Genomic DNA, 72,089 nt, shown 5'->3' with positions numbered 1-72,089 from the left:
ATGGAGAGAAATAGCGGAAAAAGATTTTGTCGAAAGCTTCCTAAATCAAAAATATATTTTAAGGTTTTTATAAAATTTATATTACTATAAAAATTAAGAAATGTTTTCTATTTAAAGTGAGAAGTATTAAATATTTAACTAAATGATTGTTTAAAATTATATATTTTCCATTCCACCGACATTTTGATAAAATATCAACCATGTCGTTTTTTTTCTTTAATGTATTCTACTTCTTTGCGAAAGATAGCTTCTAGGATCATTTTATTAGATAGATTTCTAGTCTGAAAATAATTATTCTCATTTCATTTTTTTATATAATATATACAAACATAATACGAATATATTTTGATGCGCAAATTTGTTACGAAATAGCTTTTTGTATAATTTGCCAATTTAAAAGAAGGAGAAATTATTCATTTAGTAAAGAAAGAAAAAGAAGTGAGATAGTGCGAAAAAAGTCCAAAATATCAAGACTATCGACAATAAATTAGAAATTTTATTATTAATAACAAAAAGCAGTTTATTTCGTCGTCGTCGCAGAGATGCAACCTACAGAAATTTGAATGTAATGGAGATGAAAGTGCATAATGTAATGTGAAAGCTGTGTAATTTAAAAACCATTTATGAATAATGTCAACAATTCATTAAAATGATTTATTCTTATAAATGAAACCATTGTTTTCTTTAACCATCAACGTGGGTTATGCAATTTTTCTGCAACACCGTTTTGCTGCCGAGATGAGTTTGTTGTGGAAGGTCTTCTCTTTTCAAATTCAGCCAGAAGTGAATCTGAAATGCAAATTCTTCGGAAGAAACACTTCAATTTATTTTCTTATTCTATTCCCATCTCTAATTTCAATTCAATCCGCTACTGAATTTATTCAAGATACGAAGCGTGTTCTGAGGAATTTTTCAATTAAATGCAAAAATTAGCACTTAAAATGCATATTAGCAATTTGTTTGCAATTTCAATCACATATTTTAAAGAAAATATAATTAACGTCCATTGGATATCGCTTTTAGAATGAAATTAAATAAATAAATTAATTTTATCACTTCGTTAAGAAACAAAAACGATAACGATTAATTATTTCTTTTAAATTATGTTTTATGATTTTTTTTATTTGGATTTTTCAAAATATTGATTTGAAGTGAGTTCAGTTTATTTCTACGCCAGATGTCTCTACGAGTCAGTGTCCCTCTTGTGGAGAAAAATATTTCTTTTATTTCATTCAATCCTTATGATTTTTTCAATTTAATAAAATATATATGTAAGTGTAGCCTATTTCAGAACTTATTTGGTACCATTTTAATTTAAATTTTATATCCTTATTTTGTTCCTCCTTTTGACTTTTAAGCTTTACCGGTTTTAAGTAATTGTCAAGAGTCAACGCTTTGTTTTCTAAGCAAAAAATGAAAATTTTTTCCATGAATTTTCATAGAAAGATTCTTTTCTGAATCTAATTGGATGAGACTAAATTCTCATTTAACCTTGAAAATAAAAAATAAAAAAGGAAATTTTGAAAAAGGGATATGATTTTTTTTCGAAATAACAGAACCTCATGACTCTTTTGATGATTTTTTTCATCTGATAATTTTGGCGGTAAATTCTAATTATTTTAATCAGATTAGGGGAGAGCGGGGCTAATAAAGTCACTTAAGGGTTTGGTAAAAGCCTAAAATATCATATTTCCTAGCTAGATAGAACAAAATGATCTTAGAAAGGGTTGTAGGGTAGTAAATTTCCTAAAGAAATGTGCTATACATTTCGCTTTTTCTATTTGGGAAATATGATATTTTGAGCTTTTTCTAAACCCTTAAGTGACTTTTTTAACCCCGCTCTCCCCTACTATTTTTATGCCTTAAGCTAGTTCCCAGATCTAGAAATAATTTGCAGATCTTCATTTATTCGAACATGATGAGATTTTTCCTAATATCAGAGCTTTAACCTTTTGGAATCGCTCAAAATAACTTTTAGACGGTATTTTTTTATGCTGAAATACACAATGATATGAAAATGAATAACATTTAATTTCATCGGTGTGTCTCATTCATGGAAATCTTGTTGTTTTTTCGCACCAGAGGTGGAATCGTCAATTAAGGCAAATCCAGTTATGAGCGTTTGGGAAACGCATGGAGTAGCATTTTTATTTTTTTCAGTATGGCGGGAAAGTTAATTTATAGCTCAATTATGTATTGAATTTCAATTGGCAAATATTATTGGTGGCTTATCGTCGTCAAATCGGCGATGCTGTGAATGATTGGCAATCACACGATGGCAAATTTAGTTTTAAAAAAAAATGGCTGATATGTGCGGAGATATCTCTTGCTGTGCCATCATGTTCGATGAAATACTATATCTTTCTCCTGTGGCAGCCCAAATGAATATGGATTTTATGTCGAATGGATTTTTATTGAAGAAAATTCAAATTTCCAGCGACGATATAAATAATTTTTTCTAGCCATAAATTCCCATTTAATATTTATATGGATATTTTTGGGTCGGGGGCAAGAAAAAAATCATTCATCTCCGCGCCGATTAGATGCTTATCTCGAGAATTGCCTCTGGTTCTTGTGTCTTTTGGGGATCTTCCAGATTCTCCTTCTCTAGTTCCACTGTCAATAAATTTCATTTAAATATTCCCCCAGCAGGTGGAAATATTATTGTTATTATTGTCTCTTTTTTTCTCTATCTCTCCTAAACGTTAACTGGGCAGAATATCCGTGGATATGGCATGTTCTTTTCTTTTTTTTTTCCACATCTTTACCGCCTTTTTGCTCTTTTTTTCTCTCTCCCCATTCCACTCTCCATTCACCTTTGCTATATATGTTTACCTTCCTTTGTTGTGGGGCTATTTGAAAAAATTTACACGGATTAATCTCATTTTCGTGGTAAAATTTCAATTAATTGCCTCCCAAAAGATCCAGATATCTTCATTATATTATTTTACTTTTGGGAGCTCACAGGTTGAAAATTGGATTTGTGATTTGAGTATGTAAGAAAAAACTTATCCTGCTCACCTTCCATCAAATTGTATCTCTCAGATGGATCGGTAGCTGGTTGCTCTAAATAGAAATACGAAAGGATTTTCATTTTCATTCTTCGACACATATTTATTTACACATTTTAGTAGGTGAATTTGATTGATCAGCGATGAGTTCATAATTAATTTAACAAGCATGACGATGATTTCTTCACAGACTGCGTTAGTCATAGGGAGTTGTGTATATAGTTCCAAAAACTTGCCCACAGAGTACCTTCCTTCAAACTCTAGTTGATGTAAAAAAAATTCATCGAGTCATGCTTCAGAATTTTTCCCAAGTTAATCATTTCGTGATCAATCGACAGCATCGTTGAATTTTTTTAAGGAAAAAAATCGTCATAATCATCATTGTCATTATTATTCCTTTGCATTTCTCCATCCCTCTCTTTCACCACAAGTACACAACAATATTGCATATGGGGATCATAATTCGAATAAAAGTGATATGGTTAATACAACTCACCACACGGCGTTTAAGAAAAGACATGATTGACTGTATTGAATAACCATTAGGAATTGTGGCGGTGCCGATGGAAAGAATTCGAGGGGGAAATATTCTCTCGAGATCAACTACAAATTCGTTTGACTGTTGAAGAATTGAATAAAGAGAGCATTGTTAAGTGGCGATTGTTGGGCTTCGATGGGAATTGTGTACACCTTGAGCTTCAAAAAAGCGCCGCCTTCACACAACACTTTTACATCTCTCTTGCTCTCCTCGGCTTTTTCGGTTCTATCTCTTTAACCAAAAAAAATATTTCCATTCAACTTTTCTCCAACAATAATCTAATTGGGTGGCATTATTGAGTCAGATAATGTGCTTTCTAATATTTCTCAAAATATACCTAGAAATTCCCCCAACTTCATCATGACATTAAGTGCTTCAATCATAAACTATAGCAGATGCAGATTGAAAAAGCGAGGATAGAAAGAAAATGCCAGCGCGAAAATATGAGGGGAATTTTCTTTTCCCTGAATCATGTTTTTAATTTTAACAGAAATTCAGCAATAGAACTCTTACAGCATCGCACTCAAAATCTATTTTAAGGTCGTAACAAGAGTTTATTTTTTAATATAAAGGACACTACAACATAACTAGATTAAGAAACAAAGTTTAGAAGTCTAGCATTATGAAGACTGAGACTTTACCGAATTAAGGGCTGTTGCATTTGGTTAGTAGCTTTCGACAAATTATTTAAGTATATGCATATAATTCTAACGTTCGACATTCTTTTATAACGTTTAATGTTTCTTTTGAACGTTTCATGTTTCATTCTAACATTTACGTTTATTATAATATTTTATTAAAACGTTTGGAAATATCCTTTTTTTTAATTTTTATTACATAATGTATTTAAGCCTGAAAATAATATCTTTTAACCTCGAAATAACATTTAAACTGTCTGAACTTTTATGATCTTTAATATTGTACCCCAACACCCACCCCTATAGCTGTTTTACTGCACTCTAGCTTCTCAAAAAAGTCTAGTTAGAACTTTAAGTTTCTAGTGTCTATAGAGAAGCATTAACTGCCGTAGAGAACGTGAAACTATCTTCTGTATGTTGTAAAATGTAGGTTAATCTTCTAAAGACGTGACAAATTGTATGACAAATTATATCTTCACAAAATAGCCTATTGAAGACCATTCCATGCCAGGCTAAGGCCATCGAGTTGCGAATATAAAGCTACTTTAAGCATTTGCCCTATGAGTTATCTTTCCGGTGTGAATGTTTTACGCTTTCATGCCTCACTGTTAAATTTATTTTCCAGTTGAGCAATAAAGAGCAACAAAATTAAAGTGATTCACGGTGAAATGGTTGAAAGGTCACAGCGAGTGATTCTACGAAAGCAAATTTTATAAAGAAAACAACAAATCGTTGCACATTTTGAGTCTCGTTTTGGAGGCAAATTTCTCCACGCTGTAACGTCTTGAAACCTTATTCACCTGGGCATATACGGTTGACATTGAACAGTGATCGGTTCTAATGAGGTGTGACATGTGACAAATCTTCACAAAAAATGATGCATCACCCCAAGAGAGGAATAAAGTAAATGACACACATTCACAATAAATCATTTAAAAAAAAATAGGGAGGAGAAGCAAATAAAATGTTGCCGGACTTAATAGTTCTTTTATAGGTGTCGTTTCACAATTCTTGTCTCTCTAATTTGAGGCAAAGGGGGTCAGGTTAACCCTGAAGAACGTGGGTGACATTTATAGTGATCCCCAGAGTCAAGACGTTTTTTTTTCCTACTCTCCTTTTTAACCCAACTTCTGCCCGACTCAAGTAAGATTTTGAGGTGAGATTAGGGATGGAATTGTATGCGATAAATTCCAGTTTCTGGGAGTCTTGTCCTCTATATCAATTCCATTTGAGATATTTGTCTCTATTTGCCTCCTTTTTCTCTGTGATACCTCTATTTATTGGTGGCACTCTCTCTAGGTATGTTCGATGATCAAATTTCCAGAAGGCTTTCGATTTCAATTGGATGGCTGTGAAATTTGATATCGCCACATATTTCAGTGTGTGGCATTTTTGCCATCAGACATCAAATATGTGGCAAGCTCTCCGCACTGTTCATCCTCACAATCGTGCTCCCACTATATGAGACAATTCACATAAATGTTTTGAAGAAATAATTTGTCGGAAAATTTATATGGTCCAAAAAACATGCTTCACCACTTTATAACAAAAAGTTCCAATGGCTCTTGACAACTTTGTTGCGGAATGGTGTGCCTCATCTGGATAATTTTCAATTGGCTCAATTAATTAAATCAAATAACCGTCAAGTGGTTCTCCCCGTCACATATGGTGGGAAAATCACGATGACTTTTTATGGTTGGATCCCTCAATGGCACGAGTGTGGTCTCTGCGCGTCCGCAGCTCCGGCAATTGAGACGGTCGTGCCATATAAATGTTGGTGTTTTAAAACAAGAAAATATTTATTGTAACGCTCAAGCAGATGATTTTTCTTTTATTTTTCCAACTTTTACAGACGACAACACTGCTAAAAACATAAAAAAGACGCAGTAAAAATCATTCTTCTTTAATTTTTGTGCGTGTATATTTATTTTATCGTTATTGTGATATAATAATGGCTATATTGCTTTTCATTCAGAAACATTTATTAGGGATGATTTTTTATTATTTTACTAGGATCAATGGAAAAAAATTTCCGTGGCTAGATTCTGGTATAAAATGCAAGCTATCTACTCTATGATTTTTATCTTATTTCTAAATTTTTGTGGATGTGAGTGTAAAAACATTTTTCTGCGTTTCATAAGTATTTTTCATATTGGAAATTTTGGGCATATAGAGAAAATTTCAGTAGGAAAATCTTACAGAAAGATTCCATTTCCCATCAGGGGCTGTATTCTCTAAGAGTGAAAAACTCTCGTGATAAACTCCTTAAGGCTTTTTACAGAGAAAAATGAGGAAAACTTCACGTGAGCTTGATTCTCCCGTAAAATTTTCTCGGTTTGCACGTTTCTTTTAAAGCTCTAAAGCCTTCAGGAGTTTATCACGGGAGTTTTACATTCTTAGAGAATTCATGCCCAGGATTTAGCTACGATATTTATGGTTTCTTTTAAAAAATCAACAGAGAAATTATTAAAAAATCTCATTAACAAATTCAATAGAAAATAATGTAAGTCCTACGAGTTCTTTAGATCCTACGAATCCTGTAAACTCAACAAATCCTGAAAATCTAATAAATCTTCTAAAAATTGTAATTGCAAAAAAGGGCCTGATTCAGCGACCAAGAAACCCTTGAAATCTTGGAATTTTGTACTGAAATTTCAAGATTTCAAGCGAATTTCAAGGGTTTCTTGGTCGCTGAATTAGGCCCAAAGTCTTGTAATTTCTGCAAATATCATAAAGCTTCATCGACAGCATTAAAATCTTGTTTCCAAATCTCTTCAATCCCTTAAATATCATAAATATCGCGAATCCCTCAAATGCCAGAATTTTTCTAGAAATTCGCTTATCCCAAAAAACATCTGAAGAAGTTAAAATCATTGACACTTTTTTCTTCATTCAAACCAAAAAGATGAATAAATGAGATTGTATGAGACGAAATGGTGCTTTATAGAGGAATTCTCACTAGATTTTTTTTTAGTTGAGCGAGAGAATTCTGTCCCAGAGCTATATGTACATTTTATACCACCCAGCAATGTGTGTGGGTGACACAAATTACAAATTATCAATTTGGACTTAATGTGCGGTACACCGAGACCAAAGAAGATGCGGAGAAGACAATATAATATCCCATGAAGACAATTTTAAGGTGTGTATCGGCAGTATCTCTTGAGGAGGAAATTCTCAACGTGAGACACAGGAAATCAGAGGAAAGACAGAGACTTTGGTGCAGAAGAAAAGAATAAATAAAACCGCCTTCCTTTGTTGCACTCTCATTTCTTCCTCACATATGTACCCTATGGACGCGTGTGGTGCTCTTTCTAGGAAAATTCCTCGATGTGGCATCACCTTCGAATACAGCACTGGGGTGATCCTTAATTACCCCTCTTTCACCCTATTCTTGTGCCCTTTTTTGTGCTTGTCCACCCCCGTGGGCATGAAAGGTAAAAAGTCGGTGACATAAATGTCCAGAACGAATTGTATTTGCTGTAAATATTGTCACACATTTCTGGCCAAGGGGACATCGCATAGAAATATGCGCGTTCTGGTTTAAGGAGGGAATCTGCCGAAATTAGCTTGATTGCCTTCTTCTCTGTGGGAGTTTTTTTCCTAGGTTTTTGCAAAGACAAACAAACAGAATTGAAGGTAACGTAGTCGCGTGGAAGTTTATGATTATTTTTATGATTTAAAGTAAGCTTTCACTGATTTAATTTAAAATTTTGGAAAAGTTAAGAGGTTTGGCAAGGACAAAGATTTAGGATAGAGGATTCAAAAAGAAATTTCAACAAAAGCATTTAGCATAAAACAAATATTAATTGCGTAACTTTTTTTAATGTGCCTCTAGCTGCTAAATAGAAATCACAGCTAACGAGAAGAAGGTATGGTGAAAGAACAAGGAAAGGAGATTAGCCTAATTTTGTGTGATAAATTTTATGGCGAGTACGACACCTTTTGGGTGTAGCGTGGAATGGTGTCATGAGGGGGGTGAAAACGTGAAGAAAAAGCCTAATGAGAGGTGTGACCGCAATTTTCACGATGTGTTTTGCTTCAGAAGGATGAGAATTTGATGGTATCACAACGAGCGCAGCACATAAAATTTGATGTCATTTCGTAATTTGGGCTCTTCTGCGGCAAACTCCACGCCTTTTGCCCATAGCATTTCTCGCGCACACATGGGTGTTTGTCTAAAAATTATTACAAACAGTTGTAACAACTCCCTCATTTTAGATGCGAATCACGCAGCAATATTTATCGATGTAATTATTTTTATTAATCGTGCAATCATATCTCCGTTGTATTGCGAGGCAACATCCAGCAGAAGCAAAACGCGCAGCTCAAGTGAATGGTCAAGATGCCGCCGATGTCTCTCCATCCGCGATGACTCTTTGCGCTCTCCCATGGATTGCTGGATGCGATAGTGGTTAAGGTTGCAGCAGAATTAGTCATCGAGACATCTCATCAGCCAGCCATCAGCATCTTTGCCGTGTCAACAGTGACAATGGCAGAGGGATCTTGATCCAAATTCCTGCGGATGTTCAATGGAGTCATCAACGAGGTGAGCTGGGCTCCTCAGCTGCGATCATGCCATGATAAAATTTTATTTATAGTCCGTGTGCGGTTGAGGTGTTTTCTCTATGGTATTTCGAAGAATCACAATTTATTCTCCAAAAGCACTGTCGCATGGGAATATACATGAAATGAGGATGCGGGCTACTGTAAAATGCCCCATTCCCAGCTCGAAATGGAACTCTGACGCTTTGGGAAGCTCTAACGTGGAGGAATGTCTCTGGAAGAATTTTATCTTTAGTTTCCATTCCTTAATTTTGTTATCACAAAAAATTTTTTTTATGTATTAATGAAGTCTTTAATCTAAAAAAATGTGCAATTTTTAGAGAAAAAAAACTCGTTTTTAATTTCAATATCTAAAAGAATTTACTGAAACATCGCTGGAAAGGTAAGAAATTCAGTTATGCATTCAAACAAACAGAAAACACAATTGTGACGTCATTGTTTGCATTTTTAGCAATTTTTTGTTGGATTTCCCAACCGATTTTGGTGGAAAATGTTAATTAAATGTGTATAAATTCTTTTCTTTGCAGAATTTTCATAAGATTTTAGTGAAATTACTCAAGACACAGAATATGTCCAGATATAGTCCCATTTTCAGGGTGAACTGTGAGAGACATGACGGTGAAATGTAGGCCGAGAATTGGCAGATTTTATCAGGATGCACAATGACCCAGATAGGGCATCAGTGGCATCATCTTGTGATTTATTGGTGGCTCTCATTGAAGCCATATACATTGTCAGATTCTCCTCATTCTTCTTCCCGAGTGTGTCGTATTGTGTGAAATGAACCTGAAAATTCCCTTGTTTGAGGAAGTCCCAGCGGCGGTGTCTGCAAGAGATCCCCTCTGAGATATACAAACATTGCATAATCACCTACTGATCTCTCACTCCTCCCCTTATACCTACATCAGTGTCGCATAGGGATTGTATAGGTATCTATGAAGGTGGTCCTCTTATTGGGGGCGGACAAACTCTCAATGGGTACTCGTGGGGTGCTTGCGTGGTGTGAGGATTTTTTTTTCCTTGTTTGAAGAATGTGACACTTTTCCTGCCAAAACATCACATCCATTGCCAAAATTGCTCCCTGCTAGGATTGTGTTGAAGGTAGAATTGCTAAAAGATCCCACACAGCGGTCTTTTAAATCGATAATGCTTTTGCCTTAACACCGAAATGAATGGAGGATTTTTTTTCCAACAAAATGTTTAATTTTTTTTAGGGAATTCTAAAAATTCCGAATGTTAAAAAAAGATGGAATTTTTGAAGAAAATAGCTTGATGTCATTTTTGAAAAATTTATAGAGATTAAAAAACAATTTTCTCTACCTCATTTGACTCACAAATATATACCCACAACAACCACATTACTGAATTTAATTCGCCCCACACGACAATTGGTTCCAGGCGCTATGCTGAGATCTTCATTATTGTGATGCTTCTCTGCGTATGGGACCCTTTGGACATATAGCCTCATTTTAAAAACCAGCTCAAATTTCACGGAGACACTGATTTTGATTGCACGATGACAACAATGAGATGGCTTTTATCATTTGGGTAGCGTCAAAGAATTCCAAATGGAGGCACTCGCGATGAAATTTATTCACAGACAAGATCGGTGATGATTTCCGAAATAGGAATGAAAGACAAAAGTGAAAAAGCGTGTTAAAGCCATCAAAGTGTGGATGCTCGGGGACCAACTTGGGTGATGAGACTCTCCTGACAAATTAACGACAATTTGTTACCTTTCATTTCCCAATTTATTATTTCTCTCTGTTCCCTCCCTCCCCCTTCGCATATTGCTTTGACACATTTGAGCTGGTGGTGCAAGAACCACTCAATTATGATCTCCCTCCAATGTTATGTGCTCAGGAATTCCCATCCGCATTCAACTGGGTGAGAGATGCTCTTCAGGCTCTTTCCAGCACGGCACATTGTAATTACCATGATGTCGTGCAAAAGGCTGCTGCTAATTTCGGTAGCTCATTGCTAAGGGGGAAAGTAGAGGGATTCACCTCAAATCCCAAACCCGCCCCATTATTAAATGCTGATGCCGTATACAAAAAGCATAATATATCGAAAAGGCATTTATTTAATCATCATCGTGTGAGCCCTCGTGGAGTTGAGGTAAGAAAAAAAAACAGAGATTCCACAGGATTCAATGCCTCGTCGAAGAGAGCTACCACCGGGAGGTAAGAGAGTGCGAGGGTTTCAAAATTTCGTGACAGAAGCACATTATTCCCATATTTAATTTAATATTCCCCCATATTACTGCTACTTTTCAGCCGCACGGCGTCCTCCATCGGATCTTCTGCAATTCCCATGAAAGACATCTCTCTGTGTTCCCTTCCGCTCCACTGGTCAGGAGGTTCGCTTTTTTTCTTGCAACTCACCATCTTCCGTTGGTGACATTTTTCCTCGTCGAAACTTCTTCGTCTTTTTCTTCTCCTTCAGCAAAATTCCACACTCTCGCGCAAATTGTTGGTATAAATTTACGACTGATGCAGAAATAATTTGCATATTAATTTTTTTTACAGTCTCCCCCCGCCCCAAATTTATGACATGTGCTCGCGAATGAAGAAGAGACACGATAATTGTTTGTTTATTTGCTTACACCGAAAAAAAAACCATCTCACAAGTTTCTTTTAAGTGGATGGATCAATTATTGCGTCCATTTGGTGTTATGCTTATGATTTCTCCATTGATTCTCAAACAAAGTTGCATGAAAATGATTTGTAGTGTAGATTGAGATGATTACATTAGAGAGATGAAAGCCAAAAGGGCTGCAAGAAGCCTTGTTTGTACTTGGTTTAAGAATTTTATTTGTTAACATAAAGATTTTCCTGAAACACCAGGCGCCTCCATGTCATGTCAAATCTCTCTTTTTATTACAATTTCTTATTGTTTTAAATAAAAAAGTTTATTGATTACCAGGCGCCTCCACTTTTACTTATAGTTACATTAATATGTAATAAAACAATTATTGTTGAAAAATTCTAATAAAAACGGTGTGTCGATTAAAGAAATATTTAACAAAAATAAAAAAATAAAAATTTTGCATTTCAACAGTATTATTAGCCGCCACAAAAGTCTCACTTGGCTCACACTCCTGTACAAAATATTTAGATGGTACAGAAAATCTTTCCCATCCAAAAATTATGACAAATTCTCAGTGGCGAGGAGCAATCTGTGGGATCCTTTTGTTGACATGATATGTATATTTTTCCTCCTCGTCAGCGAGATTCATGTTAAATGCATCGCTGAGAAGAAGAGAAAAAACTGTCCCGCGGGTTCCACGGGTAATCAATTATGGTAAAGACACATGACAAACGAGACCATTGGGACACACGATACGGCGATTACTTTTGATATTTGGCATGGAAGATTTTAATTATGTAAGCAACCAACATCTGAATCGACGATAGTAATCACATCGGGGAGTTCTCTTCGGTCATTTGACTTTGCCTCCACGAGGAAGGACAATATTTATTTCACAATGCATTTATGATGGAATGAGAATCAATATGTAGGAATTCTTGCTGAAGAACGAGTTGTATGTAATACAATCATTCTCAGTCGCGTCGCAGCGTTCTTGAGAGATTTAATAAACTAAATTGTGGGATAAAGTAGCGGTGGCGTGAGAAGTGGAGAATTCTCTGCATACGCACATTTTAGGGATATGAAGTGGCCCCTCTTGCAAATGTCTATATTTTTTTCTTTAAGAAGAGAGAAAATGATATTGCGCAAGGTAGGAAGATGAAGAATCTCACTTTGAGTGTCACCAAGTTCTTTGGCGACTTTTTGGTGGGTTCTTAAATAAATCTCCGCTGTGTGCTCCCCCTTCGGGATGGAATTTTTGCGGAATAAGCCATTCTGTGTGATGGCACAGAGAGAGCAGCTCTCTGGGGTCGTGGCGACAATATTATAAAAAGCAATTTATTCAGCGCATGCAATGAATTACATTTGTGTAACAACACACCTGCCAAACTCACTCTCTGCTATATATTTTCCGTGGTCAGTCCTCGCGAATACGGATTGTGAGGAAGGTTAATTTATATACAGTGCGCCATCAAACCATTAACGGGAGTGATTTATTCTCTGTGATGACACAAAATTCACCTTATCAAGATCGCCGTGCTTCTGCCACCCACACCTGTGAGAAAAAGAGTGTCATTCATTGCCAATTTTTTATCTGTCTTCACCCCGATTTCATGCGCATTCCCTCCCAATTTTATCCATTCTTTCGGTGTGGGAAAAGTCTGCGAAAAAATTTCATTGGTGGAAATTTATTAAGGCGGCATCAGTGGCATTCTGGATTTCATAACATTTTACATTGTTGAATAATTATTGCAGATCGACGGGTACAAATATTATCAGTCTTAGTCGTATGTACCTACTTATATTGAATTTTTGAATGAAATTGTCGAGATTATTTCCTATTAATTGCGTGACCTTTATAAATAATCTGATGTTTTAAATTAAATTTTAAGTTTAAGAAAAGGTGATAGTATCACCTCACTATAATCACCTTGAAATATTTCTTTAAAACTCTAAGCAACAATTCTAATGATTGTTTTAGGGTAAATTTCAACAGGATTTATCAAATTAAGGGACTTTGGAATTGAAAAAAGGATTTCGTACGAGTTTCGGTAACGACTTTTTCAATACCATCGGTCATAATTGAAATTAATGAAAAAAAAATCTTTAAGGAATCAAAAACTTTTCCTTAATCATTTTATTTGAAAGAACCATTAGTGATCCTAAACGAGACTCCTTAAGAATAAAAGTCCATGATGTATAAAAAATATAAAATTTTCAACACATTAACAATGAAGATGTTTGTGGTCATCAAAGAGTTAATTTTAATTTAATTTATATTTAAATCAAATTAAAGCCGTGGTTCATTTACTCAGCGACATCTAAATTGATTGAAGTCAATTTCGGTACTAAATTATGAATCGCTTAAGCATTTTCATTCAAGAATGCTCAACAACACAAAGAATTCTCTCCACAGAACGCTCCGTAATGGCCTTATCCTTCCCCATACATTGGGTGTTTGTGTCTCGTGGAATATTGGTTTCGGTGGATGTCTGGGCATGGAATTGGTATCCCGCAGAAATGCTGGTCGCATCTTGTCTTTAAAAAAATGAATTATAATCATCAGAGCGACCAATCGACGCGCCGATGGATAAACAGATTGGGTTGGTAGAAAAAAAGCGTGGAAATAAAAGAGAGGCACAAAACATGACAAAATAAAATGCAGAATGGAATGACAACATCCCGCTGTGTTTAACATTAAAGAGTCCCTTCTAATGAACTATTCCTGCGATGGCAACAATTGGGAACGACAAAATATCATCTCCTCCCCAGTACGATTAATTTATGTCCAATCATTAGCACTGTTTTATCAAACTCATGATTCTCAGGAATCGTTCTTTGATTCTTCGTTTTTTCTTGTGTGCCGAAAGGCAAAACGGATAGGCAAAGCGCGCGGGGATTTTTTTTGTCATTCTTGCTGGAAAAGTGTGGGTGCCCATCTAAGAAGGAATTTCACAATTTCATCGTCACCTTCATTTTATTGATGATTCTCGCGGCTATGATGATGGTCAGATGGTAGCCTCCAGTTTGATGCATCTACACAGGTAAGGAGTGCGGGGGTGGGGAGGCGCTGAATGCAGCGAAAATATCCCAGAAATTGACGATAATCAATACCAACTTTATGGCCATCAAAATCGCATAAAATATTTAATGAAGTACATTATTTCGGTGTATAATTTAACTCTAAATGTGCAAGCACTGCTCAATATAACTTTTATCGCATATTTATTCACACCTCCTCCAACGCAAATTGCACGCGGACCAACATTTACCGGGAGGCCGAAGAAAACGCGTCTCTGGGGCGCATATCTTTCAATTAAAAATACTGCAAGATATTTACTACTCGATGATAAAACTGAAATTCCAATGAATTACCAACCTACGGATGTCAATATTTGCGATATTCCCAGCTTAATGTGGCGCACGATTCACTTGATTTTTGTTCCATTGGACAGGAAGCGGAAAGTTTGACTTACCTTTTTTTCACCATCTTCCACTGCGCCTCCTTCCTCGTTGCCCGCTTGTTTCACCATCTTCATTCATAAAATCACACGAAAATGACGAAGATTGTGCCTGAATGGCTACACACAGAAAAAATCATTGTTGACACATAAATAGTTGAATTTAGACTTTCTGCATTTCTTTTATTTATTAATTTAATTTTGTTTCTTGGATTAATATTTTTCGTGTGAAAAGTTTTTTATTTAAACTGGACTTAGGAGTAGTTTTATTTAAAATTTTTACAAAATCTGATTTCAAAATTCTATATCGAATTTCATTAAGATCGGCAAAGCCGTTTTGGAGGAGCTCACATGCCACAGACAGACAAATTAATCAATTTTTATATTTAAGAATTATTAAATATTAAATATCACTCTCAATTTAATATTTTAAAACAAATTAATAAATTCTATACATCCTCTATTTAAAATTTGTTATGTTTTACGTGCTTAATTCATTCTAATAAATATTTTTCTCTGAGTGCATGAAGCTACAAAAAAATCCCGTGCAAACTGGACACGTTTGAATCTCGGTAATTTGTCTTTTGGAACTTAAAATCCGTAAATATTTGAGTAGACAAATAGTGTGGGTTTTAAACAGGAAGAATTGTTAAGTAATTATAGCACTTTTGGCTTGTAATTTTCCGCTTTAATGTGGCGTCAATGAGAAATTCCCAATTAAATATTTACCCAGTCTGTGCGCGCAAGACAAATTAACTGGAATGGCATGGGTACGATGCGAATGGGATGGTGAAGCCCATCGGTGGTGCGGAGTCAAATGTCCGGAACAAATAGAGTAAACATAGTTTGTTTCTCATGCAGCGGAGGACTAAAGAGAAGAGAGAAGGTGGGTCCCCGCGTGGTGGATGCGAATGATGGAATTTGAAGAATCCACCGCTGATGACGACGATCATGGTACACTCCCCAGCATTGTGATCATCATCATATGGAAATTGTCCCTGTGAGACACGGGCTGTGCAAGACATCGTGTACATTGTTACATTGTTTTATTGGCGCAAAAGGGAGGCTCTCTCACCCAGCATATAATTTTCTTCTTTCATTCACTTTGGCTCTAAAAGAGAGAAGATTACCAAGGCATACCAAACCCACTAAACTTGACCCCACACAACCTGACGATTCATGAATTTCACATTGTGTGCAGATTTTTTATTATTTAACCTATTCACCAATGGATGCACACAAGAATCCCATGGAGTGCAAGATAAATATTGCAGGCGCAACGCGCGTCCTCGCAATACTCATGGAGCTTCGAAATTATAGGTATAGGTACATAATATGCGCCATATGAGAATTAGTTGGGGGGTATATGATGCTAATAATAATCAGCTATGGAGAGGTGTAAAGACAAATTATTTAGACAGACGCTAACTTCACTTTAAATGCCGCATAAACAGCAAATAATACCACCATTTGATATCTTGTGCCTCACATTGAGATTGCTATCTCACCAAGGAGCAGCAATTGTGTATGGATTTTCAAACAAAAATATTTGACTAATGATATCGAACCCCGTCATTAGGGCTCACGAGGAGTTACAACCCTTTCATTGAAATCCCATTCACAACCGAAAGAGGGAGGTTCCTAATTTAAATGATTTTTCTTTTATCCCTACACGAACCATGCACAGGGTATATAAACTTAAAAATTTCCCCTCGTCTTCTAAAATGTAAAAGAGGAACGCCCCTGTTTTCTTCTCTCCCTTGATTTTTTTTCGAGTTTCAAATAAAAGGGATTGTGGCTGGAAATGCTGTCTCCTCGCAATAGGATCTCTAATCCTTGCGATCTATGTCACTTTGATGCTCGACAACTGGAAAGAAATCCCCGGAAAATTATGCTGCCAATTCGCAGAAACATCTGTTTGGAAAAAAATCCTTCCTTCCCCCTTCGGCAAAATCTCACCTCACTCAATGTTCACAAGCTTCTGCTCCTGTGGGAGCTCCCTGCTTTTCAGAATCTCACACAGGATTTAAATCTCAAAAATTCTGTTGGTCACTCTTCCTTCGAATTATAAAATGAAAAGAAAAAAAATCAAATTCCTCCCAAGAGTGATGAGTGATTGGAAAATGCCGCCCCAAACTGATGACACATGATTTTTCTTATACAGGCCCCAAAAGAGGCACAAAACCCTGTTGGTCCATGAATTTGATCAATGGAGCCATATTATTTTGAATAAATCTTGAAGGTTTTATCTATCTAATCTCATCGACACATTCTTCTCGTCTTTTTTTTCCAGGGTTTTTGTGCTGTGTTTGTATTTGATGGGGTAAATTGTATCAGCAAAGGTGTCCCGAATCTTTTAGATAAGATCTGTAAAAATTAAAATAAAATTTTTAATTCTTGGGCAATATTCTGAGGAGAAATTAACTAAAAGTAATTAAAAAAATATAGTTTTTTTTTTCAATTTCCATGAAATTGAATTAAAATTATATTAAAATTTCATTTTTAAAAAATAATTAAAATAATAATCGTGAACTCCTTTTAACTAGGATTCTTTAAGAATCACATTTAATTCCATTCAAAATACTATAAAGCACCGAAAGTCTATTGTAAGGAAAATGAATGTATTGACTTCCTGAAGATTTTCTTATCGTCTCGATTTTCAAAGTGATTCAAAGTAAATAACAAAGTGAATTTTATTATCATGCAATATCAATCAATCTCAATAAGGTCCGAAAATATCCACCAACAAATGCTCAATCATTCTCTTTGGCACATCAGTTTGGTTTTGAGATTCATTGCCCCTAATTATAGCTCACGTTGAAGAATGATTTCTGCAAGAAAATATGGTTTATTTGAGGAGCATAATATGGAGCTTCACACCAAATAATTCAATTAAAAGGAGCCCATACACAATCTTCCCATTTTGACTGCGTCTCATCCCTCAACGTGAGATATTAATCGCCACAAGTAATTATGGAACCAATAAGTCTTGACGAATTGAGTCAATAAATATCACAAAACAGGAGATGTTCGTATGGAGGCGGAGTATGGGGAGAGGTGGATGATGAAAATTTCTTCACAATACCTGTGAGATGGTGCAGTCCTCATGCCTTTAGTGCTGTATGATGTATTATTAAAATTTCTTGATGTGAGGTCGGCATCATTTTCACATTTTACAAATATATTTCTTCTACTTGAAGAATGCCCGCTAATTTATCATTAACAAAATAATACATGATTTAAATTGATTGTTAAATGGTTTCGGTGAACAACTCTGGAATACCAACTCATTACCTCTTTTTTTTTTCTTTTTTTTTCAACATTATTTCCTCATATTCTTTTCCATATGTATTATGGCTGTGTTTATGATATATTCCTCAAATGGATGCGAATGGACAAAAAAGTGGACTTTTCTCCTTCAATATACCTGTCTTTTCTCATTTTAAACTTTTTCACTGCATTGCCCAGGATTTATAAAGCGGTTATTGGCGGAGATCGATTGCCATTAAACATTTCATCAATCACATCGATTGCCCGGGCTTTGCGTGCTTCTCTGTTTGTGTTTGTGGCTGTCTACCTCACTCAAAATTCCCCGCGGGTTCACCACAACACCATTAATTGATGCTTTCTTCACACGAAGAATTTATAAAATTCAACCCCATTCATCTCTTACAATATGCAAAAGTTATTTTAATGGGGATACAACAAAGCCAAGTCGTTTGTCCTTTAAATTTCTTCGTGACTCACCATTGGAAGCCTGTCCAGCAAAAGCCTGGTACACGCGGTATTGCAATATTTTCATTTATTGTGATATTTTTTTTGGTTGGTATACAATTATTCTCTCACCTTAGAGTTTCAGAAAAATATGATTTAATTAATGATGGAGACGCCTGGTATAGTTAAATAAATCAGCACAATATATGAGAGAATCCACAGTGGAGGCGCCTAGTCATATTTTGTGCTTTTATTTAATTTTAATTAAGTGAGGAATACATAGCTATAACCCAGAATATTAAAAAAAATCATTTAAACATTTTATTTAAAAAATTACAATTAGTTACCAGGCGTCTCCATTGCACAACAAATAAGTAAAAATCTGCTTTGGAGTATTATTTCCCAGCATGAAGCCTAAAAAAATCTATCCAAGTTGACTATCAAGCAAGCTTTATGCTTTATTTTAGAAATAAATTTAATCTTCACTGGCTGCAGTTGGGTTTTTTTTCCTTTTTTTACCGTCAGAGGGTTTTAAAAGCATTTTAAATAATTTCTTTTTTTTTTAGCAATTTCCGATGTTACTTAAAGTGATGGCATTCCCTGAGGAGTTGCGATAATTCCGGATATTAACCTTGATATCTTTCAATTACCCTCCCGTGGACATTTCATCACATTGGTTGGTGCGACAGACAGAGACATTAAGGTGGAAATTCAGCACCTTCCATGTAAACAATTGTGAAAAAGTCGCCGCATAAATCATTAAGTTGGTGCATAAAATATCTCACGCGGTATTTTGCTCGGCGATGGCTTTTTGCTTGTGGGGCTCACCGAAGAGATGGTGACAAGAATTCATTGCTCCTGATCTATAAAAGCGATAGAGGATTGAATGGAGACAAAATGCTGAAAATTTAAATGTACACCCGATAAATGTATAAATAAACGGCGCATTGTCGTCATTTAAAATTACCGACAACACGATTCGTGATCGCGCCAAATAAACAGCAAATCTCATTTGTGGGAGGAGAGTTTTCACTGTTAGATGAGGCAAAATTGCGTAGGTTTATGTATCACCGTTCCCGGGCTCTTTTGTACATACTTACGCGCCTCGCAGAGATCACCCATGTATTCAAAAGCTCCGTGTGGAGAAGTGAGGAAGAGGAAGACATACAAAAAAAAACGGTACGAGTAAAACTTTGACTCTATGGAATTATTGCGGGTATTTGAAATATCCACCCACGACAATTTTGTCGCGCTTTTTTGCTTCACTGGATGCTCTCTTGGTGATCTTTCCATTCTATATATACCTACAATTCTTTTCTCATTCTTCCTTCACCATGCACCTTTAGGCACTTCTTTGATTTCCGAAGCACCGCGAAGAAATGTCACACACTGGCTTTTTGATGTAACTGTGAATTCCTCAGGGAATTATCCCCTTAAACACTCCGTGTCATAATTCTTCAGGTGATTCTTTCAATTGCAAAAACGTACACACACGGTGTCTTTTGCAGACAGCCCGAAGTTTGTGAAAAGAACAACACGGAAAAAAGAGAACATCACGCGCCTTTTGTGTTGGTAGAAAATACAAATAATAGCAATAATCGCAATAATGGGAAGAAAATCTCCCATCTGCACATCACTTTCTTCTCATCTCCATTTGGGATCCTCCACCACACAGAGCACTTTAAAACACCCTCAAGTGGCTCAAGTGGACACAATGCAATGGAGTCAAGTTTATTTGCTGAGAAGACACGTGGTTGAGAGGCTGAATTGAGGATTTGCGCATTCTTCCTGAAAAACAAACAAACCTCTCACGGCAATCCCCATGGGAAGTGAACCAAAAAAATTATTCCCTGTTTGAATAGAGAAGTTTTGGTGTCTTTTTCGCAATGGTTTTTTTTTGTATAAATCAAATAAACAGAAGATCCAAGAGATCCTCCTTGGCAAGGATTTGCTCAATGGTGTGACAAAATTCTCTGAGGAAGTGTGAAAAGAGCTATGAGGATAAGTGGGAAGACACCTGGAGATTACCTGGACCTTTGTTGATTTTATACAGACCTCCCACAAGAAAACTTCTTGATATTTTATCCTTTGTTAAAAAATATTTATGTATATATAATGGGGTTTTTTCTTTAATTTTTTTAGACAATTTATAGAATTGAGATTTTGAATAAATATTATATTTTTAAAGAATTGTAAGTAGGTACTGAATCCTTATTATTATTGAAAATTAAAATTTTTTATTTAAAGTTTGGTTAAGTATTAAATGAAAGAAATGTTTAATTTTGGCAATTCTCGCAGACTTCGAACCAGTTTTTTTTAAGGAAAATTTGATCATTATCTTCGGTTCTAGGACTTCTAGGTATCAATTTCACAAAGTTTCTCAGATTCAATCATGCATTTTCTACAAAAAAAAATTATTGCGATTTTAATTTTTACAGTTTTCAATTAAAAATTTTCTTTTGCAGGGTTTTTTAAGCATTTTCTAAAATCGAATTTCTTGACTGATTTTTTTTATTTGTGGTTTTACAAATTAAAATCAATGCCGGATAAAAGAAAGAAAATTTCAGAAAAAAAATATTTTGAAACTAACTTTTCTAACTAAAAAAATTACCAAAACAATCACTTTCAAATATCATATTTTTAGTTTTATTAATAAACAAAGTTACGAAAAATCCAATAAGAAACAAATCTAATCTATTTACAACTTTGACGCTAAAATATAATTAAGTGTAAACAAATTTCGCAATGTGCGTTCATTGCGAATGAAGTGTAATCTTCGAGAAGGAGATAAACTTCAACTAATTAATGCTTACCTTTGCTTACCTGGGCTCAAAGTGCATTCTCAGGGGCGTAAACAAACATTTCTCCTCACAGTGTTCCTCGCACGTCCAATTGCGGTCAAAGAATATATATTGGAAACATATTACGAGATAATTTGAGGGTAGGCATTTTCCACCTCAGAGCCTGCATTTTATAAAACTTGCTGAACTGATTGATCGCTTTTGGTGGTGCTAGTTGCAATTAGCGGCTAAATAGGAGTGTAATTAGCCATTGAAGAGTGCGGTGTGTGCTCCGTGTGCTAAAGAAACCGCGCAATTCACCCTCGCTTGTTCGCTGACGCTAATTTTCCGACGCAAGCATGTTGCCTGGTTAGCACCATGCGGCCGGGGAGAGAGAGCAAGCAAAAAAAAAAGCCAGGCGAGGCATGAGAAGTGAAAAAAGGCCACTTGAGAAAATTATGGATCATAAACCGCAACAAGAGCTTCCAAACGACCCAGGTAATTTTGAGCCATGATGGTGGTGAAGGTGGGTACGACGAGGGGGCCTGGCGGTGTGTGCAAGAGGTTGATGGAGAGAAAAAAGGGGGCAGGATAATTGATTATGGCTTCTGCAATTGAGAAATTAAATTTCCGCATTAATGTGCTTTTAATTCTGAGCCCAAGCAAAATGTGATTACGATGAAAATCAAATAGAAGAATGGAATGTTTTAATTTTCTCCCAAGAGCATTATGGGGCTTATAGGGCCAACATAGGGGCGCCCCTGTGCTGCGTGGAATTGCTTGTGAGTGTAATTATAAATGTTCTTGTTAATTGCACTCTGGGTGAGTGTGGAAGGGAATCATATTCGGTAGTGTAATCTGTCATGTATGGACGTTGGCGGGATGTTGGCGGGATGATTATTTAGTGTTTGATTGATGGCAGCATTAATCATTGATTAAAGAGCGAAAAATAGAGAGCATATTCCAACATTTCACACAAATGATAAATTATCCACCCAAAATGAGTGACGGACACCTTCAATTTTTTCTTCGGAGATCTAATTTATTTTAAGTACATTTATTTATTTATTTTGTGTATTTTTAATTAGCTAAAGAGTGTTTTCTCGTCTTTTTTCTCCTCACTTCATTTAACCACTCCTCACTGAACCATATACAATACTATATCATAAGGCTTGTTTTTTTTGCACAATGAAACAACATCACTATTTATATTTTCTAATAAAAAAAAACATCTATACAGTATAGAAAAAAGGCATATATATAGGAATATAATTTTTATATAATGCAAAACTGATGAAAAGAAATGGCTGTAGATATTTCTTCATGTATACAAATATGTCTTGTTCACGCCACACTCTGAAAAATTAGTTGGTCGTTCTCTCTCTTTGCATCACCTGAAACATTCTCGCATGTCATCTTAATATTTCATTTAAGCTTATAAAGTGAATCACAAGTCTTTGAGAATAACAACAAGAGTCCTCTTTGTAATGTGAGTCTCACTCAACCACCAATTCGAGATTCCCATTGGGTGCTGTAGCACCCTCGGACAGTCTTCCAATGTTCCTTCCACTTCCTGACGATGGACTCGTACGTTCCGCCAGGCTGGTGGCAATCCCCGACAGATTGTGCGTGAGGCTGTGCCGTCGTAGGTCACAGTTCCGCCGGAAAACCTTTCCGCACGCGGAACAGTGATAGGGCTTGATGTCGGTGTGCGTGAGCAGGTGGGTCTTGAGGTTGGAACGCTGATTAAAGCTTCGATTGCAAACTGGGCATTTGTGTGGTGATTCCTCCATATGGAGGATCTTGTGAACGGCCAGCGTGCGTGACTGACAGAAGCCCTTTCCGCATTCCGTACACTTGAAGGGCTTCTCCTTCGAATGTATATATCTGCCGTGAAAGCACGCGAAAAGAAAAAAAAATTAAAGGAAAAATATTATTTTTCTGGCTATTTTTACGGGAAAATTTTGGAAAATTATTATTTTTTTTTACTCTACTCTAATTTGTTAGACATTAGGATCTGAAATATTTTCTATTACGCTAAAAAATAAAGTTATGTTACTTAAGAGTTTTTTATGCATCTAGCTCTAAAAATTAAAATTTGAATTCTTTACTTTAACATTTCTAAGTTTCCATCTGTTTTTTTTGACAACATTTTTGTGTTTATATTCTGGGTAATTTGAGCTAAAAATTATTTTTATTTCCACAAAACATATATCCCCATCTTTCAATTTCTCATGATGAAAAAATGTCCTAAAATAATTTTTTGATAAGATAAAATGTGACGTTAAGCGAGGCATTAGTGTATTACATATAGCAACATCATTTGCTAAAGAATTTTGCTCATAATTTAATTTAGCTGGAAAATTATGAACACCACACCTTGCGATAAGAAAATAACCAATTTGATCACGAAGTCTTCTCAATGGATTTTCTCTCGTGTGTCGAAATGTGTGGTGTCTTTTTTTTATCTTCCTCTTGCTATGCTTTTCGTCTGCTCAATTGAGAAGAAACCCGAAAATCGTGTGGGGGTCAGTTTTATCTTGGTAATTTATAGGTAACTTGAGTGACATTTTAGGACTCTCAAAGTGCTTTTAGAGATTAATTTTGATCGTGTTTTTTGGTTACAATCTCCACCAAGAGGTATGCACAAAAAAAAGTTAGTCCATCGTTGTAACATTCGGGACAAATTTATTTTTTTTGGATACTAATTTAATTCATCGACCATCCGCTTGGTACATTTTGGGAGAGAGAACACACAAGAGTCCACGATAGTTATCGGCGGAACAGGTGTGATTTTATATGCTCAACACTCATTTCAACGCGTTCGAGGAATGTTCTGCGATGGGATTTTGCCGACGGGATTTTTAGTTGCGCATTTCTTTTGGGATGTGGCCGCCACACACCCACGTCTTGAGGTTTTTGGAACTTTTTTGCGCACACATTTTAATGGTTGGTAAAATTAATTGTTACCTGTGGTCGCGGAGGTGATCCTGCCGCCGGAAGGCTTTGCCGCAAATGTCGCACGAATAGGGTCGTTCATCCGTGTGGGTCCGCTCGTGAATGAGGAGATTGTAGGATTTCGTGAACTGGCGATTGCAGAATTTGCAGATAAATTGCTTTTTAGGCCGTGAATTGCCACCACTTCCTGCCACTTGAGGGGTTGATTTAGTCTTGGGGGTTGCATTTGTGGACGGAAGGGGGATAGGGGGTGGTTTCTCTGGCACCTGTGCCGCTGCACCTATTTGCTGGTAGGCGGCATTTAGGAGCAAGCTAGGGTACCCACTATCCATCGATAGGGTGTCAGTCGGGGAATCCAGGGCGGATTCAAAGGAGAGATTATCATCATTGTCCAACAATTCTCCCACATCTGGCAGTTCTCCATCCGTTGGGGGCCCACTGGAAAATATCACGGAATCCAGAGGGCTACTGGGGGCTAACGTATCCTTTGTTGTGGATTTTTGTGTGACTGTGGCAGGAACGGAGAGTCGCAACACATCGGATTTACTTGTAATCCGCTGGAGGGCAAGGTAGGATTCCAAAGCTTGAAGATTGAGGGCAGCTGCAGCGGCTGAGTGTGCGGGTAGCAGGGCTGCCTGTTGCAGGCTCGTCACCATTGCACCCTGGAGGCTCAAGACGACGGCTGCTGCAGCTGCAAAGTCCCCAGATGTGGACTGACTTGGACGACTCTTGCTTGATCCCTGACACGCTTCCGAGGAGGACGTGGACGACAGGGTGGCTTGTTCCATGCCAATGAAAATCCTTTCACGCAAGCTCAAGATACTCAAGCACTTGGAAGTACCATGTGTGAAAAAAATTGTTTTGTGGAAATTGTTAGCACGGCACAATCGCACAGGTTGTCTCGCTTTTACGCGTGGCAAGGAGAGCACCTTTTTAGTCCTTGGGTGGCATTTTGCACACACACCCACAGTTCACAGAGCACGCATCCTCATATAGCACCAACACATACAACAACCACCTGTTGCCGTCCCACAAGGGAAGGACAGAAAAAAAATGAGCGATATACCTTATCTCGTAGCGCCCTTATCGCACGGTTGAGATAGCGGCGTAAGGTCAAACGATGTGCTTTTCCCGCGGTCCCTATTGCCGGTAAAACTTTCTGCCAATTTTCACACAGTCGGGCAACTTTGGTGAATTGTGGGCGAGATGGCGGGAATTTCTTCTCAACACCGAGTCACTTTTTTGGCACCAAAGACGAGAGCAAATGTAGCGCGTGAAACTGGTAGAGACGCAATGTTAGCCAAGTCCACCGTATAACTAAACAGCGAGTGAGTCGACAGCTAGTCGCGGACCTGCTGCCCTCTACATGTACAAGTGTTCCCATGTACATATATATGTGGCCCGAGAAGTTGCTCGATGGGGCTCTCGGAGCAAGAAGTATGCTCAAAAGTTACACCAAAACCCCGGATGGTTGTTCTTGTGGTGGTGATCTCTGCCTCACCTTTCTTATACCTGCGAAGCTGAGCGCGCGATACTTGTTTCCTTCTTCACCCACCAACACCACCATGCGTATTCTTCGCTCTTTACGTGGAAGAACACGATTTTGGCCAGAAGACCAATGATCATTGGACTGATGGTGTCTGTGAAGTCGCTGCGGGATTTTTTCTTTTCCAACCCGAAAAAAAAGTTTTACTGACCACAGTAATGATGATGATCAGGGAATCTCTCCCACTGCATTTTTATACATACACAACACACTGCACTCCTTTCCTCATACAAATTCCTCACTCAACTCTTCTTCCCAAAGGTACCAATTCCCATCTCTAAAAGATGAAAAAAACTTTAACATCAGATTAGATTGATATAAAGAACGCAATTTAATGTGCAATTACACTTTGCAAGATGACTAATAAATTTCTCCATGTCATTTAGTGCACAACAAATTGAGATAGTCAAGCTTGAAATTTTTCCGTTTTGCTTTTTTTGTTCTCATCCACCTCAGCATTTCTTCAGGTGGCCATAGTTGTGTGCGAGTTCACGTCCCGGAGTCATGTGCGGGGAGTGTTGGTGATGGACTTTTCGATCTGTTTATCCAACAAGTTGTTCTCGTCACCGTTGTCAGATATTTATCACGTGCTGATGCTCTTCTTGTGATTCTCGGTGATTAGTTATATTTCTTCTCCTTTTCTCAACCCCCTCACATGGTCCCATATATCTTCTCAGACGACATCATCCATCTAATTGTTATTCTGGTAAATCGATTGAATTCCACCTTTCATTCTTCGCTTGGGTTTCTCTTTTTTTTGCTCTCATAGCAACCCATCCTCCCGGTTCCTCGTGGAGCATTGGGGAGGAACTAAAGGTGAACGCGTCAAAAATCCCCACGGGTAAAGTCAAGCAGTCTTATAACATATTATGATTCAGATATTTACACTTGGTATACCTAAATTTAATTTATACCATTTCACTCCTTTTTTCACGTTGTTAATTTACGTCAGATTTCGGTTATTCGTAACAATTCTTCTTGTGCAAGTGTGGTTACACTTCTGTTCTTAGTAAATTCTAAGAACAGAAGTAAGTCTTTATTACTTTATTTAACAGACAAAACTCAAGACCGCAATGCTGGTCCATGGGTTGGATTAGAGAAGTATTTGCAATGTGTTTACTGATACCAGAAACTGACGACATTTTAACTAAAGTGCTAATTGTTAGTAAAACCAGTAATGCTCTTCCATCATTCGTCGTTATGATCTCAAACCCGTATTGCTCTTTTCAACATTACCAATTTCGAAATCGAAAATGGGGATTGGCTGGCGGCTCTAAATAACTCAAACACGCATATATATTCCGATCGGTTCGATCCGACGTCTGTCGATGTTCTAACAGCGCTGCCAATACCTTCAAAGAGACTTTAGGGACACAGAACTCCTTCCGGTGATAGTTATTTTAATTCGGCTGGATTAAGACACGGGTTCCCTGCCAACGCTTCCGGAAGGAGTTCTGTGCTCCTAAAGTTTCTTTGTTATCATCTTTCGTCGGAGAAACTTGTCTCAAAGCCAATATTTTCTCCAAGACAAATTTTGGAGCTGCATTGGTTCTTCGAGTGTGACCTCACCTATATTTTGCGTCTCACGGTGCTTTTCCTGTGCCATTGTGTAGTATCCAAAGCACACAGATCCCCCCAAATGAAGAAAAAAAATTCAATAAATTTTGCAATTTGAAAAATTAACAGCAAAACTTGCATCATACTCCTCAAAAATTATGAACAGGGCCCGTATTTTGTAACTCTCCGAGTGCTGGGTGGCCCATAAGAACTATACAGCCACCCAGCACTCGGAGAGTTACATAATACGCCCTCAGCTCTCGGCTAAACTCTTTTCACTTATTAGTTTTAATGCGTAAGAAGACTTTTACCGAAAGATGATTATGTGGGGATGACTGTATCACAATTCTTGTTTCTCAGTCCTTTAGGAAATTTTTCTTGATGAACTTGATCGGCATTTACATGTGGACCTGCACTGTACTAAATTACAATAGCTGTGACATTCTTTAGAGATCAAGCGAGCCACCAATTCCGGACTCATTGAGATGCTCCGTGAAAATGATCCAAATGGATGGGGAAATGGTGTTGTGCGATTGTGTCTTACAACGAAGAAGAATTTGCAAGATTATCACGAAAGTGTCTGAGTGTGTGGGTGTGGAGGAGTGTAAAGAGCATTATAAATTTGTTCTTTATTTTTTTTGCCTCTCTGCTCAACCATGGCCCTCCTTCAGAGCTTTCCCCTCGCCAATGGACAAAATTCCGCACTTGATGGCAAGGCAAACCAAAGTTGCGACCAGTGAAACAAATTTGTGCGCGATGTTGTTAAAGAACATGTTTCAAGTGGGAAGAAACAGCCATCTCGACGGTTGTTTGACTCCGGCATCGGAGAATTGCTCAACACACTAAACTATCGTGTAACACGTTAAAGGGATAATGTCACATTTTATTGATTTCCTGCCATGAAAGTGTGAAATGACCAATTTCTGTCCAACCATCCGCCACACCAGCATCGGGCATCCCGGCGTGGCTCTCGCGAGAACGACCATCGAGTGTGCCGTAATGCATTTTAATAGTTGAAATTTGAGTTTTATTGCCTGGCGCGTGTACTTTTCTTGCTCTTTTACAATCATCCACCAATCTCTTGGAGCCCAATTGGGTGCGGAACGAGCGGGGAAAAAATTGTGGAATTTTTATAGAGTTGCATCGAATACCTTTTTTTTTCGTCCAGTTTGCATTATATGTATGTGTACAACATGATAGGTATGTATGTAAGCTTGTGTAAGAAAAAAAGTCCGCGCGCGCGTCATAATCGAAAAAGGGGCGCGAGGGCGGCTGCGTTCCCGACAATGGAACTGTGTGTTGGATTTCGTGACATGTTTGAGGTTGCTGTGTTGCCCGGAGAAAACACAAGGTGGAGAGTTGGTCCAAAAAAGCTCAAGCACACAGACACAGGGCGCAAGAATGATCCGCGAGTGGAATATCCACACGAGTTGTGTTATAAATAAATTTATTGCATTATCTGTTTATATTCATATGTGAGGCGCAATGGGAATAGATTCATATATGATGAGTTCCATAAAGCCACGGCGAGAACGCAAATATGCGAGGGCGTTTTAGATGGACCCGCTGTGAAGAGCCGCAAGGCAAAATCTCGACCCATGGGTTCAAATTCAGCATCTCTCAGCCCCGTTGAAAGAAGGAAAAAAAATCTCGCCCTGTCTCTCCGCAGCTCTGGCCACACTGCGAGAAAATCACCTCAGCACTTGGCGGCCATGGGATATGAATGAAGATGCTGAAAGCGTTCATCGAATCTTCTCCTCCAACATGGTGATTGCGGCGATCCATACCACCTCCAGATGGACCTCAGCAATTTCTCTCACACTGAGATCGACATAGTGTAACAACTTGCCATTATTTGCATATACAACACCTAATAAGAGCCACTAATAATTCCAATTTGTTTGTTCAACAATGGTGTTAATCGACTTTTTTGTACCTCACCAATCTTTTCGTTCAGCTGTGCGTGGGATGACGTCTTTAAGATTCGGGAACACACATTGAGGAATCTTTAAAATCCAACTTTTAGCACACACCACAAAAGGGGTTTAGGTTAACGCAAAACAGTCAATAAATTTTAACTAAGAAGCGCATAATCTTAGCCTGAACTTTTGACACTGCAACCTAGTTTTGGTTTAAGTCTTTTGTAACAATTTATTCTCCTTCTTCATATAACTGTTGAAAATTAATCTATGTAACAGAATAAATGAAAAGATTTTTTGAAAAAGTAAAAATTTGATTTTTATATAAATTTTTAATTATTTTTTGATCTTATTTTGTACTTATTCTGCACTTTAAAGACGATCATATGTTCCTGTATGATAGAAAGATAGAAAAAATGAATAAGAAAACGTTATTCCAGATCGAGTTGTCCAAAAATTCATATAATGACGTCACCATTTTTCTTTTATTGAACTAACTGATAATTTTGGCATAAAAATAGATAAAGATGGACCAAGTTGTTATATTATTAAACTCAAGCCATCAAATATTTACCCTAATCTTGAGGCTCAGCTAAGAGTTAAATTGTAAAAAGAAATTAATTTTCATTCAAAAATTGAGCTGCTCAAAAAACATCCAAAACGTCCAACTAATTGAAAGCTCTTGAAATATGTGGGTGGAGGAAGTGCGCTTCTCTTGGTATTCTGAACACCATCATAGTTTACTCATTATGGCTTGTTACAAAAGTAATGACGATAGATCAACATCTGTTCCGCTTTTTTTTCCACATTGAACGACTATTCCCATTTTATATGAAGCATATCCATATTGGTTTGGCTCATGTCTCTAAGCGCCCATAGTCTCGAAAGGTTCGGCTTGTTCGATCATTAAAAGAAATTCCAGACAAGATTTCCTTCAACAGCACAAATTCATGTTTAATCGCCGATGCCATGAGGCGAACACGCGACTAACATCTGAAGAGGATTTATTTGATTGTATTGAGAAGGCACCAGGGCAGCAAAAAAGGCGCATATCTATTGGGTGTAAAGACAAGGAATTTGGTGGGCTACATTATGGTGGAAATTCTTCTTTGGAGATGAAGAATGCGAAAAATGCTATTTGAAATGCTTTTCTTTTCATCTTTTTTTTTCCCAGAGCTCGATTGATTGGCGCGCGGGGTCTTTTGCTCCATCAGCACAATCATCATCATCACATTGTTGTCGTGAGCCCACCGCGGTTTATCGATGATTTTTGGTGGGCACTCGATGATCTTCTTCTCCTCTTTTTTCCGGGGCTCTCAATATCTCCCATGGCAGACACACAATCGATGATGAGGAATATAATAATACAATTAAATATCTCAAACCCATAAAAGATACCAATCGCTTGTTTCGGTATTTTGTTTCATATCCCCCCGAAGTCCACCTTCTTTTCATCCACCACCGTCTCACATTCCTTTTGCTCTCACTCTCTCTCCTCTCCAGCTATTTTTTCTTCTTACATTCATCTCCGTGGGCTCTTTTTGGGGGAACACTGACGGGTGATTCAACAGTGTTGTTGTTGCTGTGCAGCGTTATAATTTTTGTAAATCGTTCTATTGTTGTCCATCAACATCACGCGCTATTGAGTGTAAAAGTACGCGATGATATGGTTTGAAAAGCGTGTCCAAGTATCGGCGAATGATTGATAGAAAGGAATAATGAAGTGTGTAAAAGTCGCTCATTGAAAACTGAATCCATTGAATTGACCAGGCAAAAGACCAGACAAAATAAAACATAAAAAAAAACATCACAAAATGCAAAATTAACTCTGCAACGGGAAATACTATATAATGCGGAAAGGAAAGGGATATGCCATTGTTTCTCTCAATCGTTCGTCTTGAGCCCATCATGGAAGACCTTTCCCTCAGCATCGGTATTGGTGGGTCTCGCGCAGTGCCCAGACGACGAATATAGAGAGAAAATCAAATTGCACGTTGATCATTTAATTCGATACAAATTACTTATGCATCCATTGTTCTGACCATCAAATTCACCAACTCTCTGCCTCCATCTATCTCTTTTTCTTCTCGCGGCGCAATATTTAATGGCATTCACGAGGTCTGTCCCGAGAAGGAAACTGTGAAATATACATAAAAGTTCTCACGGACTCTCCGATATCATCTTTTTTTCCTATACCTCCTTTTACCCATTTTGTGCCTCTACTCGAGCCCCCAACACGGCCACGACACACATCTATTGACAACTAAATTGATTTGATTTGTGAACTCCTTCTTGCCCAATTCAACCGACAATTTTGCACCACACATGAGACCCCACAATTAGGGACAGAAAGATACTTTTCCCTTCAAGTCACTCGCACGGTGATACTTCTGGGAATTCAGTCTTTCCCACCCATTTGGCAATCACTGAACATGGGCGGCATGGGCTTGATTTGGACTGACCATTTTGCAAAAAAAAACGTTGAAGATGGAAAAATCCGAAAAAAAAACTTAAGGCTCTTGACTTCCATTAAATTAAAATATTCAAGAACCTGATCTTCTCAACTTTTCCTATTTTACAGGCTATTGCATTTAAAGGGTGATGAATTTAGAAAAAAAATTATAGAAGGATTTATTCGTAAATAAGAAGTTTTTTTTTGACAATTTCTCGTTTTCTCTTCTAAAAAACTGCGTGAATCTGACTGTATTCTCGATTATAGAATTTTCTCATATAGAAACGAATAAACTCCTTTATGTTTAAAAAATAATGTAAACATCATAATAGTCATTGCAAAATTGTTCATTGGCCTATCCGAGGTATTTAGCAAAGAAAAATTGCAGTTTTTGCATTTTTTTAAACGAAAGACTTCAACAAAATAGACGACGAACCCGAAATTTTCAATCGAGTTGAAAGTATTCAGAGAAAAATTGCAGCTAACTTGACATAAATACAAAAGGTCATGCCACCTGCAATCAGTGTCACACTAAAAACATTATTCCCTCCCTACCCCTCTACAAATGCTGCAAAACACCTTTGTTAATTTGTATTGGAATATGTGACGAAGAGAATTTTGTGCGCAAAATCCCCCGCATTTGATCACTTTGCCATAGCGATTTCGCGATACATTCGCTTCCCATCAATTTTGCAGCAATAAAATATCATTCAATACAATACCGAGACAGCTTCTTATAGTATTTCCACTTAATCAATTAGTAATAACTCTTCTGCATGTACGCGCATAGGCCATTGGTGCCACAGTTGTAATAATAAATAACATCAGTAAGCTGCATCCAAATCAATACTATATATACTCCCTCCTTGGTGGGTATCTCTCTCCTGCCGCGGATTTAGTACCCGGCAATCTGCTTGGCACTCAAAACTTTCGTCCCAAGGTGAGCTCTGAAAAATATTCTTGTGTGTGGCGCAAATGTATGTGATAACGATAGTCACAATAAAAGATGCAACCTCATGCAGATTCGCCAGCATTCACTTCGTAATTCGAGTTCAACACGCGGCCACGAAATATATAAATTTATCTACAAAACCCGCAAGAATGGTGTCGCTTTGTAGCCCGACTGCGGTGCTCGTATGCAGCATTGAAAATATTCCCCGCGTGCCTCTGTGTCGTTCACCATAGCACCCAGCGCCAACATCATCTAATTGTGATAATAAATACGTGACATTAAACAACATCAGAGACGACAAAGCGTGTGAGTAGCGTGCAATTTTCAATTTAAAAGCGCTATAAGAATCACTTTGGTGCACATTTCCTCGCCGTGCCCAAAGTGGGGGCTCGCTGTTACCAACAAAATCACTTTCCGTCCGCATATGTGGTTCACTGCAGCAATGACAATATAAATAATAAGGAGTTGAGATTACAGAGAAATTATTGGACTATGCTGGGGGTCCCATAGTAATTGAGTTTTGCTGTGCATCGTAGACCGAGAAAACACTTTGGTGTAAACATTGTATTTGCTGTTTATTTTTATGATGACGCCTCTTGCTTTAGAATTATTCTAGTTCCATGTAGCTTCTATTTATTCAATTAAAAGTTGGTTTATTTATAGTTTTGCTTTTTATTTTGTGTTTTTTTTTGTATTTGTAGTGATGTATAAAAAAAATGTTCTAAGAAGAATATTTTTTATTAAGCATAAAATATTCCATGTTTTAAAATTATTGAGAAAGTATTAGCACAAATGTTTCATGCATTAAAACAACTAAAAATAACCTTTGTGACGTCATTGTTTACATTTTTAAAGCAAATATTTGTCGGCTTTCGCCCAGCTCCCATTGAAAAATAGGAGATCTCTATAACGATTTTCTTATTCTTTCCTATTTCTCTTGTAGACTATGCGAGTCTTGAATTTTCTCTCAAATGGATTTTCCATACAAAAACGAATAAACTCCTTTCACAATTTTAATGGTTTTCAAAGACCCATAAGATGTACTTAAAACTTTAATTTAAAAGTTTTCTCTGCTTTAATAACATTTCATTTTTTCCGAATTTTAGTAGAATTTTCCACATTTTCCTCTCATTCTTTTCCTCTGCGTGAATATCTTCAATTGGCAAAAAAATATAATTTAGTCAATTAGCCGGCAATTAATTCTCAGTTGGAATGTCTTGCATCCGCCAATTGATTCACGAGCCCCCTGCCATGGTGCTCATTGAGCTTCTCGTCAGTTGGTGGGTCTCGCGATATCCCGCCGGGGTTACCTACGCGGGTCTCTAACTAAGTTAACCCCTCGGCGAGAATCAATTCGGCTCGCAGATCAATCACTGGCGTGCTAATGATCGATATAGTCGCCTTTCGTTTTGAAATCAATGCCTCATTTTGATATACGGCCCATCGTCCAATTGATTTATCGCGTCCCGTAATTTATGATGGCTCCCTTCCTTCCTTGAAAATTCACAACACCCCGGTGGACCACAGTGATGGACACAGTTCGATCACGCAGGATCAGGCCACAAGGCCCCATCGTCACTCGATCTTTTGATTTCTCTCCCACCTCCAGCCATTTGTCCATTCTTGGGGCACACAACAAACATTCCATATTGGCACACAGGCCAAAGTCTCCGCATTTAGAATCTATCGCGCGCCGTATGGTATGGGGCGATCTCTAAGGCGATCTGACGATCACCGATCACTAAATAAATTGTTTTATGGAAATGGAGTGTGTGTGTCTGTTTCCGCTTAACATGTGATGCTGCCATTTGCGATTTATGCGGCTGCATTGCGATCGATTTGGAGCGTCTGAAAAATCAATCAACATTGTTGTGATCGTGCAATGATCATATTTATGTGATAGTGTCATGTTGAAAATTTTTATCCTCCATGTCCATCAAGACTGTCGGTCATTTGTTTTCTTCTTGTATCCCAAAGATAAGGCGGAAAGCCTTCTCCTCGCACAATCTTCATGGACTGTGTTTGGTTTTTTTCGGCGGGACGCGTTCATCACTCCACCCGCAAAAGGAGAGCAAGAAGGCACCACATATCCGTGAGATAGAAAAAGAGAATGAGATGAAAAATATGACTAATGGTTGCTTGAAGGGAAATCAATGTTTGTTCGGTAGATGACCATTGATCCATCAATCATTTTTAACGATTGATGATTTTCCGTATTTTATCTTTCGTGCCTTATATTTTAAACATGGATTTTTCGGTGATTTACACCCCAAAAAATTAATCCATTAATTTACATGTTCAAAAATTTGTTTTACTAGTAATTGAATTAATACCCCCAAGTGCCAAAGAGAGGTGTACGAACAAAGACACCCAATCAACGAGGGATCTTCTGCCACAACCTCTCGAGAAAATTCAAACTTTCCGCTTCGAATGTATTTCCTCTTTTTTTTTCTTCAATGCTTATGAGGAGCATCTCTTTTGCTCAGCTCATCTTTTTATTGAGAAAATAATATATATGTATATAACTCAAAAAGTGCCGACATGTCAGTCAATTCGCACCGAAACAGATTTTTGATGGTCGAAGCAAACAGATCATTCGTAAAAAGTGATGGTTCCATTATTGACTGATGAGAGAAAGAAGCAAAAGGTTCAAAGAAGGTTGCCAAAAAGATATCAACTCTCTAAGATCGCGTGCTCATTTCTTTCGGGACGCATTAGCAGCCCCTGAAGAGCGTGAAGCCTTGCAAAGTGCGAAGTTCTTTTTTTTTTAGGTGAATTTGCACCTATCTGCGAAAATATATTCCGCATGTTAAACCTGCAGGCGCTTCGGCAGATATTGTAGAAATTTGTGGGTGCGATCACCAGAAGGTAAATATTTGCGGAGAGGGCTCTTCCCGTCGCCACTCTGAACCAATAAAGAGATAACTATTTTTGTTGAATGTGAAAAATAATATTCAGTGCTTGTTGATTTTGGATCACTCAGCTAGGGTAAACAAACCAATAAAAATATAGTCTTGCGCCTCCTTTAGCGCACGCCGTGAAAGATTCATCTTCAAAGGAAGCGATTATTTTGGACATAGACAATGTGTGAATTTGCCATTTCCTCTTCCTAACGTGTAGTTTTCTTTGTCAACTAACAAGTTTTTTTCTTGCAAAATTTGATGCTAAAATCCATAAAGATGTTTGTTTATTTATTGTGCCAACGGGAACTTATTGAAGATGCTATTGCTCAATTAATTTTGACGTCAGATGGCACTACTTAAACTTAGCCTCTCTAGCGGAGAAAATATTAAAGGATTTTAAAGTTGTTTTTCAATTTAAAGAGGTTTAGTAAAATTAGGAAATCCCTCAATTTTATTAAATTAACTTTATTACCAAAAATATTTACAGAGAAAAAAATAACACTAGATGTCACCTCTGAAATTCAATCCCCTCTAGCGGGGAAATATTTTTATCAAATTTACCATTAAAAATTTAATACTGATAAATTACTTATTCGTAAACCAGTGCTCCTGTATAAATGATAAAATTTCTAGCAAAACTTTCCATTACTCTGTGACGCAAGTGTATGATGAGATTTCTCACGCGAGATTCATTCATAAACATCTTCATTGGGATTTGTGGTGATGTACAAAAAAAAAGAAAATACACGAGTTTGGTAACTTATAGCATCTTAAGTCATCATTTCTAAGCAAACTAAATCCGTATATAGAAACTTCTTCTCGATAATTTATGAACATCTTTGTCAATTTGAACAATTTCACAATACAAGTCGGAAGAGTGCCGGGAAAAAAGTCCCTCAAAGCTGCGGAGCATGTCTTTGAACATTTTGTTGCCATTGTCACCGGAACCAATTCTTTGTCTTCGCCCCGCAGACCCATCATGCATCTTTTTTTTACCACTAACACAGCCTCACCCCTTCCGCGGGAACTTGTGTGTGAGAAAAGTTCAAGCAAAAATTTCAAGTGCTCTTGCGAAAGGAAATAAATTGTTTGGTGGAAAGAACTCACGTTTTTTTTGCCTTTTTCCCTCCGTGGCACCAACGACAAGAACAAGACATTAGAATGCGCTTTCTGCGATAAGAAATTCATGTCTTCTCTACAAACAAGTAATTTACCTTCGAGATGTGCCTCAACCATCGCCCCTCATTCACCTTTCGGGGGATATATTGTAAATTTGAGCGAATTTCTTGTTCATCTCTTTGGCAGTTCTTCTCTGGCCGTGTTTCACTGCTTGAAACCAATGAATGAAATTGCTTTAGGAGGAAGACTCTGTGAGACTTCTCTTTGTGAATCTACCCATTCTGGCATTGCAAAAGGAGTTACATTGTTCTTATCTTCAACTCTTCATGTTGCCCATACGGACTTCTTTTGGTTGCTTTTGTGGTGCACTCAAGACTGGTTGAGATTGATATAAGGAATTGCATTTTGACTTTTTCCGACGTATGCTTAATGTTGCATTTTACGTTAAGATTTTTATAAATAGTTTAAATAATCAAATCATCAATATTTTGAGCAATTGGGTCCATTAGTTTGTTTTATTTTACTTGTTGGAAAATTTTAAATATTTAGGGTTTTTTTTTCAAACAATTTTAATTCACTCGAAAATTTGATAAAAAATAATTAAATCTTTAAACTTTAATGATAAAGAAACAATAAAAACTCTCAAAACTTAACGTCCTAAAAGAATTTTGAAAATTATTCACCGAAATTTAATTTCACCAAAGTGAGCGATCGCAAAAATTGTTTAAATCACAGATGGCGCTTACGTAACCCTACTTTTGATCATTCTATCGCGAGGATCGCGAGCTGCCACTGACATTTCCGTTCTGTGAAATAATTTTCTTTCCCTAAGTTATTCATCGGTTAATAACGTTAATAATAATCATTAGTTGGAATAAAAGATATCCTTTGAGCTAGAAAGGTTTACAAACGAGTTAAATTTTGGTTGAGACTTATAAGTAAATAAAATTCTTCATAAATTCTTTTCCGGAAAGAAACAAAACATTTTTTTTTTAGGTAAAAATGAATTCATTTTGGGCATTTTCCAATTTGGCTCCCTTTAAATGGGAGAAAAATCAGGGCACGGAGGTCCTCAGGGATGATTGGACTATTTGGAAAGAGAGGTTCGAAAATGCATTGGTAATTCTTGGAGAAACCGACCCGAAAAAATTGAAAGCTATCTTGCTGCTCTTTGGTGGTGTTCAGCTACATACTCTCTTCCGTAACCTTTCAATAATTGATCCCCCCGAAGATGAGGCTCAATCGATTAATCCCTATGAGGCGGCATTGCAAAAGTTCGATAATTATTTCGCTCCCAAGAGACCGGATCATTTGGAGCGCTACATCTTTCGGTCAATGAAGCCAGAAGCAAATGAGTCCCCGGAAAATTTCTTCTTCAGACTATGTGGACAATCCATGTGGTGCAACTTCGGAGGAAGTGAGGAAAGTCGCTCAATTGCAATAATTGATAAGTTCGTACTGGAAGCTCCAGGTGAACTACGAAGGATGTTCTTTGAGGCAGATGATCATACATTGGCAGGCGCCAGGGAGATTCTTAAAACCTACGAGATGAATCAGATGATCCGCAAATTGGTTCATGGAGACAAGAAGAGCCGTGCTAAGAAGTGATTTGACACTAAAATGGCATTTATTCATATTCTACTAACTTTCTTAATTAATGTTGATTGGATTTAAATTTAGCAAGAAGCTGTAATGAAATATAGAAGTTAAATAAAGATTTAAAGAGAAAATATTTATAGGTGAGTTTATACTTAAGCCAAGTTTGGTACTACGTTTCGGAGATAATAATTGTGTCTTTCTTCAGGTCTGCAAAATGTAAGGCAAATCTTTAATTAATTCTGATTAAAATCGTTTCCATAAAGATTTACCGAATGAAGCTAAAAATTAAAACAATATATCAGAAAAAGAGGGATAAATATCCTTGATTTTTTTTATTCTGAATTAAGAAAATCAGAAAAACATTTTCTTTTTTCTAACGTAATTTTAATGTCCTGTTTAATTAAACTAAATATTTCTCAAAAATAAAAACAAATTAAGGGCAAAAAGGGATCTTACCACTCATTATTGGGTAAGACGTAATCATGAATGGGCCAATTTTGTAAATTCTTTGTTGGACCATCTCGCTTTCTTTGCACCTACCTTGATTGCCTGCCTCTGTGTGATGATGTTCCTGTGATTGCATCTTTATGCCATCCAGAGAGGGCCCAAGTAGACATTTTGACATGTGTAATCTGAGGATTACCGGGAGATTTATTTACCCCAAAGAATTTCAATAAACACCCATACGATGAGGGACTCTATCGTGAGCCAAGGGAGCGCTACGATGGAAGGCGGAATGAAAACATTTGTAAGACAATGATGTTAAAAAATTGTCATATGTCGCAGAGTTAATTTTAACGAATTAACACCGGTTAAGCGCATCAGCTCTTCACTTTGTCATAACAGCAGGAGTCCAGTAAGCTTGTGCTCATATCTGATAAATGTATCTTACTCCATCTCAAAATATTTATATTAATTTTTCTCCATTCACCTTTCCTATAAGATGACTTTTGGGCTTCTTCGGGTGATGGCATGGAGTTGGTAGGGAGAGGTGCAACAAAAAAATGAGCTACACACTCGTGAAGAGCAGGAATATTATGGTTTTGTTAAGAAAAAAAAAAAGGAGTCTTGTGGTTTGGCGCCAATTTTCGCTAATGCAGTGGAGTCTTTTTTCCTTCTTCCTTAGGTGAGCTTAAGCGATTTCGGAGTTTCTTCCTTCGGGGGATGAGAGTGTTATTCATCCGGTGGTTTCTGGTCGCGAGAGGGTGTCAAAACAGGAATCGATAAAATTAATTTATACTTCATTTTGGGTGAAGCTGTGTCTGGACTCTATAAATTATTGGCGCTGGTGCGTCTCGCGAATCACCATTGTCAGTGTCCCATAAAAAGCCCTTTTTATGATCTTTCCTGTGGTTTTGCAGTTCAACCACGTCCTGTTTCCGGCATGACTCAATACTTTGCCCCGAAGGATCATTGTGAGTCTCGATCCTCACCAGGGAGGAGCAAAAAAAATAAGGGAGGAGTTGAGAATGTCGAGCACAGATGAAAGGAAATCGACAACAATCATATTAATAATTCGTTGACATGATCTTGTACATCATTAATAACGTCAAATATTTTCAATATGAATATAAATTCAAATTTATGAATATTCGTTTTGACACAACACAATGCCGAAGAAGTGTCTTTTTTCTTTGCTCCCTCCACCCCACACCATTCCGTGGTGCGTCCCAATGATGAATCCCAGAAATCACATAAAGCTGCTACGCGCGCATTTTCCACTTAACCAGCATTACATTTAATGTGCCTTCAATCGGCGGCTGGTAGAAGGGGCAATGAGAAACACTGAGAGAAAAAAAATTGTAAGACAATTCTTAAGTAGTTGATTCGCTATTGTACGTGAGGACTCCATATTCCCGGAAGCAGTTGGAATAAGTAATTTTGTAGAAAGCAAGAAAAATCTCCAAGGAAATTTTCCATTTTCAGTTGAGATTAATTAAAATAAGCCGTCAAATATTTGCCCAAAAATATAAGTAATGACGTCATTATTTTGATTTCTTTAACTTTAAACCCATGAAGTATTTACGGTAATATTTTGTTAATGACAAGTTTAAGTTTCATGCATTTTAAGGGACAAAAACACAGTGGTGACGTCATTTTATGCATTTTTGTGGAAATCTCTATCGAATTGGTTAGGTACTGATTTTAAGCTAATTAGAAGGATTTAAATTGATTAGATTTCGAAAATTTGGATATAGTGTATCAAACTTAATGGTCCTTAAGTTTTCAATTTTCCTATTATCTGGTCCTTTTTATAAAAAAAAAAAATAGATTTAAAAAAAATTGTAAATTTTCTCTCAGTGCAACTCCCGTGGCGGTGTGCCTTCAGCTCCTCATTGCCATGGTTGAACGTCGCAAAGCGCAGTGTCATCCCGGGCTCGTCGGCCAGGCCCAAGAGAAGAGAGGACCTGGAACTCGGTGGTGACATGCTGGGTGGAGTCCCCATAGCGTTTGTTATCGCCCCCCGCCGGCACCTTTGCCCCTCAATGTGCCTCCTGGCGATTACACACAAAGCTATGGCGCGCTAAAGAATCCAACGCGCAGGGGTCGCAGGTCTCTGCCCAAATCCAACGTAAAAAAAATCCCCCGCGCTTGTGCGCCCAAAAATGTCCATTAGAATCTTTATTGTGGTGCTTCAGATGGAATTATTCCCGCAATACGCTGCCACCTCTTGGGGGGTGGTCGTGCTACTTTCCCACCTCACCATTACTTATCCATCGCCAAGATGCTGTTTATTCGGAGAAATTATTAATAATTGGATGCTGCAGTTAATTGGTTTCTCCTCCCGCGTCTTGCTTTTTATTCCAGCTCCCAGGAATAATTTTGTCGCGATGGCCTCAATGGGGGTTTTGTGACAATTTTCACGGATATTTATTGTTTGCCACGCCGTTGGAGAAGAGCTTCAGCGGTGAGGATCGAAAAAAGAGGTCTTCGTGTGAAATTTAATGTTTTACAATAAATTCTCACACAATCCAAACAATTTCAGTAAAATGCATCCCACACAAGACATGTAGCAGAAGTTCGGGACAATTTGTACGTTTCTTTCGCACCATGGATCGCGCGCTGAAATTCGTAATTTCACAGTCCCAGAGGAAATTTTCCGCAACAACTAATAGAGCCATAATTTGCGTCTGCGTTAGCAAATCAACGACTAAAGGATTTAAGTGAGCTCCATGGGGAGATGTGAGAGCCAGGATGAGACACAAAACCCATTTCCGACCATCGTGACATTCTTTATGATCCACTCAATGCCAAATTAGTCATCCCTTCTTGGACACTTTCGGCTTATGGGATGAAATATTGGCAAATTAGTGGATCATTTCGCAAAGAATGTCTGTCTTGAAAACATTTTAGAAGGGATTTCTTCAATATGGTTCTACATGAAGATTCTTACATTTTATGCATCATTTACCTTTGCTTTTGACGCAAAGTTGCGTTCTGTGTTCTCAGGGTGTCTATTCAAACCACAACATTTATCATTTCTTTCAGTAGATGAAAAGTAGTGGAAGTTTCCCATGGAAATGCCACTGCTGTTATCACCGCATTAACGTTTTTCTCAAAATTCCAAAATATCACGACGTTACGTTATATGTTATAGGGCTTCTTTGTCATGATACAATGTATGAGAAGACCACGCCAATTTTTCCCATAAATACCCCAAAGAGATGTTAATAGCCGAAGGAATGGTGGAGCTTGGTAGATAAAAGAAATGAAACCTATGACACATTTATCTTCTTTACCATTGTGTTATTCATCAAATATTGTGTTGGGAAGATAATGGAGCAACCTGACATTTTATTCCATTGGCTAAAGGCACCATCTCTCAGTGACTTATGGCTCTTTTTGCCAAATAGGGAAGGTGGTGAGATTTCTTCATGGTCTTTTTTCACCGGATTTTTAACACTCCGCGGCAATTTCTCACAGCTTCACCTCTACCGCAAGATTTTGAGTGGAGAAAAAATCAATTAATTAAATTTAGCGAATATTTTGCCACAAAGTCCATCCATTGAGAAAATGGATACAGCGCTTCCTCGGGTTTGTCGCTTATCGCCCCATTGAAGTTGGATGTTTTCTCACCGCGTGCTGTCCCAGAGAGCGAAGAAAACCCATGTTTGTTCTATCCATTTTTCTTCGACAAAAGGTATAATACCTTTTCATATGTAAATTCTTTCTCTCGCGCCTTTTAGTTCTTTCGGGGCCACCACAATCAAAATAACACTGCTTCGCTTTATTGGATTATTATTGTCAAAAATCTATTCTCCACCATCAGCGACAATTTATTTTCATCGTGGACTGGAAGAATTTCTCTGTTGGGCCACCACAATGCTGGATAATGTCCACGACAGAGGGGGACTTTTGTGTAATTTCCATAAAATTTCTTCTATAAAATTCCGGGGCTCCAAATCGAATTTTAAGCCTCGTTTTTTGGGTGCATTGTTTGGGCAGCAGGAAGGCACCTCTTCACGCGGGGAATAACAAATGAAAGCGCCACTTGTTGGAATAAATTATTATATAATAATTTCTCTATGGAATTTTATGGAGAGGAACACCCGTGAAAGAATTTTCCTTCTTGATCGGGCTGTTTTTGGTTTTATTTCAAAGTAAATGGATGTATATGCAGATGATTCAGACAAAAGAGAACATGTGGTGGGTGTTTTCATATTTTTGCGCAGAAAATGATTGTGTTGAGGTTTATTATGGAAATAGATTTAAATTAGTAAATATAAGAAAGCTTCTTTGATTTTAATTTATTTAAGATTGACGTTCAATTTTTATTTTCTTTTTAAAGTTTTTAATTTGGATGGAAATAGCTTTTCAGTAAGAAATTCAGTATATATAAACAGAAAGATTTCTGATTGATTTTAATATATTATGATAAGTTAATCCTCTAAAAATAACTGACAAAATACTTAAATTCTCAAACGGAGCTTTTTGATTTTCTTATTCACTCAAAAAGCTTTTAAACAATTTATCTAATTAATTAAAAAAGGCATCCGCATGAAGCTTTTTAAAGCGAAAATGATTCCAAAAATTCTCTTAATATTTTGTTTTTACAAAATAAAATTAAACCGCAACTTTAAATTCTTCTCTCGTGCTTTTATATTCTAATTTTCTCTTTAGAATCTTTTATCCCACAATCTTTCATGGCTTCTTTTGCGCTCACCCAATTGTATGCCATATAAACGGAAGCTCGGGGCTCGTATTGTTGCACTGTTAAAAATACTTCAGCTTTTTTAACTGAAAATTTCGGTCTCGATCTTCCACTGTTTTACTTTGGTCAAAAATTTGGTCTTTTTGACTAATTTTTTTGGTCAATATTTGACCATTTTTTTTTCATCGAGAGTATTTTGACTAATTTATTTGGTCGAAGATATTTAACCATTTTTTTCATCGATTTTGACCAATTCATATGGTTAGAACACTCACGCAAAAGGCTTTAACTGAATTATTTTGTCAATTTAATTGAAGTTCATCGGTCGTTTTGACCAATTCAAATAGTTGAAACACTCCGGCTAAGTGATTTAACTGAATTATTTAGTCAATTTCACTAAAATAGTTCGGTCATTTCGACCATTTAAAATGGTTGAAGCGGTCCTGCAATGTCACTTAACTGAATTATTCAGTCAATTTTACTAAAGCATTTCGGTCGTTTCGACGAAATAAAATGGTGGAAGAGCTTCGCAGAATGAAATTTAACTAATTCATTCCGTACTTCAGTCTTTTTGACAAATTAATACAGTGGAAGATCAGGACTGAATTATTTGGTCTCGGTCTTCCACTGTAGTACTTCAGTCTTTTTGACAAATTAATACAGTGGAAGATCAGGACTGAATTATTTGGTCTCGGTCTTCCACTGTAGTACTTCAGTCTTTTTGACAAATTAATACAGTGGAAGATCAGGACTGAATTATTTGGTCTCGGTCTTCCACTGTAGTACTTCAGTCTTTTTGACAAATTAATACAGTGGAAGATCAGGACTGAATTATTTGGTCTCGGTCTTCCACTGTAGTACTTCAGTCTTTTTGACAAATTAATACAGTGGAAGATCAAGACTGAATTATTTGGTCTCGGTCTTCCACTGTAGTACTTCAGTCTTTTTGACCAATTAATACAGTGGAAGATCAGGACTGAATTATTTGGTCTCGGTCTTCCACTGTAGTACTTCAGTCTTTTTGACAAATTAATACAGTGGAAGATCAAGATTGAATTATTTGGTCTCGGTCTTCCACTGCAGTACTTCAGTCTTTTTGACAAATTAATACAGTGGAAGATCAGGACTGAATTATTTGGTCTCGGTCTTCCACTGTAGTACTTCAGTCTTTTTGACCAATTAATACAGTGGAAGATCAGGACTGAATTATTTGGTCTCGGTCTTCCACTGTAGTACTTCAGTCTTTTTGACCAATTAATACAGTGGAAGATCAGGACTGAATTATTTGGTCTCGGTCTTCCACTGCAGTACTTCAGTCTTTTTGACAAATTAATACAGTGGAAGATCAGGACTGAATTATTTGGTCTCGGTCTTCCACTGCAGTACTTCAGTCTTTTTGACAAATTAATACAGTGGAAGATCAGGACTGAATTATTTGGTCTCGGTCTTCCACTGCAGTACTTCAGTCTTTTTGACAAATTAATACAGTGGAAGATCAGGACTGAATTATTTGGTCTCGGTCTTCCACTGCAGTACTTCAGTCTTTTTGACAAATTAATACAGTGGAAGATCAGGACTGAATTATTTGGTCTCGGTCTTCCACTGTAGTACTTCAGTCTTTTTGACCAATTAATACAGTGGAAGATCAGGACTGAATTATTTGGTCTCGGTCTTCCACTGTAGTACTTCAGTCTTTTTGACAAATTAATACAGTGGAAGATCAAGACTGAATTATTTGGTCTCGGTCTTCCACTGTAGTACTTCAGTCTTTTTGACCAATTAATACAGTGGAAGATCAGGACTGAATTATTTGGTCTCGGTCTTCCACTGTAGTACTTCAGTCTTTTTGACAAATTAATACAGTGGAAGATCAGGACTGAATTATTTGGTCTCGGTCTTCCACTGTAGTACTTCAGTCTTTTTGACCAATTAATACAGTGGAAGATCAGGACTGAATTATTTGGTCTCGGTCTTCCACTGTAGTACTTCAGTCTTTTTGACAAATTAATACAGTGGAAGATCAAGACTGAATTATTTGGTCTCGGTCTTCCACTGTAGTACTTCAGTCTTTTTGACAAATTAATACAGTGGAAGATCAAGACTGAATTATTTGGTCTCGGTCTTCCACTGTAGTACTTCAGTCTTTTTGACAAATTAATACAGTGGAAGATATTTGACCATTTTTTTCAGTGAAGGGGTGATTTAACAAATTTCTTTGGTAAGTGATATTAAACAGTTTGATTTAGTGAAGGAGTACATATTTTGTCCAATTCAAATGATTGGTACGCTTTAACTGAATTATTTGATTAATTTTACTGAAGTTCATCGGCCGTTTTGACCAATTCAAATAGTTACAGCATTTTCGCAATGTCATTTAACTGAATTATTCAGTCAATTTTACTGAAGTACTTCGGCTTTTCTGAATTCCACTCTAAAATGTAAAATCTTCAGATCTAACTTAAATTTGGGATGAGTCACGCAAACAGAATTTTTAATAAAAAGACAGAAAAAAATTTTTTCTTGGTCGAACTAACAAAGATCTTGGGTTAAAAGACAATAAAAGCTGAATAAAATTATTAAAAAGGCCAAAAAAAAATTGTCAAAAATACAGAAATTCTTCGGTCAAAAGTCATGAAGAAACTCAAGTAACAGAATTTATTTGGTCGAAATAACAAAGATCTTTGGTTAAAAGACAATAAAAGCTGAATAAAATTATTAAAAAGGCCAATAAAAATTGTCAAAAATACCGAAATTCTTCGGTCAAAAGTCATGAAGAAACTCAAGTAACAGAATTTATTTGGTCGAAATAACAAAGATCTTTGGTTAAAAGACAATAAAAGCTGAATAAAATTATTAAAAAGGCCAAAAAAAAATTGTCAAAAATACAGAAATTCTTCGGTCAAAAGTCATGAAGAAACTCAAGTAACAGAATTTATTTGGTCGAAATAACAAAGATCTTTGGTTAAAAGACATTAAAAGCTGAATAAAATTATTAAAAAGGCCAATAAAAATTGTCAAAAATACCGAAATTCTTCGGTCAAAAGTCATGAAGAAACTCAAGTAACAGAATTTATTTGGTCGAAATAACAAAGATCTTTGGTTAAAAGACATTAAAAGCTGAATAAAATTATTAAAAAGGCCAATAAAAATTGTCAAAAATACCGAAATTCTTCGGTCAAAAGTCATGAAGAAACTCAAGTAACAGAATTTATTTGGTCGAAATAACAAAGATCTTTGGTTAAAAGACAATAAAAGCTGAATAAAATTATTAAAAAGGCCAAAAAAAAATTGTCAAAAATACAGAAATTCTTCGGTCAAAAGTCGTAAAGCAACTCAAGTAACAGAATTTATTTGGTCGAAATAACAAAGATCTTTGGTTAAAAGACACTAAAAGCTGAATAAAATTATTAAAAAGGCCAAAAAAAAATTGTCAAAAATACAGAAATTCTTCGGTCAAAAGTCATGAAGAAACTCAAGTAACAGAATTTATTTGGTCGAAATAACAAAGATCTTTGGTTAAAAGACAATAAAAGCTGAATAAAATTATTAAAAAGGCCAATAAAAATTGTCAAAAATACCGAAATTCTTCGGTCAAAAGTCATGAAGAAACTCAAGTAACAGAATTTATTTGGTCGAAATAACAAAGATCTTTGGTTAAAAGACATTAAAAGCTGAATAAAATTATTAAAAAGGCCAATAAAAATTGTCAAAAATACCGAAATTCTTCGGTCAAAAGTCATGAAGAAACTCAAGTAACAGAATTTATTTGGTCGAAATAACAAAGATCTTTGGTTAAAAGACAATAAAAGCTGAATAAAATTATTAAAAAGGCCAATAAAAATTGTCAAAAATACAGAAATTCTTCGGTCAAAAGTCATGAAGAAACTCAAGTAACAGAATTTATTTGGTCGAAATAACAAAGATCTTTGGTTAAAAGACAATAAAAGCTGAATAAAATTATTAAAAAGGCCAATAAAAATTGTCAAAAATACCGAAATTCTTCGGTCAAAAGTCATGAAGAAACTCAAGTAACAGAATTTATTTGGTCGAAATAACAAAGATCTTTGGTTAAAAGACAATAAAAGCTGAATAAAATTATTAAAAAGGCCAATAAAAATTGTCAAAAATACCGAAATTCTTCGGTCAAAAGTCATGAAGAAACTCAAGTAACAGAATTTATTTGGTCGAAATAACAAAGATCTTTGGTTAAAAGACAATAAAAGCTGAATAAAATTATTAAAAAGGCCAATAAAAATTGTCAAAAATACAGAAATTCTTCGGTCAAAAGTCATGAAGAAACTCAAGTAACAGAATTTATTTGGTCGAAATAACAAAGATCTTTGGTTAAAAGACATTAAAAGCAGAATAAAATTATTAAAAAGGCCAAAAAAAAATTGTCAAAAATACAGAAATTCTTCGGTCAAAAGTCATGAAGAAACTCAAGTAACAGAATTTATTTGGTCGAAATAACAAAGATCTTTGGTTAAAAGACAATAAAAGCTGAATAAAATTATTAAAAAGGCCAAAAAAAAATTGTCAAAAATACAGAAATTCTTCGGTCAAAAGTCATGAAGAAACTCAAGTAACAGAATTTATTTGGTCGAAATAACAAAGATCTTTGGTTAAAAGACAATAAAAGCTGAATAAAATTATTAAAAAGGCCAATAAAAATTGTCAAAAATACCGAAATTCTTCGGTCAAAAGTCATGAAGAAACTCAAGTAACAGAATTTATTTGGTCGAAATAACAAAGATCTTTGGTTAAAAGACAATAAAAGCTGAATAAAATTATTAAAAAGGCCAAAAAAAAATTGTCAAAAATACAGAAATTCTTCGGTCAAAAGTCATGAAGAAACTCAAGTAACAGAATTTATTTGGTCGAAATAACAAAGATCTTTGGTTAAAAGACATTAAAAGCTGAATAAAATTATTAAAAAGGCCAATAAAAATTGTCAAAAATACCGAAATTCTTCGGTCAAAAGTCATGAAGAAACTCAAGTAACAGAATTTATTTGGTCGAAATAACAAAGATCTTTGGTTAAAAGACATTAAAAGCTGAATAAAATTATTAAAAAGGCCAATAAAAATTGTCAAAAATACCGAAATTCTTCGGTCAAAAGTCATGAAGAAACTCAAGTAACAGAATTTATTTGGTCGAAATAACAAAGATCTTTGGTTAAAAGACAATAAAAGCTGAATAAAATTATTAAAAAGGCCAATAAAAATTGTCAAAAATACCGAAATTCTTCGGTCAAAAGTCATGAAGAAACTCAAGTAACAGAATTTATTTGGTCGAAATAACAAAGATCTTTGGTTAAAAGACAATAAAAGCTGAATAAAATTATTAAAAAGGCCAATAAAAATTGTCAAAAATACCGAAATTCTTCGGTCAAAAGTCATGAAGAAACTCAAGTAACAGAATTTATTTGGTCGAAATAACAAAGATCTTTGGTTAAAAGACAATAAAAGCTGAATAAAATTATTAAAAAGGCCAATAAAAATTGTCAAAAATACAGAAATTCTTCGGTCAAAAGTCATGAAGAAACTCAAGTAACAGAATTTATTTGGTCGAAATAACAAAGATCTTTGGTTAAAAGACATTAAAAGCTGAATAAAATTATTAAAAAGGCCAATAAAAATTGTCAAAAATACAGAAATTCTTCGGTCAAAAGTCATGAAGAAACTCAAGTAACAGAATTTATTTGGTCGAAATAACAAAGATCTTTGGTTAAAAGACAATAAAAGCTGAATAAAATTATTAAAAAGGCCAAAAAAAATTGTCAAAAATACAGAAATTCTTCGGTCAAAAGTCATGAAGAAACTCAAGTAACAGAATTTATTTGGTCGAAATAACAAAGATCTTTGGTTAAAAGACAATAAAAGCTGAATAAAATTATTAAAAAGGCCAAAAAAAATTGTCAAAAATACAGAAATTCTTCGGTCAAAAGTCATGAAGAAACTCAAGTAACAGAATTTATTTGGTCGAAATAACAAAGATCTTTGGTTAAAAGACAATAAAAGCTGAATAAAATTATTAAAAAGGCCAAAAAAAATTGTCAAAAATACAGAAATTCTTCGGTCAAAAGTCATGAAGAAACTCAAGTAACAGAATTTATTTGGTCGAAATAACAAAGATCTTTGGTTAAAAGACAATAAAAGCTGAATAAAATTATTAAAAAGGCCAATAAAAATTGTCAAAAATACAGAAATTCTTCGGTCAAAAGTCATGAAGAAACTCAAGTAACAGAATTTATTTGGTCGAAATAACAAAGATCTTTGGTTAAAAGACAATAAAAGCTGAATAAAATTATTAAAAAGGCAAATAAAAATTGTCAAAAATACAGAAATTCTTCGGTCAAAAGTCATGAAGAAACTCAAGTAACAGAATTTATTTGGTCGAAATAACAAAGATCTTTGGTTAAAAGACAATAAAAGCTGAATAAAATTATTAAAAAGGCCAAAAAAAAATTGTCAAAAATACAGAAATTCTTCGGTCAAAAGTCATGAAGAAACTCAAGTAACAGAATTTATTTGGTCGAAATAACAAAGATCTTTGGTTAAAAGACAATAAAAGCTGAATAAAATTATTAAAAAGGCCAAAAAAAATTGTCAAAAATACAGAAATTCTTCGGTCAAAAGTCATGAAGAAACTCAAGTAACAGAATTTATTTGGTCGAAATAACAAAGATCTTTGGTTAAAAGACAATAAAAGCTGAATAAAATTATTAAAAAGGCCAAAAAAAAATTGTCAAAAATACAGAAATTCTTCGGTCAAAAGTCATGAAGAAACTCAAGTAACAGAATTTATTTGGTCGAAATAACAAAGATCTTTGGTTAAAAGACAATAAAAGCTGAATAAAATTATTAAAAAGGCCAATAAAAATTGTCAAAAATACAGAAATTCTTCGGTCAAAAGTCATGAAGAAACTCAAGTAACAGAATTTATTTGGTCGAAATAACAAAGATCTTTGGTTAAAAGACATTAAAAGCAGAATAAAATTATTAAAAAGGCCAAAAAAAAATTGTCAAAAATACAGAAATTCTTCGGTCAAAAGTCATGAAGAAACTCAAGTAACAGAATTTATTTGGTCGAAATAACAAAGATCTTTGGTTAAAAGACAATAAAAGCTGAATAAAATTATTAAAAAGGCCAATAAAAATTGTCAAAAATACCGAAATTCTTCGGTCAAAAGTCATGAAGAAACTCAAGTAACAGAATTTATTTGGTCGAAATAACAAAGATCTTTGGTTAAAAGACAATAAAAGCTGAATAAAATTATTAAAAAGGCCAAAAAAAAATTGTCAAAAATACAGAAATTCTTCGGTCAAAAGTCATGAAGAAACTCAAGTAACAGAATTTATTTGGTCGAAATAACAAAGATCTTTGGTTAAAAGACAATAAAAGCTGAATAAAATTATTAAAAAGGCCAAAAAAAAATTGTCAAAAATACAGAAATTCTTCGGTCAAAAGTCATGAAGAAACTCAAGTAACAGAATTTATTTGGTCGAAATAACAAAGATCTTTGGTTAAAAGACAATAAAAGCTGAATAAAATTATTAAAAAGGCCAAAAAAAAATTGTCAAAAATACAGAAATTCTTCGGTCAAAAGTCATGAAGAAACTCAAGTAACAGAATTTATTTGGTCGAAATAACAAAGATCTTTGGTTAAAAGACAATAAAAGCTGAATATTCGAAAGTTTTGTTTTCGATTTTAGCGTCTCTTGCGGTCATTTATCGAAGTTGCAATGTTCTAGACATTTGTAGAGTTTCACGAAACCTTTCATTTGCGCTTGAGTTGATCAAAATCGGACTTGTAGAACCCGAGATATGACATGCCAACTTTGGAAGGCTATATCTCGAGAACGGATCCCTAGATTTTCTGCATTTTTGGCATGGAGCCTAGATAATATAGTCAGCTACAATATATCAAAAAATTAAAAAAAAAAATTTTGTGACGAAATTTACCCTTATCATATTCGGCTTTAAAGTAGCCCCAAAGAATGAGATTCCACGAGAGCCTAGAAGAGAGATGGGGGGGGGAAGAAAAACAGCATAGGTCACCTCAGGAACATCTATTTATTTTTAAGAATAAGTGTGGCATAAATTCTGAAGAATAATCCCAGGTAAGAGTTAGGGCAGCCTCCGGGAAAGCAATGGAGCTACCTTCCGGATCTATTGTTCCGCCGTGAATCACTTCGTGATGAATCTTCTTGGGATGCAGCAGTGGGCATTGATTTCTTCACCAGTGTGGGAGATGATCAAAGCTTGGTCTATCTGGGTACGACCTCGTGGCTCCTGATGGGGATGAGCCTCCCTGGAGCGAGGCACTGGGCAGGAAGTGGACGATAAATGACTCCAATATGGTAGATCATCATCCAAGACATCCTTCGATTCGGGCCCACTAGATTCTCCGAGAGATTCTCGGGTGATTGGGGATTTTGTGAGATCTCTCCTCACGCCCTGGATCCCGGTGTGACTTGACATCCTTCCTGGCTCGACACTGCCACAAACGCTCCTCTCAGACTGGGGGCTCGTGGAACCAGGGTGTTTCTTCTGCCTTCTAGGTGGCTGGCTACCAACAGCTCCTCTTCTTCTAAGTGTGGAGCTCATAAAATCCGAGGCACTTCTGCAGTCACTTCCCGCACTTATATAGGGTTTTGGGGGTAAAACTTTGAGGTTATGACCTCTCCTCCCCATTAACCTGCAGGCCGCCAAGACCTTGGAGCTTCCTTAGAGCGCCAAGGTGGGGTCGTTGAACGACCCCAAGAAGGAAGTCGATTTTCTCATAAACTATAAAACCGGGAACTGTCGGGTCACTACATTTAGACTCCTTATATAGTCCTCTTGCCCCTTGCATCACAGATTTTCCACCACAAAACACGTAGAAGAAGATATTAGGGAAAAACATTTTTCACTCATTTTTCACAATTTCTTCTTGAGAAATTTGCCACGAAGTTGACTGCAACTGCTATTTTTTTTCACTACTTCCCCACATTCCCCTCACTTCCCGCACCGTAATAAATGGCAATATTTCTAGAAAATTCTTTATTCTTTTCAACACTTATGTGCTTCTGATTACGTTTTATGCGATTTATGCTACTTATTCGCGATAATTTTGACACTAAGAAGGTAGGGTGAGAAATAAAAACAACCCCACTAGCACACGGTTCATGACGTGACTAACTTCATTCTAAGAAATTTTCCACAGCATGGCCGTTACACCAATTTTTGAATTCCCTACTTCTACATTTTCCTTAATAACTTTTCATGTGGTGGTCGGATTGAGCTGAAATTTTTACACAACCTCGTCAGATAACCAAGGAACTTATTTCCAAAAAATGGGAACGCTAACTTTTATAATTATTAAGTTATAGCACGAAATATAGGGCTGGGGTCGTTCAACGACCCCGCTTGGCGGCCTAGAGGTTAAAAACTAGCTGCCGAATTTCTGCAGAAAAATTCGAAAGCACTAAAGGTATTCTGAACACGTGTTCTTTAGAAATTTTATATGGCGCTGGGACACTTTTTCTGCAGAATATTTCCGCAGTTTTCTGAAAAAATTCATCAATCTGTTATACCGTTGAAATTCGTTTTGAATATAAAAAAGCGTTTTTTTTGCAAATTATTATTAACGAGATAAATTGTCGCTTCGCTCCAATTTACCTCATCCCGCTTCGCGGGGATTTGTTGCGCTTCGCGCAAATTTTGGAGAAAAAATTGTGATGGTTTATAAGTAAAAAAAAAAAAAACAGGGCCACTCATCAAACCCAAAGGAAAAAATTTGCAAAGAGAAGAAATCATTTTCAAGCAACATTTCCGGCGCCTTTAAAAATTCGCAAAAAATGCATGAATTTTATATGGGGGCTACTAAAAGGGGGCTTTGGGGGGAAAATGAATACGGCCACTCGAAACAGACTGATATACACACTAAAAATAATTTTAGTTAATTTGCTGGTAAATTCACCGTAAATGTACATTTACGGGAAAATTTGTCTTTTTTAAACGGAAAACCAGAAAATTTTCAAAAGTTTTAGTTAAATTAAATAATTCATTCGGTTTTTTTTACGAAATCAATATAGTTAATTTTTTTTTTAGTAAAAAAACCTAAATTTCTTAGTCTTTTAATCATTACGTAGAAATTTAGTAAAATAAAACTAAATTTTAGTCTTTTTCGATGAAAACTCACTAAAATTTTAGTAAAATTACCTAAAATATTCGTTGAAAAAAACGGTTTTTGAATTTGTTCCCGAAGAAACGCCGCGAAGAAAAACTTTGTCAGTTGATGTCAAGCAGTGAAGTTGTGAGCAGTCTTGGGGAAGTTTTCATCAGAATTTTCAGGGAATTTCCCACGTCATCTCGTCGTCCCAAGTCATCTTATACGCAACGAGGAGTTCTTGCTCATTCAGAATTTCCGGCAAAGAAGGTAATGCCATATTTAATTTATTTTCTTTAAAAATTCAATCTAAAAGACAACATTTCTCACCGACAGGGAATTGCGTGAGCGCTAAAGCACCGAGATTTCCCACATCATTCATCAGGGAACCAATTCGTACGCACCGAGGAGTTCTTGTGCCTTTCTTTGTGGAAGTTTTCGCCCCGTCCGGGAGCCAATTTGTACGCACCGAGGAGTTGTGCCTTCTTTGTGGAAGTTTTCGCCCCGTCCGGGAGCCAATTCGTACGCACAGAGGAGTTCTTGTGCCTTTGTGGAAGTTTTCGTCCCATCCGGGAGCCAATTTGTACGCACCGAGGAGTTCTTGTGCCTTTGTGGAAGTTTTCGTCCCATTCGGGAGCCAATTTGTACGCACCGAGGAGTTCTTGTGCCTTCTTTGTGGAAGTTTTCGCCCCGTCCGGGAGCCAATTTGTACGCACCGAGGAGTTGTGCCTTCTTTGTGGAAGTTTTCGTCCCATCCGGGAGCCAATTTGTACGCGCAGAGGAGTTCTTGTGTCTTGTTTGTGGAAGTTTTCACTCCATCAGGGAGTCAACTTGTGAGCCCCCTGAGTTTAATACTTTTTTTTTATTTATAATTTTAATAAAAAAACAAAAACAAAAAAAACCGTTTAAATTGTTTTATTTTAGTTAAAAATACTAAAAAAAATTAGTTTAAATTACTAAAAAATTTTAGTTAAAATTACTAAAAAAAATCCCTAAAATTTTTGTCGTTACCGTAAAAATTACTAAGATTTTTGTTAAAATATACGGAGACATCATAGAGAAATTAACTAAGATTTCGTTAAAAAAACTAAAATATTTCGGTTTTCTCGTATTTCTCTGTTAAATTCATTTAACTAAAATTTTAGTTAAAGAATTTTAACTAAGATGCGTGCAGAAATACCGTAGAATGCCCATTCCGTAAAATTTACGGTGAAAATTTTAAGTGTGTAAGGAGCGTCTGTGGTCTTTCAAGCACGCAGCACCCATCTCAAAGCGCTCAAGAGCTTCAAGAGTGGTTTACAGCGCGTTTTTCGGCTTGCTTTAAGCTGTAATAGGGCAGAGTTAGCCTTTCAGTGATGGTGGAGTACGAAAGTTCGTGAAAATGGTGAAGAAAAGTGGAAGCAGCCCATTTTCCTGCAAATTTTCCTGCGGAGGCATCATGGGGCACCATTGGAGCACCAGAGAGAGCGAGAGATCAGCAAAAAAACAATCACCGTTGGACGACCGAGCTGGCTGGTGGCTGAAGAGTGCACCATATGAGACAATATGGGTGCAATGTGTGTGTGCATCTAATGGGGCTTCGGATCTTTTGTTGGAAGTTTTTTGTGAGGAATGAGGCGACAAGCCGAAACTTTTTGCTAATTCGCCATTCAGCTGATTGCGAATAACAATCATGCTATGATGACACTTGAGGGAGCGTATGCTTCCGTAGTGGGAGGCAATGGAGTATGGGAAATAGTGTTTGTGGGATTTTATTGGACTCCTTAAGGTAAGCGGAATTTATTCATTGGCGTTTCTGGGAACTCATCTGTGGTCGTGGCGGTGTAATTTCTTATCTAAGTGATTCGATCGTAAATCACTAGGAGGAATGCCCGTTACTCTGTGGGCGAGAGCTTTGGAGGCGCCATTGGGTGAATTTCGTTGCCTTGGAATGGTTTGCGGGTGTAAAGCTTGGCGTTGTCTTTGGGATTTCTTATATACGAGGTGATCAGGATCCGACCGTAGATCTTGATCAAGATACCCCCTCGCGGTAGATCTTCTGAGACTTCGTTGAGTGAATTACCTGCGCCAGGGGAGCTCTATGCTGTGCACGAGACTTTGGTGGATGAGTGGAATTTTCATCGATCATGATGGAAGTTTCTTACCATTGAATCTTGCATAGCAGTGTGAGCCTTTTTTAAGGATAATTTATTGGTCAGAGTATTAAGTAGGCTGTCGGTCATGGCAGCTGGTGATTTGACCAAGGAACGAAACAGGTTTTTTAACATGAATCTTGTCGGAAAATTTGTGGAACTCTGTGCAAGGCATTGATTTAATGTCTCATTACGCACGAGTAGTCAGCAGAAAATGGAAATGCCGAGCAGGACACGAAGGGCCTTAGTGGCTTAGTTTGTCCGTACAATCAGCATTGTCCAGGATGCACACCACAATCTACAATCTACAAGGAGCGTCTGTACCAAATTTCATCGCAATCGGTCAAACGGTGTAGATTTGTATAGCCGAACACGACTGATTACCAACAAACAGACCTTTCTTTATTATATATTTTTATTTATTATTTTTAAAATTTACAAAAAAATATTGAAAAAATATATCCGGCGTTGCCTTTTCCTTCTCCTGCTGTCTCCTTTGATGCTGGGCCGCTTTTCAGATGATCTCTCCTCTTCACCTTTGTGACTTCCGGGACTTTAAAAAATAAAAGAAAATCTTAGGAAAAAGCATATTCTAAATATTTTTTCTTCTTTCTCACCTTCCATTTCCGGAAAATTATGTTGCATAATGTTGTGTAAGACCGGATCCCAGAAATTGAGGACTGAAGCCAGGCACGGACAGTTTTGTGCTTCAAACGGATCTGAAATATGGAAAAAAAAAGTTTAGAATAATAATGAATTTTTTGAAAAAATATGAATTAGAAGAATTACCATACATTTCCGCATTTTCCAATGTTGTCAAAAATTAAAGCAGAAGCGGGCAGGGCATCCGGGTAGAGCATCCAGGCAGGCCATCCGGATAGGGGTCCGGGCAGGGTTTCCTGAATAGGGCATCCGGGTAAGGCTTCCGGGCTGGTCATCCTGGGCACTGATTGTGTTCCAAAAACGATCTGAAATATAGAAAAAAATTGATAAATTGTTCTTTTTTTTCTTGTTTACAAAAGTTTTTGTTTTTTTATCTTGAGAAAATTAATTAAAAAAAAAAAAAAGAAAAATCAATTTCGGGCTCTTTTTTTGCAATGAAGAATTTTTAGATCAAAATAATTAATTTTTTCTCATTGTTTTCTATCAATTTCATCAATCTGATGCTACTAAAACATTCCATAAAAGATATTTGTGAAATCTAGTAGGATCAAAGAGATAAAATTACACAAATTAATTAAGAAAATCGTAAAATTACTTACCGCATTTCTTCTGCGTGAATTTTCCATCATTTTTGCACTCTCAAATTGACGAATTTTTGAAGAAAACCGCGGAAATTTTCTGCACCCACGCCGAACGCTCCCGAAGCGCGATAAATGCACTTGAATGAAAAAATAAACTGCAGACAAAATTTTAGCTGCCGACCGACCTCGAAACATATTTTTGATGGGGTTTCGTTTCATTTAAATTCATAATAACCGTTTGTTTATTTCCGGTAATTTTATTTCTCCCAAAAATCGTAACAATATGTCGCCGTTTTCGAGATATTCATCGAAAACTCATCGAAAATTTTGTTTTCGTTTTTTGACCCTCTAGCAATCACTTTTGAAACTTCGGATGTTCTAGAGAATTGTAGGATATGTTAAGAGCTTTCATTTGACCCTGGGTTGATCAAAATCGGTCAAGCCGGTTTAGAGATATGGTCGATTTTCCATGATAAATTGTAGCGGCCATATTGAATAAACGACTTGACCGATTTTCGAAAATAATGTATCGATGGAAAGGTCTTGATGGCCCCTACAACATATCAAAATTTCAGATTTTTAGCTATTACAGGGGCTGAGATATAGGCAAAACAAAATTTGGAGGTTATTCAAAATGGCGGACGGAGGGGTGGGGGGTAAAATTTGTCATCATAATCGGATGTCTTCCGGTCGATATTTAAACTTTGCCGTTTACCGCAAGTCTCTATCTATCACCGTTCTCTTGCAATTTAAGTTTATAATTAGGCCGGCCGGAAAAAAAAATTTTTGGCGCATACGTTTTTTGGAATGTGGGGACCCTAATTCGTGCTCATCCCAAGTTTGAGCCCGATCTGACGACTTTCGATTTTGCTCGGTATACAAAAGCTGTGTTTGAAAGAAACACATCTAAAATATAGAAATTCTTCTAAAGCTGAATAAAATTATTAAAAAAAACAATTTGAAATTGTCAAAAACACAAAAGTTTTCCAGTCAAAGTTAACAAGGTAACCCAAGTAACTGAAGTTATTTGGTTAAAATAGGTAACAAAAGTTGTTTGGTTAAAAGACAAAAAAGCCGAATCAAATAGTCAAAAAAGAAAATATAATTGATTAGAAAAGGAAAAGTTTTTCATTTATATAATATTATAACAGAATTAATTAATCAAATAAAAGAAAATGTTCAGCGATGGAACGACATGTCAAAACTTGTTTGATTTGTAGAAAAACGAATATATATAATATATTTGCACCACTCACCCATTCGGATTTAACCAATCATTTCAGTCAACGTACTCACAAAGGAAAACAAAATGGCTTCATTTTTTCACTCACAACGCAATACTTCAATTTTAGTGCTAAAACTTACTAATTTCATTACAATAGCACTTGAAAACTCTTGAATAATCACTCATGAAGGATTTTCATTGCTTTTACACTATTTTTTCACAGTTTTTCACTCCATAATTACAAAGAAATCAGGAGAAAACAGAAAGCTGTCAAAAACTTCCGTCAATCTGCTTTAACTGAATGCTTCGGTTGAGGAATGGAATTTTCCAGAACACACCAAAGTATTTGACCTTTCTACTTCAGCTAAACACATCATTAACCAAACTAACATATCTCTATTGACGAAGATTGCAAGTTAAAGAAGTGAAAAAAGGAAAATATAAAATAGCATTTGGTAAACAATTCGGTAGACAAAAGATAATATAGCTGAATAAAATTATTAAAAAATCAATTTGAAATTGTCAAAAACACTGTAGTTTTTCAGTCAAAATTCATGAAGCAACTCAAGTAACTGAAGTTATTTGGTTAAAATAACAAAAGTTGTTTGGTTAAAAGACAATAAAGCTGAATAAAATTATTAAAAAAAGCAATTTGAAATTGTCAAAAACACAAAAGTTTTCCAGTCAAAGTTAACAAGGTAACCCAAGTAACTGAAGTTATTTGGTTAAAATAACAAAAGTTGTTTGGTTAAAAGACAAAAAAGCCGAATCAAATAGTCAAAAAAGAAAATATAATTGATTAGAAAAGGAAAAGTTTTTCATTTATATAATATTATAACAGAATTAATTAATTCAAATAAAAGAAATGCTCAGTGACTGAATGACATGTCAAAACTTGTTTGATTTGTAGAAAAACGATTATATATAATATATTTGTACCACTCACCCATTCGGATTTAACCAATCATTTCAGTCAACGTACTCACAAAGGAAAACAAAATGGCTTCGTTTTTTTTTTCACTCACAACGCAATATCTCAATTTTAGTGCTAAAACTTGCTAATTTCATTACAATAGCACTTGAAAACTCTTGAATAATCACTCATGAAGGATTTTCATTGCTTTTACACTATTTTTTCACAGTTTTTCACTCCATAATTACAAAGAAATCAGGAGAAAACAGAAAGCTGTCAAAAACTTCCGTCAATCTGCTTTAACTGAATGCTTCGGTTGAGGAATGGAATTTTCCAGAACACACCAAAGTATTTGACCTTTCTACTTCAGCTAATAACTCATTAACCAATGACAGAATCATTTCTGTCATTTTGTTAATAATTTAATAAGTATATTAAATACTGAAGTTAATTAGTAAATATAGCAAAATTAGGCAGCAAAAGCTCATTTGCCAAAATAACTTGGGATACTTTACTAACTTTGACAGAGTAACTTGTGTTTCTGACAATTTTAAATTGCTTTTTAATAATTTGATTCAGCTTTGTTGTCTTTTAACCAAATGACTTTTGTTCTTTTGACCAAATAACTTCAGTTACATGGGTTACTTTATTAACTTTGACTGAATAATTTCTGTATTTTTGTCAATATTAAATTGCTTTTTTAATAATTTTATTCAGCTTTTATTGTCTTTTAACCAAACAACTTTCGTTATTTCGACCAAATAAATTCTGTTACTTGAGTTTCTTCATGACTTTTGACCGAAGAATTTCGGTTTTTTTGACAATTTTTATTGGCCTTTTTAATAATTTTATTTAGATTTTTTTGTCTTTTAACCAAAGATCTTTGTTATTTCGACCAAATAAATTCTGTTACTTGAGTTGCTTTACGACTTTTGACCGAAGAATTTCTGTATTTTTGACAATTTTTTTTGGCCTTTTTAATAATTTTATTCAGCTTTTATTGTCTTTTAACCAAAGATCTTTGTTATTTCGACCAAATAAATTCTGTTACTTGAGTTGCTTTACGACTTTTGACCGAAGAATTTCTGTATTTTTGACAATTTTTATTGGCCTTTTTCATAATTTTATTTAGATTTTTTTGTCTTTTAACCAAAAGACTTTGTTATTTCGATTAAATAACTTCAGTTACATGGGTTACTTTATTAACTTTGACTGGAAAATTTCAGTGTTTTTCACAATTTCAAATTGCTTTTTTAATCATTTTATTCAGCTTTATTACTTTTTTTTTGAATAATTTTTGTTATTTTAACAAATTAACTCCTGTGTTTTTTTTTTATATTTTAATATGCATTGTTAATGTGTCACTAAATAATTTGTGACATTTTAGGATATTTTAAACAGTTCAGTTGGTTGACAAACTACGACAGTAAAAAAAATTGCGAACATATGAAAAGATATCACAGAATTATGTTGTCATTGGATCACTTCTGTTCTTCTGACAATTTGAAAATTTCATCACTTTTCACTCACTTCTGCTAAATTATCTGTTCCAATTTGCCTATAATATTAATTAACTAAATAGCTTCAGCTTTTTTAAAAAATTTGAATTGGTTATTTTTCATGAAACCGAATAACTTCTGCTATTGTAACTGATTAACCAAATAGCTTCAGCTTTTTGTAAAAATTTGAATTGGTTATTTTTCATGAAACCGAATAACTTCTGCTATTGTAACTGATTAACTTCTGCTAAATTGGCTGTTTTAGTTTGGTACAGTATCCGATAACTAAATAGCTTCAGCTTTTTGTAAAAATTTGAATTGGTTATTTTTCATGAAACCGAATAACTTCTGCTATTGTAACTGATTAACTTCTGCTAAATTGGCTGTTTTAGTTTGGTACAGTATCCGATAACTAAATAGCTTCAGCTTTTTTAAAAAATTGAATTGGTTATTTTTCATGAAACCGAATAACTTCTGCTATTGTAAGTTATTAACTTCTGCTAAATTGGCTGTTTTAGTTTGGTACAGTATCCGATAACTAAATAGCTTCAGCTTTTTTAAAAAATTGAATTGGTTATTTTTCATGAAACCGAATAACTTCTGCTATTGTAACTGATTTACTTTTGCTAAATTAGCTGTTTCAGTTTGGTACAGTGTCCGATAACCAAATAGCTTCAGCTTTTTTAAAAAATTGAATTGGTTATTTTTCATGAAACCGAATAACTTCTGCTATTGTAAGTTATTAACTTCTGCTAAATTGGCTGTTTTAGTTTGGTACAGTATCCGATAACTAAATAGCTTCAGCTTTTTTAAAAAATTGAATTGGTTATTTTTCATGAAACCGAATAACTTCTGCTATTGTAACTGATTAACTTCTGCTAAATTAGCTGTTTCAGTTTGGTACAGTGTCCGATAACCAAATAGCTTCTGCTTTTTTAAAAAATTGAATTGGTTATTTTTCATGAAACCGAATAACTTCTGCTATTGTAACTGATTAACTTTTGCTAAATTAGCTGTTTCAGTTTGGTACAGTGTCCGATAACCAAATAGCTTCTGCTTTTTTAAAAAATTGAATTGGTTATTTTTCATGAAACCGAATAACTTCTGCTATTGTAACTGATTAACTTTTGCTAAATTAGCTGTTTCAGTTTGGTACAGTGTCCGATAACCAAATAGCTTCTGCTTTTTTAAAAAATTGAATTGGTTATTTTTCATGAAACCGAATAACTTCTGCTATTGTAACTGATTAACTTCTGCTAAATTAGCTGTTTCAGTTTGGTACAATGTCCGATAACCAAATAGCTTCAGCTTTTTTAAAAAATTTGAATTGGTTATTTTTCATGAAACTGAATAACTTCTGCTAAATTGGCTGTTTCAGTTTGGTACAGTATCCGATAACTAAATAGCTTCAGCTTTTTTAAAAAATTTGAATTGGTTATTTTTCATGAAACCGAATAACTTCTGCTATTGTAATTGATTAACTTTTGCTAAATTAGCTGTTTCAGTTTGGTACAGTATCCGATAACTAAATAGCTTCAGCTTTTTTTAAAAAATTGAATTGGTTATTTTTCATGAAACCGAATAACTTCTGCTATTGTAACTGATTAACTTTTGCTAAATTAGCTGTTCCATTTTGCCTATAATATTAATTCACTGATTAACTTCAGCTTTTTTGACGATTTAAATTAGCATTTTTTCCTGACACTAAATAACTTCTGTTATTGTAACTGATTAACTTTTGCTAAATTAGCTGTTTCAGTTTGGTACAGTATCCGATAACTAAATAGCTTCAGCTTTTTTAAAAAAATTGAATTGGTTATTTTTCATGAAACCGAATAACTTCTGCTATTGTAACTGATTAACTTTTGCTAAATTAGCTGTTCCAATTTGCCTATAATATAAATTCACTGAATAACTTCAACTTTCTTGACTATTTCATTCTGTTATTTTAACCAAACAACTTCTGTTCTTTTGACTTTCGCTGTTTTGTGACCAAATGACTTCAGTCATTTTTACTAAATGGTTAAGTCATTTTAACCATTTACATTGATGTTTCTTTCTTTCATTGTTCAACTTCAGTCAATATAACCTAATGAATCGGTTATAAAAACTGAAATAATTTGGCTAAAATGCCATATGACAGATTGATTTGGTCAATTTGACCAATTTTTTTTTAAGAGTGTGTCCAACTTATAATGCGGTAGTTAAGGAGTGAAGACCAACTTTGGGTCTATTAAGTGTTAGGCAAAAGGGGGATTCCGAAAAGAGACCATCAGCCAAGAATATTTCATCGGTGTGGTAGGAAAAAAATGGGTTACCGCACTATTTCACGAAGAGAATAAGCATTGTATGCCACCTTTTTTTTCTTTCTTTGAGGAAGGTATAAATTTTCGACATTTATGACATTACAGAATAGAACAAACTAATATTATATCCAACTGCTGTGAAACTATCAAAAAATTATAGTATAATATGAAAAGGTTTCTGAAGTGAGGTGGGATGAAAAAAAAAATGAAGAAATATCAAAAGTGGTGAGGCGGCTTCTTCATAAACTGAAAGAGAGGAGCAGCAACCACAAGAAATAAATCTATTCGCTTTCCCATCATCAATGGCAATATATAATTTTTCCCTCGGCAGTGAGGATGGGTCTCCCACTACTACGGTGGAACCAAATAATTTACCAGACGGACAGCTTTAATTTGTTTCGCCATTATTTTATTAAATTTATGTTTGATTTAGTTCACATTTTTTACAGACTGGCAGAGCCATGTGCTCGCGCGAGGCCATCAAAAGAAGGTTTCTGCTTTCGATGCGCCCTTAAAGAGGCGATGGTGGGCATATTGAGGAGCCCATCTTATATACCTCCTGAGCGCGCAGGTATTATTGGTTATTATTATCACTCTGGAGAAAAATTTTATAATATACGTAAATTTTGATGGTTTTTTGTCTCTTTGCCTCTTTGGTCGCTCCTCTTGAGCCGTGGCGGACGTTTTTCCAGGGCGCTCACCGCCTTTGGGTCATCTCACATTCATTTATACCACGTCTGTATATTATTTCATATTAACTGCTGGTCTATGAGTGAAGATTGTTGAGAACTCCTGCTGTGCTCCTGAATTGAACTAACCAACCTGGAGGCAACGAAAATAATATAATTTTTATTTTTTGGCTTTTAAAACCGCGCGCATTCTCAGTTTATTTATCTTTTTTTTTTACCTCTGGCTTCTTTTTTTCCTCCTTTCCTGTATTCTTCATCTTTTATTTTGACGTTTTTCTCGTCCAACTGCTCAACCAAATTAAAAGAGTCCACCCAAAAAAATTCCCCAACACGATGTTTATGGTATGTATTTGTAATTTGCATGAGAATTTGTTTGCCATCACACGGGCCACAATGTTAAAAAAAAATGAATATTCTTTTTCCTTAATGACAAGAAGCCAGAAACAATTTTCTCTTGCTTAGAAATTCCTTCGGCTCGCATGATGATTTTTTGACGCCCTATTGACGGGTAAGGAAGAATCCTAAATGATCCTTTTCGAAAAATTTCATTTTGTACGCTTCATTAATTTGTGGAGCTACTGCTGTTGCAATTCACATTCCACTCCAGTTTTGGTTCTGTAGGCAAGTTTCCCGAAAAATACTCACAACAATTAATCATTTAGGAAGACTTTGCATCCTTTTGGAAATTTATTCAGAGAGTAGTGTCTGAATTCCTTGTTCAAATATGTTGAAAATGTCTTGCGCTAATGATTGTTCAGCAACACAGCATGTGTTCATCATCTTTGGGTTGTCCTCCACTCAATATGTTCTCCTTTTTTTGTAAGGAAAATATCTCATTTTTTTTTACCCAACCGACCACCAGCAGCCAAAATGAAAGCATCTCAGTAGCAAATTATCCTCGCACATTGAAGAAGGATTTTGAAGATTCCCTGAAAGATTTCTCAAGATTTTAGGGAGAAATTTATTTCATACTAAAATCCTTCCAAAATTAAGTGTAGATTAGAGTTAACTAAATTGGAAAAACACTTATATGTTTATTTAACGTAAAACTACAAAGAGTTATACCTTCTTTCCTCACCTCAATGTCCATGGCAGCACCTCTTGCTTCTGGCGATTATTCACGGTGATTAGGGTTAAAGCAAAGACAAAGGAGAGAAAGATATTCAATCAATTAAGCACCATCAGCTACTGTTGCAAATGCAACAAACAATTCCGCCACACTTGAGAGTTCTCCTTGTGAAATAATTTATGCAAACAGAGTACCACTTTGCTCCAATTTGCAGTCACTTTTTCAAAGTAACCGAAACGCCCATCCCTCCAGGTGGATTCGAGTGGTGGCTTGCACTTCTGCGCATCTTCTCAAAATGCGCGATAAAATGTTTAGCTGAAGCATCTGTAGAGCAGATTCTTTTTTCCCTAAAACTTTTTTTTTTACTCTTTAAAGCGCCCGTGAAAAAGGGTTGGAGGAATCATCAGGCACAGAAATTGCAATTTAACAGTCAAGGATTTTTTTCTTGCCACTTCCATCGTCTTCGTTTCAGGCCCGCCATGTCCGAAAATTGGATTGCACCCAGTTTTTTACGAGCAAATTAAATTTCTATGAATGCTGTAATTAAAATATTAGCCACAAGTCGCGGTTGAATTGATTTTGGAATGTGGTGAAGAATTTTGTGAATTATAGCGGCTGCTTCAGATTTTTCTTTTGGGGCTACAAGCAATTCATTATGGCGTCAACAATAGAAGCAATTTAAATTTAAAAGGGATACATTTTCGCCCAAAGTTCGCGCGTTTGTACTTGGTGGACAAACAAAGAAAAATATTTTTACGACCCATAAGTATTGGCATTCAATTTTAAGCATTTTCCTCGAGGTGTTAAAATTCCTCTTTTCCTCATGAATTTTTGTTTAAAAATATTATACCACCAGAGAGACATTTTTCGCGCCACCAAGGCAACTTCCTCGGCTTACCTCTCCACACGCACTAAACTGTTGACATTTTGTAATTTTTATATTTTTGAAGAATATCAGCGAGAGTGGCAATAAAGTGCCACCAAATGGAATATTAATAAAACAAGTGGCGCCGGTCTTGTCAATAAATCATCGTGAGATTGTGAGAAACTCCACCAGCAAAAATATGAATTTTATTTCCTGTCCCAGGCTCCCCGTCAAGCGATTCCTCATCGACCAATTTTGATGCGATTCCCATGATTATGTGGAAAAATTAATAATAATAAAATTGGACAATGGGACACAAAGACCATATTGTTTGGCAGAAAACAAATATTTTCCTCGCTCATTCTACTACGGGGCCCAAATCGATGTTTTTATAGCAATAATTTGGTTAATTCGAAAAACCACAAGACTTTTGTGGCTTATTTCAGCATCAATTGTGAGCATAAGAGCGTGTGATACCGGGAGGATAGTTAACATGTCAAATCTTAGCTAATCCTCAATTTTATGATATGATCGCCGTGATTGTGGGAATTTGAAGATTTTCGGCAGATGGGAATACCACAAGGCAAAGAGTCTTCACACTTTGACGTCGCTCCTTCTAAACTTTATCTCAACATACCGATCTCTTTATTCACATTTTCGCTTCCTAAAGTTCGAAGCTCACCATTGTCCACCTTTGTCCTTAATCAAACCGATTTTTTCTAAGAATTTCAGAAAGGTGTGCCTTTTATTTTATTTATTCAAAGGACTAAATTGTAGATATAAAAGGAAGAATTTATACTATCTGGATTCAATGATTTTTAACCCAGATTTATCCATTTATTATGCTCGTCAAATTTTCTTTGCTGTCTTTTGCAAAAGCCGACAAGATTTCGTCAACAAAAATTTTAATTGTTAATTTTTAAGATTTTAGTTGAGAATTATTTTTTTTTAGATAATTTTGAAATCAGATTTCGCAAAATTTCTTTATTATAAATATATTCGTCATATCTGGTTTAATATTTTTTAATAATTTAAAATACTTAATGCTACATTTTGAAAAATTTTCACGAGTTTCAAAATTTAAGGAAATTAGAATAAGAGGAGTTTATTCATTTTGGATTTGTCTTTCGGTTATCAATGAAGGGCACTGTTTTGATTTCTATCAGAATATTACCAACTCATGCGGAATTGGATGAAGATTGAAAAAAAAAATAAAATTCGAAAATCAATTAAAATCATTTTCAATTTTTGGTGTACCTACGTATAGTCCTTTAAACCAAATGCTACCCATTGCTGATTTTTTTCTTCCTTGAATTCCTTTTGGTGTATTCGTATTTTTTTCATCACTTCGCTTTATTTGAGCTGTCCCCTAAAACATTGCCCCTATAAAGATGCTGTATAGAGTGGCGCAAAATATATAAAGAATGCAGAGCCAATTTATCGCTCTTGCCAAATCATCTCGCGAGCCAATCTTCGCCCCCATATCCAAAAAAAAAAAAAACGAAAAAGAAAAGGAATCCATGTAGGCACCTCCGCAAGTGCCGAAGACCAGTGGGAAAATGTGGCGTGCGAGGACGAAAGAAGAGGATGGAATAAATAGCGGAGATGCCGACGCGTACGCAAATTTCGATTAGGGATCATTTTTGCCCATGGATGCGCAACGTGGGAATTTCCAGTGGAAAAGTTCGCGGAGAGCATGCAAAAGTGGTTCACTTTGGTTGCTCTTATTGCTCGCGTATCCATGTGAATAATGATTGGTTAAGTCGGTGGTGGATGCAATTCCCATCCAATGGCGGCAGAATTGGAAGTCGGGCGGAATGGGTGGAGTATTTGTGGTGCGCAAATAGAGAAATTTTGCAACATATTGAATATGTAAAGATGGGAAACAATCCCCTCGGGGGATTTTTTCGCATACCCACAAAAATATTATTCACCTCTGCAATTGTGCGAGACCTCACCGTGCCCCATTCGCCAGGACCATCCCCAAGTTTGCTGAGAGAAAACGTGGGCAATTCACTTTAGTGTGCAATCTTTTTATTTATTTATTGCCATCGTGGTATGAAATTTCTTCTTCTGCCTATTTACAATATGCAAAAATTCCTACACTTGCCACTGATGGGAAGACTTTTATTGTTGCACTCTGAGACCATTATTAGGGTACACGATAAGTCTGTCGAGGTAATGGTGCATGGGATTTATTTTTCAAATTAACGTTATTAATTTAAATTTAGTAACTTATTAATTAAATTAGAATAAAAATAATAAAAAGGGCAAAATTTATATAAAATAAATAAATAATATTATAATTAACTCTAAATTGTCTGTCGTGTATAGAAGAAAATGTTTAAGAATGTAATTACATTATATTTTCTTTTACTAATATTAAAGAAAATTTTGTCTATTCCGTTTTACATTCGGGTTACATGCAAGGAATTAGTTCCTTGTGCTCTTAGGGATAAAAAATATGATATCTAAAATTCAGAGTAATTTTATATCATCAACCCTTTACAATAGCAGTGATTTCTTTAGCTTCAATATTCGCATTTTGCGATGTGAAGAGGTGAATTTCATGTTTTCACATTAAGTGAGCCCAGTGGTGATCCTACCGCGTGTCAAATAAATTTTCAGCGAGGAAGAAAAGCATCAGTCATTAGAAAGTGCCGAGGGCTGAATTCTCATAATTAAAGCGCAATCAGCAGTCAGTTTCGCAGAAGAGTGCCAATCCTGAGATGTTTATTTAATTGTTTTCATCATTTTTATTATTATTATTACCATCCATTGCACGATGACCGATGCCATATTCGCGCATCTCACTCCTTCGCGAAAAAGTGAGCAATGAAAATGATTTTCAATGCACCCCAGACGGTAAATTGGCGAAAAATATTAACTAATTTGCAATGCCAGGGCTCTTTCGTTCTCTCTTGAATGCATCCACATATATAGCAACAAAATCAGTAGCTCAAGAGGGTGATCCTTTTGTGCATGATGGAATTCCCACATAATGTATGAAAATGTTGGAAGAAGAAAAGGAATGCGTCTTGGCGGCAAGTTTTTGTGGTGGATGAGCAATGAAAAGGGAGAAACGAGACACCCACTTGACGGTGAATTTTTCACGGGCCATTGATGTCCCAAATGGACAGCCACCTGACATCATTTTTATCAATCCCAACCCCTATTCACTCGGAGCTATGCTTTCTGCTTTCTGCTGAAGGAATGCTTCAGCACAATTTGTTGTATTGAGTCAAAATGCCCATATATAGGGTCACACAAGAGGTGCACAAAGAATTTATTTCAACTCACAATTCCAAATACAATACAAATTTATCGGTGTTTTATGATTCCTTCCTTTAGTATCTATTCATATCAATATCGAAGATATTATGGGATATAAGCTGCGCGCCGAAGAATAGGTGAATTTGACTTATGACTGTTGATATGGTCCACGAAGTGTGGAATAAAGAAGAAAATTAGTGGAAATATACGAAAGAATAATGTGTGATTTATATTCTCCATCACAAGGGGGAGAAAGAATGGGATGGAACAGAAAAAAATCTTATAGTCTGGTGAGATGAAATTCTTTTACACCTTTTTTTTCACCATCTTCTCCCATCATTGTACCACGCTTATAGATGAGGTACAATGAGTGTTATTTTTCTTCTGATTGCTGCTTGTAGAGAGGGCCACAAAGAAAGTTTATAGAAAGGACTACAAAAGGCTACACTGTTTGGGAGTCGACTATGGGAAAATTTATAGGATTTTTGGTCACATTCATGGGAGTTTATCGTGACATTTAGAGAACCATCGAAATTCGATGGACGGCTACTTCAAATTTCTCACACAAGAAATAAAGAAAGAAAAGGAATTGTCCACATAATTAAGACATTTTCGTTATCTCTTCTGCTTTTACGACTATAAGTTCTTTTTTGCTAGAGTTTTAAGTAATTTTAGGTGAATAAAACATTATTTATTTTTATAAGATTTAATTTGAGCCAACAAAGAGTCAATCCACTTAGCGTCAATTAGGTCAATTCTATCTCAATCTCTCTTCAATCACTGCTAAATTATTGACAGTCAATCAGATTGATCAGTAATTGATGACCATTCGTATGGACCTATCCTGACACAATATTGATCTCAATGATTGATATTTGGTAGATTTTGTTTACGAGGTACATTCATTTTATTTGGTATCAAATATTTCTCAAATATTGCTCAAACATTGATCAAAAATGTCTCAATTATTGGCCCAAAATTTTCATTTCCCATTTCTAATGATTTCTTAAAATTTATAAATTTTAAATTATTTTCTCAATATAGTTATACGTTTGCTCAAAATTTCCCACTGATATTACCCAATTATTGAGATCAATATTTGATCAAATATTGGTCAATTCTATGGCTACAAAACGTGATACAAAACATGACCAAAAGACGTTACAAAAAATAGTAAACTAAACATTCCTAAAACTTGTTCTTAACGCATAATTGATTTCTGATGAGTGATCGCTTAGTAGAGAAATTAATACCCACCGCCTTCGATATTTCCAAAGTTAGGAGATCAAAAGAAATCGACGGGAGGAATTTGCGTGGTACTGTTGACAGCAATTTCCTGCAAAAGTGGATCTTCTTGTCTGTGACATTTTCCCCCGGTGTATAATAAATAATTCCTGGGGCAGGCGATATCACACGGTGTGACGACAATCGGTCAGTGTCAGTAAAATGCTTCACATGGGGCAACAATAAAAAGGCATATAAATGAATTTATTCCATTTAATGGACACCGTTTTCTCATCTGATTTGGCCAAGAGAGTAATTTCCATAATTTTGCTTTTGGTCGTGCGAGAGTGGAAATTGTGGAAATTGCCGATAAATGTTGAATGATGACGCGGTGGCCCACCCAAAAGTTAAATTCCCCTGACCTGCCATTACTCTGGGTTGACATTTTATTGCCACGCGTTTGAGGTTGCCTCCTGAAGCAGTGTTGGCCGAAGAAGAGAGGCATCAGAATCGGACTTGGATTGTCTTTCACCTCTAAATCATCACCATTCGCATGCTCACCTCTGCAATCATTCAAATCCCAATCCTGCACCTTCGGTGGAGACAAACCTATTAAAAGCGAGCTCTTTCTCCTCCGTTGCGGTCTGCTTGAAAAATATTTATGTCTCCTTGGGAAGGTGATGGCTGTAACGTGTGAGACCAGAGATAAGTTTCAGGTTACTAATTATTGGCTATTGGATGGTACATGATAGCTATATTTACTCTGGGCTGCCCGAGACCACCTCAAAGATGGGCTCAAACGTGAGTGTCCGAAGGAGTGGAAACGATACATTGATGCCGGAGTTTCACCTCACATGGAAATCTTTATTGGATCTGTGGCAGAAGAATCGTTCAATTAGCGGCCCGAAATCCATTGACCATCCCCCGGTTTAAATGCCCCAACCGCCACACTACTCGTCCATTTGTCGCACTCACCTTAAAAGTCTCTTTCCACCAAGTAAACCTCCTTCCCATGGCAGAGTTTACCTCCCAATGAGATTTTTATTCTCCCCCGGGATGTCGCCACTTTTTACGTGGGGTCCAACCAAGAAGCGCGCAACCCAAAAAGGTACTTTTGGGAAAGATTCTTATCTATTGCCAGCAACGATACGGACGTGTGAGTGTGTCAGAATCAATTCGGAATCACTCACCATGCTAGAGAAAATCAAATTAATTAACACATTATTCTCTTCCTGTCTCTGCTCTTTTCGGCTCTGACTCACGCATCTCGGATTTCACTTGCGACAATCTCTCCGGAATCTCCGGCTGACCATTTTGAGGAGTCAAGTCCACCTGATTGCGACACCGATACCCAAACGGATGTGTGGGAAAATCTCCCTAATTCGTACAAAGAATGCACCATCAGAGACTTCTAAAAAATAATTTATCTCTCTGATTATCTCGTCAAACATAAATTATCCTTTTTTTAAACATGCAAAATTTTGTGTGTTTTGAAAAAATGTTTAAACACAAAGTTTTTTTTTCAAATAAATATACTGTCTTAGAATAATCGATCTATAATTAATGTATGTATTTATTTTAAAGTTAGATTTGCGCACAGGACATTATTAGATACTGAAAGATCGCCATGAAAATCGCTATATAGTCGAACTTATTATATGTATGTATATAAATTTTATATAAAATTTCTTGTTTTTAGAAGATATTTTCTTTATTGCTTCAAGAGAATTGAAATTGGGTAAAAACTATTAAATAATACAAAAACAGAGCAAAATTTCCCAATAATAGCTTTAATAAAAAAAATTAAAACCACAAAATAATAAAATAAACCAGAATAATCAATACAAAAATCTTATAAGAAAAAAGTTACAAGAAGGTGCTAAACGGCGTTTGTACTCATTTGTTGATTTGGCTTTCTCTGGGTAAGTGCTAAAGCGTGCTCCAGCTATAAAATCTCACTTTAGTGGTTAAAAAAAAAATGTAAATTGGCTAAATTTGGCAGGAACATTGGCCAGCAATTACTAAAGCTGTCCTCAGAGTCAC

General features: G+C 35.9%; 3 protein-coding genes and 1 long non-coding RNA gene across 4 annotated transcripts in view; 2 read left to right on the top strand and 2 right to left on the bottom strand.

Annotated features, from left to right (window-relative positions):
* Positions 1-672, top strand: part of LOC129791051 (protein drumstick) — a 10,876-nt gene extending 10,204 nt beyond the window's left edge. Inside the window, exon 3 of the mRNA XM_055828959.1 lies at positions 1-672. This exon is cut by the window's left edge and continues 656 nt beyond it. The gene's annotated coding sequence lies outside the window, so the exon portion shown is untranslated.
* Positions 673-22,318: 21,646 nt separating this feature from the next.
* Positions 22,319-25,574, bottom strand: LOC129791045 (protein sister of odd and bowel). Its single transcript, XM_055828952.1, has 2 exons — positions 24,268-25,574; positions 22,319-23,184 (listed from the first exon to the last, which is right to left on the bottom strand). The coding sequence occupies exons 1-2, from the start codon at positions 25,041-25,043 to the stop codon at positions 22,794-22,796; spliced, it is 1,167 nt and encodes a 388-aa protein (XP_055684927.1). The 5' UTR covers positions 25,044-25,574; the 3' UTR covers positions 22,319-22,793.
* Positions 25,575-37,467: 11,893 nt separating this feature from the next.
* LOC129791047 (uncharacterized) lies at positions 37,468-38,437 on the top strand. The gene is made up of 2 exons (XM_055828955.1): positions 37,468-37,641; positions 37,700-38,437. Exon 2 carries the CDS (start codon positions 37,706-37,708, stop codon positions 38,309-38,311), a length of 606 nt encoding a protein of 201 aa, XP_055684930.1. The 5' UTR covers positions 37,468-37,641; positions 37,700-37,705; the 3' UTR covers positions 38,312-38,437.
* Positions 38,438-54,840: 16,403 nt separating this feature from the next.
* LOC129791048 (uncharacterized) lies at positions 54,841-59,928 on the bottom strand. The gene is made up of 3 exons (XR_008750659.1): positions 56,534-59,928; positions 56,357-56,458; positions 54,841-56,292 (listed from the first exon to the last, which is right to left on the bottom strand). It is a non-coding gene; the product is annotated as an uncharacterized LOC129791048 (long non-coding RNA).
* Between the last annotated feature and the right edge of the window lie 12,161 nt (positions 59,929-72,089).

The sequence above is a fragment of the Lutzomyia longipalpis genome, chromosome 2 (assembly GCF_024334085.1).
Source record: "Lutzomyia longipalpis isolate SR_M1_2022 chromosome 2, ASM2433408v1".
In the NCBI taxonomy this organism is placed as follows: Eukaryota; Metazoa; Arthropoda; class Insecta; order Diptera; family Psychodidae; genus Lutzomyia; species Lutzomyia longipalpis.
This window is presented reverse-complemented; position numbering and strand designations above follow the sequence as displayed.

What these genes read in the sequence shown, in the direction of transcription:
- LOC129791045 (XM_055828952.1), bottom strand. Translation starts at nt 25,043, where the DNA reads ATGGAACAAGCCACCCTGTCGTCCACGTCCTCCTCGGAAGCGTGTCAG. An exon ending in GATCACCTCCGCGACCACAG is followed by an intron (nt 23,185 to 24,267) that starts GTAACAATTAAT and finishes CTTTCACGGCAG; the next exon opens with ATATATACATTCGAAGGAGA.
- LOC129791047 (XM_055828955.1), top strand. Translation starts at nt 37,706, where the DNA reads ATGAATTCATTTTGGGCATTTTCCAATTTGGCTCCCTTTAAATGGGAG.